The sequence below is a fragment of the Tympanuchus pallidicinctus genome, unplaced genomic scaffold (genome assembly GCF_026119805.1).
Source record: "Tympanuchus pallidicinctus isolate F22 unplaced genomic scaffold, pur_lepc_1.0 scaffold18, whole genome shotgun sequence".
NCBI classification, from domain to species: Eukaryota; Metazoa; Chordata; class Aves; order Galliformes; family Phasianidae; genus Tympanuchus; species Tympanuchus pallidicinctus.
Genome location: NW_026294699.1, coordinates 10,710,890 through 10,781,821, shown reverse-complemented (window position 1 = coordinate 10,781,821; position 70,932 = coordinate 10,710,890). Strand labels below are relative to the sequence as shown.

General features: G+C 52.5%; 1 protein-coding gene across 3 annotated transcripts; it reads right to left on the bottom strand.

The window, feature by feature from the left end:
* Positions 1-20,554: 20,554 nt before the first annotated feature.
* LOC128079155 (ATP-sensitive inward rectifier potassium channel 12) lies at positions 20,555-46,339 on the bottom strand. 3 transcript variants are annotated; one of them, XM_052680121.1, is made up of 2 exons: positions 46,155-46,339; positions 20,555-24,295 (listed from the first exon to the last, which is right to left on the bottom strand). In XM_052680121.1, the coding sequence occupies exon 2, from the start codon at positions 24,135-24,137 to the stop codon at positions 22,848-22,850; it is 1,290 nt and encodes a 429-aa protein (XP_052536081.1). In that variant the 5' UTR covers positions 24,138-24,295; positions 46,155-46,339; the 3' UTR covers positions 20,555-22,847. The 3 variants fall into 3 exon arrangements, with proteins under 3 accessions (XP_052536081.1, XP_052536080.1, XP_052536082.1); XM_052680120.1 differs by lacking the exon at positions 46,155-46,339 and adding an exon at positions 30,580-30,707; XM_052680122.1 differs by lacking the exon at positions 46,155-46,339 and adding an exon at positions 28,657-30,537.
* Between the last annotated feature and the right edge of the window lie 24,593 nt (positions 46,340-70,932).

Here is a 70,932-nt window from a genome sequence, read left to right as displayed (position 1 = left end):
AAAAGAGGTGCCTCTCACATGCACTGCTTACAGGGCGCAGGAGATATGCAGGCAAGTTTGGCAGATCACTGTTTGAGAAGTTGGAGTTGAGACACAGCTATTTCCAACACAATGAGCCCAGCTCCCAGTCTGGCCTGAGTTAGAAGCCCTATACTTTCTACTGGCTCATTTTCCCCTGGAGGAAGCTGCAATTACCTTGTGCTTCAGAGCAATCCCATTCTTTAGCTCCACAAGATGCAGCAGTTTCAGTGGATCCATCACAAAGTGGCTTTGCTGTGCTGGAAGTCAACTGACACAGACAGAGAGGCCTGGAACACAAAGAAAAGCAAGTCTACAGCAAGGGAGTATATAAGTCTCCTACACCAGCTGCAGGAACATCTGCATGGAGCTGGCCTGGCTTGCAGAATCATTAGAGTAATGTAGCAGGAAGTGGTGGTGATGCTCTCTCCCCTTTCTTTTTCACCCCTGAGAGTTTATTACCATCTCATCTCCAAATTTGGTGCTGCTCCGGGACTGAGAGCTGTGAGGAACCTGTTCTGCTGAAGTGATGCAAGTATTAAAAAAAAAAATAAAAAAATGTATATATACGAAATAAGATCATTTGTGTGATCTGATTTCCCCACAGATCCACAAGCAATTGCATCAGCACAGCTGAGGGGGTGGGAAACCAAAGTGGGGGCAGAAAGGAACAAAAACTTTGCAAGTCAGCTCCTTACAAGAGAATTTCCTGGAGCTCTGCTGAGACCCAGGCATGCTCAGCCCTTCTGACCAGGAGAGCCTCTGGTTCTCATGCATCTCTCTGAGACAAGCCAGGACTTGGACAAGGGGAGAAAAGATTTATTTGAAGCTGGACTGGGAGAAGTTTAGTGGGAAGGGAATTGCTCTTTGTTCTGGGATAGGCTGGAAGGCAAAACCTTCCTGCTCTGCTCACATAATAATACATCCTGTGGCTTTGCGCACTAGAAGGGTTCTCCTCCACCTCCCTCATCACCTGTACCACTGCCCTGAGCCAAGGGGCTGATGGAGAACTTCAGGTTTCCTGGAAATGGAAACTTTTCCATAAGAGCAGAGTAGAGTTACTCTCATTCCAGGTTGTTTGGGATCAAACTAAAGCTTGCTGCCTAATGGGGGATAAGTGAGTATAACGGATGCCCCATCCCTGGAGGCATTCAAGGCCAGGCTGGATGTGGCTCTGGGCAGCCTGGTCTGGTGCTTGGCGACCCTGCACATAGCAGGGGGTTGAAACTAGATGATCATTGTGGTTCTTTTCATCCCAGGCCGTTCTGTGATAATGCAGCCAGTCAATAACTTCATGCACAGAGCCCTTTGGATGACTGATTTCCAAGAGTATCCCACACAAACCCTGCACCACACTGACTCAGCCCTCAGCCTTTTGACTTTGTTCTTCCTTCCTCACACAGCATCTTGTACTTTTAATTCTTCCCCCTTATTCATTTCCCCCCCAAAAAAGTTTCCAGCTTGTCAAATAATGCTCTCCCTGTCTCTTTGCCTCTTGGAGTGGGAGGAAAGATAATAATAAATGAATCCATTTTCAAATAAAAGGCCCCACGTGTTACCTGGGAGCTGTGTCCCAGCACTCAAATACCCAATGGGGCAGCAACCTCCCTGTTGGTACCCACCAGGCACTGCGTGTGTGGCAATCCTGGGGCAAGCAGGACAAGCTGAGCCTTGTAAAATAGGATTTTGTAAGAGCTTCCTTTACATGTCCCTGCTAAGCACATCCCTCTCTTTCCTTCTGATGGGGAAAATTTCTGCTCCAGCTGCAATCGCCAGAGTGGAGGAACAGTTCTGGGGATCTGTGCTACCTGCCCCATCACTCCTCATCTCAACATCCTTTGATTGTGCATAGCATCCTGGTGCAAGGTAAGGGATCAGGGGCTGAAGGGAATGACGAGGCTGTCAGACTCTGCTCAGCTTCACCTCTCTTCATAGCCAATCCATTCTGGCTGCCTTTTTATGGCCATAGAGGGGTAAAATTGCAGGAGCCCCAAGCCAATTCCTGTAAGAGGACTGCAAGGGCTCCCCTGGGTCCACAGATGGATGCAGGCAGGAGATGATGGCCCACTCTGCCTTGCTCATCCCAGCTTTCTCTGTTCCCTCCGGCTCCAGCACGAAGCTCATTTGACTTTTATGAGGGCTGGAGAGACCAAGCAAACAAAGCCTGAGGGTTTAGTCAGAGCCAGTGGGTACAGCACGTGCCTGTGCCTTTCTCCCCTCCTTTATTTCCACTGACAGCTCCAGCACATGGTGCTGCTCAGCTCCAGAACTTCTCTGAGCCTATTGAGAGGAGTAGGAGAATTTCTTATCATCTTAGTTGGGGCTCTGTTCTTCCAGCTTCAGGACACTCGGAGCTTTAAGGAAGGCACGGAAAGAAAAATAAGAGGGGGAAATATGCTGGAAGTGCCTTGAAGCATGAGGATGCCCTATGGAGTAGAAAAACAATTTGTGAAACAAAAAGCTTTCCAGGTAGAAAGAGCATAGTGTTTCTAATCCCCGCATTACAGCTAGACCTCTTATTTCCAATCCAACAGTGATGGAGTCACAGTTCAAGTTGTGGTCCCCAGAGTTTCAGCCTTGCCTGAAGGCTCTGCCTAAAAGGTGGGGCTGGGGACAGCGCTTGGTGCCAAAGTCAAAGAGCTCCTGTCCCCACACACTGCTGGGTAGTGCTGACTGTTAACGCTGCACCCATGCTCCAGGACAGGGAACAAGGAATGAAGAGTTGCTCATCCATTCATTACAGAAGTTTTGGGAATCTTTGTAAGTGAGCCAAGAACATGAGAAACAGAAATTCCTCCCACTCCAGGCCTCGCCTGACATTACACAGAACCTTTATTCTTGGCTCCTTCCTCCCTCCTAAAGCCTCAGAGAAGTTCTTCTAACAACACACCACTCTGCTCAGCCCCATCCACTGATGAGCAGCCATCCACCCATTAATTCACCACTAATTAGGCCACCTCCAGAGGCACTCCTTCCCAGGTGATAGCCATACCACTTCAGCACTGTAATGGGATGCTAATAGCAAGGTAGCAAACCTTCAGCTACAGCAAATGAGAACAAGCCCAAATACAACAGCCACAACAGAAATAAAGAAAAAGAGCTACTTACCTTTAGAAGATCTCAGATAGGTAGGGATCTCCAGCAAGTGATGCTCTCATCTTCACTGCCAACCCTTAAATGAGGTCTGGGAAGGGGTGGATCCTGGCTCTACCCTTCCAGCCACTCAGATGCATTGCACACACCTGAGCTCCCCTGGGTTGGCCCTGCCTTCCCACCAGGTGCTCAATCACTGCTTCAGGCCCTGACTCAGCACTGCCACTACAAGCACCAGCAAAGATTGAGACTCCAGCTATGTGGAAATGTATGGGTAGATACACAGGCCCTTACAGCACCTCTTTTTCAGCTGACTTTGCAGTGCTTCTGCTTCAGGCTAGCAAATGCATTGCTCAGGGTCAGCTCCATCCTTATTTCTGGGAGACCTGTGCTGACAGAAGGGAACCTGAGCATTGTGGCTTTGGTTTTCTTGCTTCTGTTGGGGGATGTGCAGTATCCTGGGGCTAGGTCAGGTGCGAGGGATGAGAAATAAAGAAGAAATCAGCTGCGTGTGTTGTAACAGAGTCTGTTCAATAAAATAAATGTTTTCTAAAGGAAAAATAAAGTAGCAGGAACTACTGGAAGAAAGGGTGTTTCCTGTGCTTGAAGGGAAATCCGAAGAAAGAACGATCCTTTTCAAGTGTGTAGCAGTGCAGGGAGGAACACAGTCCTGCTGCTTTGATCAGAGCAGGTGGCTGTGCTGGGAGGGCTGGAGGGCTCTCCCAGGGAGGAGGAGGATGTGGCAGTGCTACAGAGGTTCCTTTGATGTGTTCTGGCCCTGCAGCAAAGGACACGTTCCTGCCACCTGCACAGCAGGAACTGGCAGCAGGGGCTGCACCAGGCACACACCTCTGCCCCGTGCTGAGCAGCAGTGCTGCGAGGCCATGCTCTGGGCCCTGCCCATCTGAGCCTGGAGTTTCCTTGCAGCTTTTCTCTGTGGTTTCTCTGTTTGTTTGCTCTGACACACGTCCACTGCTTTCCACTAGAAAGCATCATGAAATGACTCCTCTCTGCCCATCCCTGATCATATCCCTGTGCTTTGCTTTTGCATTGCTCCAGCTGCAGATTGCAGCTGGTTTATGACGTTCTCTCAGTGCTGCTTCTCTCTAGGCTAAAACTGGGCTGCAGTGACAGGATCAAGGTGCAGGAGATAATGGCTTGGTCAGGACAGCTCTGCAAGGCTGTGTGATGGTCTTGCAAGGGAAATGATAAAAGCATGTAAAGTGGGAATACTCCAACCCAGGGCTGGGGTTAGGAAGGTAAAGATTGGTTGTGCTGTTCTTTGGCACCTGCTTTTTGCTCTTGTCTCCTCCAGCTTTCAGTAGGGAAGCAGTGGGGCTGCATGCGCTTCCACCTCCCAAGAAGATCAGTGGGATGTGATGCTGCACCTTGAGCCCCCGGAATCCTTTCACAGGGTGTGGGAAATTGTGGCCGGCTAATTCCCAGTTCCCTAAGGCAGATGCTGAACAGATGCTCCAGCAGCAGTTTTCCCAAACCTCAGGAGCGAGCTGCAGGCCGTGCCCAGGGATACAGCTAGGCAGTGTGTGTGGTTCTGCTCAGGCAACGCAAAAGGGAAGGATGGGGGGGCTGCAAATTAATTACCGCTAACGATGCCACCTTCCTGCCGAGCACAGCAATCTCAGCAGAGGGCACAAGGCTCGGTGTCAGTGAGTGCCCAAGCTGTACGGATGCCTTCTGGCAGCCCTGTGCTGCCCATGGCCCATCTGTTCACAGCGGGGCCATCAGGCAGCGCCGGATGGAGGCACGCTTTGACTCACGGGGCAGAGAGTCCATCATTCCCAGTCACCTCGTTAATTGACACAGTGAAAGAAGCCACATCTCATGCCCGATTCTGACTGGCTCTGTAATTGAATTCAGCTCAACATCTCCGTTCCAGCCCCCTGGGGACCCACCGATTAATGACGGATTTTTTTTCTCACCTTGGGAATTTCTAGTTGCTTCCATTCTTTTTATTTAATGGGATCTATTGAGAGAACTGATAGTAGTAAACATCCCACCCCCATTCCCTACCTTTCCCAAAGGTGCATTGTGAAGAAAAATGCTTGGGCAGTAAGAGAAAGGGCAGGTGAATGTCAGGGACTGAAACCTGCACAGCATTCCTGTCTTTTGTTCCTTCATCTTTCCCCCCACTCCTCTCAAGACTTCAGTCTCTCCTTGCAGAACTGCTTGCATGCACTTTGCTCAGGATTTAATGAGACTGCGAGGCTGAATTGGATCCTTCATTTTCCCCTCGGAGTGCAATGTCTCTTTAACCTTTCTCCCTTGGCATCCGTTTCTCCCAGCAACCTATTTGCAATCCCTGTTCCTGCAAAGAAATCCCAGCTCTCACTGAGTTTAGAATGGGGGTTGTTGGGGTCTTGGGCACACAATTCGGGGCTGGCTTAGCCAGCTCCCTCCATCCCTGGCAACGTGTTGAGGTTTTTCTCTGCTCCTTGAAAGGGAAAAGCAATTTGCATGTCAAAGAGTGGAAAAGGGCAGGGGACGGCAGCTCTCCCACCACTTTTCCCCTTTACTCCCTGCTTCCCCCATGCTTTCCGTTCGGCATTCCTCTGCAGCTAACGAATTATCGCCGCATTAAAGCATCCAGTCACCGTGGGAGAGATCCTGGGGTTTCATCCCCGTCAGCTTCACCCCTCCTGCGGCGTGCAGAGCTGCCCACGCAGAGCTGTTCGGTGCCAGCCCACCCTTCTCCTCCGCACGCGGTGACGCTCGAGGCTGCACGGGGAGGCGGTGAGGGGACGGCGTGGGGAGAACGTGTCTGAAGCGGAGCTCTGACTGCTTCAGCGTGCAGGGATGGGTGGGCTGGGCTTGGGGTTACCCAGCGGAGGGCACAGAGGCTCCAGTCTCTGGAAAGAAGGACAACTGACCTCGTCTGTGTCCTGATGCTGGGTGGCAGGGTGCCCGAGGCCAGGCTGGGTGGGCACTGGGCAGCTTGAGCTGTTGGGGGACACGTGGTTGATAATGGGTGACCTTAGAGGTCCCTTCCAACCTTCTGTGTGCTTTTTCTTCACATGTGGCTGCACAATCTGCGTTTCTCCTTTGGGGAACAATTCACCACTCACATCTCCTGGAGCAGGAGAGCCAGAAATACACTCCTGTGCAAGTGTACAAACATTGGGATCACAGAATCGTAGGGATTGGAAACGATGTTGCTTCCAGCCCTGAGAGGCAATACCTGCACAGGATGCTGAGTTTGGTTACACCAGGATCTCACAGCACGGCATAACTCAGTGATGTCCCAAAAACACCTGCTTATACCACAACTGGCAAGAGCAATAATTCACCATGCATGTGCTGAGGCCCCTTTCAGCTGGCCAGGACTGCTCTGGTGGCTGGAACAGTTGTACCTACTGCCTGTGTCTGCATTTATCAGTGGTGAGGAGAAGGGAATGCTTTCTACTTGCACTAGGGAGATATGTGTGTCTGTTTTCTGTTCATGGTGTCTTGCTTTCCCAGGCAGAGAGCAGAGAACCATTTGCAGGTCTCAGTTCAGAGCAGTGGGAGCAGGGCTACTGCTCAGAGTTGTTCTCATGCCTCGTTTCCTTTGTGGACAGAAAGGTTATCAGGAGGCTGCACCTGCCTGCAGCTGAGGAGAAAACATGCTTCTGGAGGGGCAGAGGGTGGTGATGGTGCCTGATCAGAGCTCTGGGCTCAGCGTGGTGTAGAGGGATAGAAGGACACTGTGATCTCATGGCCAGGATGGATGGAAAATCATTGTCATCAGCAGCAGAATGAAAGTCATCATCCTGATGGGCTGTAGTACTGAGCCATTGGTGTAAGAATTGTAAATGTGAGCAGCCTCAGGCCACTAAGGATACGTCCCCAGCCCACAGGACAGCTCTCTGGCTGCTCGCAGGTAATGAGCACTCATCTCCCTCCCTGCTGCTTTGGAACCCAGCTAGGGCTCTGCTCCTAGGGAAACTCCATTCTGCCCTACTGCATCCTGAGAGCACTGGGGGCCCAAAGGAGATGTCCGTGGATCAAAGCCGTGTGGCCTGGAGGAAAGGAGGCAAATCCATCTGGGCTGGGGGTGATCCTGTTAGCGTGGTGCATTAGTGGGGAAATCGAGTTAAAGGGTTGGATGAGGGATGCTGAGGAGTCAGTGGAGACTTCCAGTCTGCCTAATGGGCACTGTCCCCTGGGTTTTCTACCCTCTTGTGAAGCCAGGATGTGCTGTTTTTAGACGGTGCATTAACTCAACACTAAGTGGCTTCCTAGAAGCAGGTGGGATGAAGAAGCCAGGAGCTGGAACGAAGCACTGAAGAGTAAGTCTGATGCTGGATCTGAGTTCCTCTCTGCTCCATCTCTGAGCGTGATGAAGAGTCTGCATGCTCCAGCCGTGGCTACGACGTGGTGCTGACACAACAGCCCCAGACCTTTCCTAGGACTGCCGTGCCCTTGGAGGCACCTTCCTGCATGAGGAGTTGGGCAGCAGCAGCACCAAGCTCCCCCCGGCACAGGGCCCCTTACCTTTGCGTAATGAGGTTAAATCACTGCCTCATTACATCCCTCAAATTAAGTCACCACCTTGCTGGATCAATACTGTTTTCCATGATGCACTCGTGACACTGAGCCCGGGAGATGGATTGATGCTGGGAGGCTGAAGCGCTGCAGGGCAGCTCCAGTTAGACCCTGCCTTTGTTACTGGGGGAAAAATAACAAATTTCCATGGAGGGGAGAGGTGGGAGTTTGGTGGAGTCGGGGGATGCAGTTTGGTGGGGTGGTCCTTCATGCCCATATTTCCCAGGCTCGGGGCTTGCATTAGAGGTGCAGGGCTACAACAGCAACATAAGATGGTCCTTATCTCCAACGAGGTCACAGCAGCAGTGATCTCAAGCAGTGTCTGAGCAGGCAGCTTGGCCAAAGGGGCCTTCCATTTGCCTTGACACCTCTGCAAAGTCATTAACTGATGCTCACCAGGTTTGCTGTGGTTCAGCTGGGAGCTGGAGCTGGGTGAGGAGTCCCTGGGCTGACTTTGGAATGAATTTCAGGGCACTTTGGGATCTGTGCTCTGATCTACAGCCAGGCCACAGCAAGTCTGTGACCAGCATGGATCCTGGCAGTCCCATCCCTGGGTGCTTGCAGCTCAGTCAACTTCCTATGCAGCAGCTCCCAGTGGACATCCCATCCCTTTCCAGGGAACCAGAGGCTACCCACCCTGCTCCAGGTGCCAGGGACCTCTCCAGTGGGTGGACTGGGGGCAGAGGGTTAACCCTCCCAGCCCAGTTCTGCCTCTGCAGAATATCTGTGCAAAATCAGAACCTGCTGTACAGCCAGCATTTCTCAGCCCCTCACTGGGAGCTGAGGAGTCAGAGGAGCAGCATTTCTCACCCCCATCCCACAGAGATGAACTCCAGCCGCCCTCAGGATGCCCACATCTCTGCCGAACCAAAACAACTGGGAGGTTGTTGGGTTTTTTTCCCCTTTTTTTTCTCACTCTGTTCTCCACTCTGGTCTGCCCTGAGCAGCTGTGGCAATGTGGATGAGGTGACACTGCTATCCTCTGCCACTTGTTTTGAGCCTTATAATCTCTGGTTTGCTTAAAAATCCTTCTTCTCTTGTGCTAAGGGTCTTCTTAGAAGGAGGACCATGGCGAAGAGAGCTGGAGTGGCACTGCCAGGGCAGCAGGGCTGTCCCCAGGAGGCAGAGCTGAGCTCTGTGTTCCTCGTCCCTGTCTCGCTACCAAGGAAGAGAAAAACACTCCTGCAGAGCATGGCCAGAAATAGCCTGGGCCTCAAACAGCCAAAAAGCTTCCAAGGGGAAATTTTTCAAGTGCTGGGAATTTGGCCTCTTGGCTGTGCTGTGGGTTCCTGTGGTGTCCTGATGCCCGGATAGGAAAAGGCAGAGTTTGAACACAGCTCTCCTAAGCCTTTCCGCCTCCCAGCACCATTCCACTGCCATCACCACAGATCCTGCTTTGTAAGGGCTCTGGCACAGGAGATGGGCAACTCATCCCCATGTGAAGTGCTTCTGGGGCCCCAACATCCCCAGAAACCCATCACTGGCGTAGAATGCCCCTGAGATGAGGCTGCCTTGAAGTGAGAGTGCAGTGTGTGGATATGTCTAATAGGAATGCAATAAGGATGGATAAACCCAAGCAGTCCCATTCCTGTGGGGAGGGAGGAGGAGGGGGCCGCTCCTGTCTTGGGGAAAGGCAACTGATCCCTGCACTGTCCAGATGGGATCTGAATCACACCGCCACGCAAATGGTCTTCCAGTAGCACACATTGGAGGCTGCAGGGAAGATAAAAGTTGCTTCATTGCTCAGGTCCCACTGCTCACTCACCCACAGGGACCTCCTGACCGGCATTTCCATGAGTCAGCATCCTCCGACCACCCCACAGCAAGGGCACTGCACAGCAGATGCTTGGAGGAGGAGACGCCTCGGCACACGGCAGCAGCTTTGCTGCAGATCCCGGGGCTGCTCAAAGCTATTCCATCTCTTTATTTGGGGTTGTGACCCCGTGCACTGCCCGGCTTTGGGCACCTCTGGGCGGGGTGCAGCCTGTGGAATCCTCCTGTTCCCAGTCGGTCCCTGAGTGCCCCAAACTGGAACTGAGCACCACGCAGTGTGGGTGCGTGTAGGAGGTCACTCAAGACATGCTGGCTTTGCAAAACAGATCCCGTGATGAATATAGGATCGTCTATTTTAAGTTTTACAGGGGGCATTTTCCCTTGCCAGGAGCTGGAGAATAGAAGACCCGGGTACCATCTGCCCAGGGGACTGGTGAATCATCCTATTTTCCAGTTAACCGCACTTGTTTGCTTTGGGAGATCTCCAAGTGAAAGGGGGAAGAAAAAGAAAACCCAACCCGTGGATCTTTTCCCACACAATAAGAAAAATGCTTTTTTTTTTTTTTTTTTTTTTTTTAATTTTTTTTTTTTAATTTTATTTTGGGGGCTTTTTTTAATACATATATTTTTTTCTCTACTAAACCCAGTGTGTGTCAACTCTGCTTTTCCTTAGCAGTGGGCTGGATATAAATAGGCAGTGAAGTCATGACGCCTTCAGAAGAACCAGGTATGGCCTGGGGAAGGGTGAGGGGATTCAGGCTTAGGAGAGAGGGATCAAAGCCAGCTCCTTGGGTTGGGTAGGATTTTTGTCCCCTGACCACAGTGGGATGAGGGGAGCTGCTTTCTCCGCTGCCTCCTGGTTTCCCAGTGTGCTGCAATGGGAGTCATGAGACTCTATGATGGATGTTCCAAAGTTCAAATCATCATCCATGTGACCAGGATGGGTTCAGTGAGCACCCGGAGAGGGGCATTTTGTAGAACTGAGCCACTTGGAGCTGGAGGCACACTGAAGAGCAAGGGCAGCAGTAGGGAAGGGATGCCAAGGGGCTGGGCTCCTGTCTTCTCCATGACTGTGTTCCTGCAGCCTCCTCTCTTTGTTTTCTGCTCAGATCTGTGTCTCCTGCTTAATTGCCATGCCATGCAGTGAGCACGCTGAGCTGTTTGGAGGGAGAATGTTTGCATGGGACTTTGATGTCTCCATCTATTCTGGAAGCCACTCGGCCTCCTGGAGCACCAGAGGTACAGCTGAAGCCAATATCCCAAATTCTGCTGGTGGGAGGCTTTGGTGGCCAACCCTTCACAAAGAGATGGGAATGGGTTGGGCTCAGCTGGGCTCCGTGCTTGGGGAGCTGCAGGTGGAGAAAGGAATGTGGCAGCCCAGTGTGCAGCATCTCCCTGCTGCAGGAATGTCTCAGCTGACGAATGAAAAGATCCCAAATTGTCTGTCTTCCTCACTGCGATGGGACTCTTTGTTGTCCTTGCCTAAGCCATCACCAGCTCATTGCTTTGTATCCTTGGCACCAAGTGTCACCATAAGTTGCAACTGCAATAAGTTTGGCCGGCCTCAGCATGACCTTCCATGGCCATTTGTTTGTGTGCTTGGTAACAATGTGGTAGCTGCAAGGAGGTGCCAGTTTTACAAAGCAAGAGGATGCTGCACAGCAGGGAGGGGCATCGTGCCCAGCCAGAACCAGCAGCTGGGATTTGGGCCTTTTGTTTCCAGTCTGAAGGTGAAGACATTTTCTCCCTTCTACTTAGTCAAAAACTTGCAGTGAAAAAAACAACCCATGTGGAAACTTCAGCCTCACCCACGAGGAAGGAACCTTCCATCAACAAGATAATGCACACTGGGGGAAAAAACATGTCATTTTCTGCTTGGCTGAGGGCTGCGGGGCAGGAACACCTCCGGCCAGAGGCTGAGCTTGGTCTTTCTGCAGCAGGAGACTGGCAAGGAGGATATCTGCATTACTGCTCCATCGCTCGCTGGGAACCAGCACTACTGCTGGGACAGTGGGCTCAGCCCACACCTTGCCAATGTGGCTCCACGGAAGCACGGCCGGATTTATTTTTGTCCAGGCTTGGAGCGGGATGCAGAGATCAGGTGACGGTGCCCAAGGAGTGCTTGGCACTGCTTGTCCCGGTGCCGTGTGTGCACTTTCATGGAGCAGCAAGCAGGCTGGCTGGCGGCCGGGTACCGTGCTCTGCTGCCTGGGTTTGCTCCTCTCCTCTCAGCTCATACTCATGGGATCCTCCCACCCCCCTGCACTCGTGTGTGTCTGGGGGTCAAAACCTGCGGTGTTGCCTTGACACTGGAGTTAGGACCTGGCAACTTGTTTATGGTGACATAGAATCATGGGTGTTAAGGGAGGTGACCAAGATGACATGCAAAGAACTTCCCAATGACCATCACTGAGGTTGCCTCCTTCCAGTGTGGCTTCCATACTGGGATGTGTTTGATGCCAGTTTGTTCCCAGTTCCCCATGCTGTCACCATCAGCTTCCTGGTTGAGATAATCCTGAACAAGCTCTTTTATCATAGCAGCCAAATCTCAGCTAGCTCAGACATATAAGAAATGTTTAGAATCCCTGAGACATATTGGGGAAACTCACATACACCACACTGGATCCAGTATCCTTAGCATCACAGGGGCACTTTGCATCCAGAATCCTTCCCAGCCTCGTCCACAGCCTCAGCAATGAGTGTGGCCACCACCAGGTTCACCCCCTGATTCCTCCAGTGGCTGGGAATGATGCACATCACCAGAGGCATTCATTTCCCAGGGGGCTGCAGAGAGAGCGGAGCCTGCAGCTAATCAAAGCCTAGTAAGCACTCAGAGGAAGCTCCAAGGGAAGCAGAGCTGCACTGGGGTGTAAGGACCCCATGGCCATGTGTAGGGCTGGGGTGGCCCTGAGCCCTGTGGTGTGACATGGGTCAGAGGGAGCCAAGCGCCCTGCAGTAGGGGCTGGGAGGTGAAGGTGGGAGCAGGGAGCGATGCTGGCCCAGCAGCACCGAGTTCCCATGTCTAGCAGGAACACAGTGCACGTCCTGCCCTCCCTGCTGCTCTGCGTGGTTGTGTGGTGTGCTGTCATGCACACAGCAGATGATGTACGTTGACACTGTGGCTCCGGGTTCTGTGTTATGGCTTGTGGCATATGGAAATCTGTGGACCCCTCTGGCAATGCTTGCATTGAGCCTAACACAGTGCCAAGGGACTGACCCTAGTGGTGCCTTTCAGCTGCTTGGATGTCTGTGAAGCTGAGATCAAAGGGCCTCTGTTCTTCTGTAGGATTGGAAACACAGCAGAAGGGACGCGGGTGCAAAGCACTGTCCTGTGCTCTGCCAGCACAAGTGTCACATCTCTGCACACAGAAAGTACACAAACACACACATGGGAAACTGCAGATACCTCCTTTCAGCCCTTCCATATAGAAAACGACTCTGCTGCTCTTCTGGATGAAATCCTGCAGCCATTTAAAGGAGCATGCACAGTGGGGTGGGGCTGGGAGCATGGTGTGCACCCCTCAAAGCACTGTAACTTTCTGGCTTGTTAAGGAAAGTGTCAGGGACCTTGTGGGGCAATGTCATGGGGCAGTCACGACTGACAGGCTGGGGCTTCTCCATGGCTGTGCCACTAATTGCAGCTTTCTCTAATTAGGAGTCAGTGCTGGCTGCAAGCCAGGTCCCTGGGGCGAGCTCTGGGCAGTGAGGAGGGGTGGGACCAGGGAGCACAGAGAGCAGCCAAGGGGCCAGGAAGGTCCTTGGGGAGGATGGAGAGCAGAGCCCATCCGGCTCACAGCAGACTCACAGGCAGCAGTGATTTGTCACCCCTGACATGTCTTCAACCCAAGCACGTGTCCCGCTTCACACAGACAGGGGGCAACAACGTGACTTGGACCTTTCCATCAACATGCGTGCCCTGTTTTGAAATCCAGGGGCCAGGAGGGCATTAATTCTGCTCCAGGAAGGATGCCAGCTAAGGGTACAATAAAAGATGCTTGTGTCAATGATGGGAATAGAGCCCTCATCCTGAGAGGCTGCAGGAGGGGAGGCCTGGAGAAAGGGGAAGGGTTTGGGAGTGGGAAACCTGTGCAGCAGCTGCGTCCATGGAAGAGGCTGCACTCTGTGGGGCATGGACATGTTCCAGGAGCAGAGCAATGGAAGCCTCTAGCACACTGGGAAGCAGGATGATCACACACAGGTCCCTTTTTCTCCCTGCCCCTGGCCCAAGGCTGAGGACAGCTTGCAGATGGAAAGCCGGTGGCTGTGCCTGGGCTAAGAATACCTCAGGGAGAAGGTCAGGTGGGTAGCAGTGGGGCAGCTCCTGTTACAGGGCTGGCACACATCACCTTTGGCTGCCAGAGCCTCCGGAGACATTTGGGGATGTCTTGGAGGGGAGCTGGTGTTACAGTCCATTTTCTGGGAAGGTGACGGCAGCCGTGCAAAAGCAGTTCCCCATTGCCCACCACCACTCCAGGCTCCCCGCTATGCACTGCATGCCAATGTCACTGCACAATGCCCTGCTCAGGCTGTGGGTCCATCCCATCGCAGCCAATGTCCCAGCAGAGAGGGTTTTTCTTGCTGAAAAGCTGCTTAGCAGCTTACGGAAACAATAAAAGTAGTATTATCTTCAATGGCGAGGCAGATGGTATGGATGATTGGTTTGACTCTTAAGCTGGATTTCAGCGACGGATATTCTGATTTTTAACAATTTTTGGCTGGTCAGACTCTGGCAGCATAATCCCCAGATTCTTGCTCTGTGTAAAACTGTATCTGTGCTGGGGGCTGTGGGATAGATACCTGCCCTGGGGAGCAATGCTGGGGCCAGCATGGGAGGGGGCACTCGGACACCAAACACACAGCCTGAGTGCCCTGCAGTGACCAGCAATGCCACAGCCTGGTTAGCATGACCTGGCCAGGGGACAAGGCCCCTCTCTTCTTATTCAACATGGGATGGAGCGTGCTGCAAACACATCACTGGCAGGAGCTCAGCTCTGAGCTTCCTTCCCCCCACCCCCCACATTGTCTTCACAATGAGATTTATTTAGTCTTTCTCCTAATTATCAGGAGCAGTGGACTTCCCCCCACCATCTGAGCACTGCCTCCTGCTGATACCCAGCGCCTGTTCTCGCTGTCGCCTCCGCACAGCATCGTTGCGGTGCTGATGGATGATCAGTGGGCAGTGTCTGGCAGAGGGCTGCTCCAGGGGACCCTCTCGCAGTGGGAACCCATCTCAGGGTCTGCTCTGGGGAACAAACACAGGACCGTCCCCATTGGGATTGGGGAAGGGCAGTTCCACCCAGATCAGAACCACCCTTAGGTGATAGTCAGCCTCAGTGCTGGGGGATGGGACCTGCACCCAGCATTGGGCTGCAGATTGATTACACATCCCAAGCCCCCCCAGGCACCTGCATGAGAAAAGCCATCACCCTGCACATCCTTCCTGTTAGAATCGTTTTTTATTTAGCAAATGCCCAGAGCACTAAAATAAAATTTCCCCCCCTCAAAAAGAAAAAAAGACCAAACAAACGAACAAAAAAACCCCACCAAACCAAAGGGTCATCTCTGCATTTACATTGAATTTATAAACTGATCAAAAGAGGAAGACTTCTACAGAGGTGAAAGGTCACCCAAAGCATCCCTTTAAGAAAAATAAACATGGTATTTCTGGTACAGTCGCGCACTGTGGTGCTGGTCAGCAGTACAGCCGAGGGTGAGGGAGGGGAAAGGTGGGGATGAAGGGTGAGGTGGAGATGAAGGATGAGGTGGGGATGAAGGATGTTCTATGCCGTTTGGTGCAGCCCTGCAGTCAAAACCATTTTCCTGTGCTCCCTGGTAAGGAAACAACGGAATAAAAGATGATAATAATAAATAAATAAAAGAATACAAGATTTTAAGGAAGAGTGTTGGTTTCTGTGATGTTTGAGGATGTCTTGAGGGAGGCAACCCTGCACCAGAGCGAGCGGTGGTGGCGGTGGGCACCTGGGAGCAGATTTGGGGTGGTGGCAGAGGGATGCTGATCCCCAGTGCCTTTCCCCTGGCAAAGCAGTGCCAGCATTGCCAGGCTTATCTTTAGCGCTGTTCCCTCCCTCGCCCCCACACCCACCTCCTCACCACGTCCCCCACCAAAACACACCGTTATATAAGAGCTCACAGCAGCCATCTGGGGCTGAGTCACCCACGAACCCAAATGGACAGCGAGCCCACCAGGTGGGGAGCAGCCCCCAGCGAGTGGGGTGGTGGGGTCACCCCGTTTCTGGCACCCCAATGCTGTCCCTAATGTCCTCTGATGGGTGGTGCAGCCCAGCATGCAGGAGTACTGCTCTGGAAGGGGACAGCCCCAAGCAAATTGCACGAGGTCATCAGGCAGCAAAGGAAGGGAGGGCTTCATTACACACCGATGAATATTGCCAAAATAAATGTGCCAGCCGGAAGAAGAGGAAAGCATCAAATGTCTGGGGAAGGGGCTCCGGACATAGCTCCTCTTCCCTTCGCATCCCTTCTGCAGCCTTTCCACGTTTCTTCCCTTAAAGCAGCACCACCGTGCCTGATTTGCCTCTAAATGTGCTCATGTGGGGTTTGTTCCCCTAAGCTGGGGGTCTCTCCTTCAGTCCCTCCAGGAGCTGAGTTGGTTGTGACCTGAACTTGGCAGAGTTGTGCTGATTCACGACGGCTTGTCACACAGAAACTGCCTAAAACCGACAGAAAAAGGGACGCTGACTCATGTGTTTGCCTTCCCCGAGCGGGGAGAAATGTGAAAGGTGAACAAAGTACTTAATGGGTGGTAATTACATTCAGGCTGTATTAAGAAGCCAGTGTGTTATTGCTAAAAGAGGCCATTTAAGAAATAATAATAAAAAAACAGTATTTAAGATTTTAACCTTGACAGTGACCTTTTAACAACAAGTGTAAGGAAATGCTTTATTTTGTCCCACTGACACTCATAAATGTGTGTTAAGGAGAAACTCCGGGTGCTGTGCTTCTGGTCTCCCTGCAGGATGCTGGGGGCTGTTCCCCCCTGTTATACAGGGGGATAAAACAGCGTGGGATGGAGAGAAACATAGTGCAAGGAGACAGAGAGCACACCCCTCACTGGGAGAGCTTTCAGTGCCGGAGGAAGGAGTTAGAGAGGGTCCACCTTAATGCAGGATGAAAAAGCAAATTGTTGGCAGGAGAGCAGAGATGCTGCTCCGTTGCTATGGTTACAAGCGAGCATCCCTGGGTATCGCCCTGTGGTACCCAAGCTGCTCCTGGCTGCCTGCGCCGGTGAAGGGGCAGTTTGGGTGGGTGATGGAGCAAATGCAGAGGAGTTTGGGGGGGCTGAGCTCTGTAAGGCAGCCAGGAGGAGGATGCATCCAGGCTGTGTGCAGGAGATGTGTTAGTAGTGGGGTCATGGCAAAGCTCTCCAAAACGTGGTGTCTTAGCACTGCTGGGAAGGATGCAATAGAGAATTCAAGGATTTGGTTCAGAGAGTTTGTGGCTGGTGCTGGCCTGACTCAAAGGAGCCAAGCAGCTGCAGTAATGCTGCTGCCAGACAACAGAGCCCATTCAACAGATCTCTGCCTGGGAGAAGGAGCAATGGGGCTGATCTTGCACCCCTAGTCCTTCCCTGCACGCAGCGCACTGACTTCAGTCCCATCCCAGTGTGAACCCAGAGCTGGCAGAGCCTCACCAACACTCCTGCCTGCACAGACGGAAAGACCAAAAATCTCTGCACGGCATAGAGAACTTCCTAAGTGCCCAGAACTTAAAGGGAAGAGGCAGAAAGGCAGTACAGTGGTGAGAGAAGAGAGGATTTTACCAATTAAAGACAACTTGAGTATTAGAAGTGGAGGCTGCCATCTAAGAACCAGCCCCATCCTTCCTGCTGGCTGCACAGCATCCTTCCCAGCCCACTGGGGATCCCTGCAGGATGGCTGACATCCCTGCCTGCTCCTGCTCTGACAGAGAGGATTGCCAGAGAAGAAACCAAGCAAGGACTGAATGCTCTGGGATAATTCCCTGTGGCAGCAGCCTCAGCTCAGCTCCCTGGGGATTTCTGCCACCAGCAGCCACTGAGGGAGGAATTACCAAGGCAGTGCAAACTGTCCCTAGGGGAGCTGCCAACTCCTGAATCATTAAATGCTTCCACAACTAAAACGATGAGTTTGTCGGCTGCAGGAAGAGTCAACGCTGCATGAGAGCAGAAGCTGGAGCAAGGTTCCCATCTCCAGCAGGGCCCTGCAGGGCCTCCCTGTGCCCTTCCTGGGGCAATTTGCAGCCAATCTGCAGCCCGTGTTCTGGGGAGGTTTCTCATTACCTTCCCCAACCGCTCCTTCTCTGCTCCTCAGTGAGAAAAAAAAGATTCCAGAAAAGCATCTGGTACAGATTTAAAGGCATTAAGAGACAGAGATTGGTGGCTTGTTCTAATAGCTAATCATTATTAAAAGATCGCTCCTTGTTTCTAAGACAGATTTGTCTGGCTTCAGCTTCCAGGAAGAGGCTGTTATTATGCCTTTCCCCGGTAGATTAAGTTACCTCCTTGGACTCATGTTTTCTCCCCATGACAAATGCTGTAATCAAGTCACCTCTCAGTCTCCCCCTGATAAATTAAACGTGCAGCGCTCCCACCTCACGCCCAGCGCCAGCCCTACCTGTGCTGATTGCAGTGAATGGCTGGCAGTGAATTTTCTACATTATGAGCAAAAATCTCTCCGTGAGGGAAGGAATGGGTCTGTCCAGCCAAGCAGCAGTGGCTGGGAGCCAGTGGTCAATTGTTGTCCGTCCCACATTGTGTGACCAGCCGGAGAAATCTGGATTAACAATTTCTTCATATTGCCCATCCTGCCCACCTGCCACGAACCCCAGCAGAGCATCCCGCACGCTCACTCTGCCTTCCTGTAGCCAGGATGTCCCATTAGAGGTGTTTAAACAGCCACTTGGTGTCTCTGGAGGAGGCAGTGCCCTTAGGAAGCAGATCCTCGTGCAGCCCAAGGGCAGACAAGGTTGCTTGGGAAAGATTTGTGGGTCGGCCTCAGATGGCTGTGCTCCTTCTGCCTGGTCATGGCTTCCATCTTCAGGCTCCCCACACGGCTGAGCTGCTGCCATCCGCTCCCTGTGCTGTGTCAGCAGCTGATTTCAGGTTGCATGGGCAGCATCCAGTGCTGGATGCACGGAACAGCTCACTTTTAGGGCTTGGCTGTGCTGATTTAACACCACAGAGCCCTGTTTTCCCATTCCCCCAAATCACACCCAACCTCAGCATCCTTCCCATCCCAGTAACCCCACAGCCCAGTGCATTTCCAAGCCATCATCTCCCTTTGGCAACAACTGAGACTCAAATTTGGCTTCTTTCTCCTACCTAGATGCAGCAAGAGGGATGTTTGCCGAGAAACTCCTACAAGCCTCCCATTTTTATCCAAACCAGCTCCTGGGGCAGTGCAGTCCCACTGGCCCCAAGGCATGCTTAATGTTTGCTGCACATATAAAATCTACGTATACTTTAGGATAGAACAACAGACAGCCTACAAATCCCATTTCCAGTACTCTACAGCCAGGCAGTTCTCCATGGTCTTTAAAATACACAGCATGACGCGAGATATTTTAAATAGATCAAAATACATTTATTACATATTTATATTATTTTCTCTATTCTATTTATATTTTTTGGAGATTCTTATATATAATATATATAATATATTTAAAATAACATAAAATTGGCCAGTTTTTTTTCCTTCTTTTTTTTTTTTTTTTGTCATTTGAAATACATTTTACAAATATATATATACATTGTCACATATATCTCAAATATATGTGCAATGAGACAGAGAAACTCTGGAGGTGGAGAAGGTACAGAGACTTTCATTGCATCCATCACTTTGCTACCGCTGCACGTCACTGTGTCCCCAGCAAACTGACGCTGCCTTTTACCCCTGGGAAACCAGTGCTCCCAGTTGTCAAACTGGGGGCCAGCCTCGGTCCCCACACTGCATGGGACAGAGCCTGAAGGAGCCCTGAGGTGCATGTTTTAGGGGTGAAAGAGGAAAGATGGGGCTTTTCCGAGGTGGTACCCACCCTGGGGATGGGGGCAGCGGGACAGATGTGCACAGCTGGAGGGCGTCCAGACCCAGCCCTGCGCCCACCCCCTGTGGCAGCATCCCTGAATTGGGGGGGGGGTGGCAGAGCAGAATCTGGCCACGCACTCAAGCACAGAAATGGGGCAATGGAGTGGGGCTGGCGGGGGGGGAGGGGGTTCTTTTGGTTGTCAGCACACAAAGAAAGGAAAAGAGCAGGAGGGTTTAAAAATAAAACGTTTCTGTTCTGCCTTATTAAAGATAGAAAAGGTGGCTCTGGATTCATTTCCTACAAAAGGTTTGAAGGTTGAGCAGGCACCGCATCGCGGGAGGTGAAGCACTCAATGATTGTCCCAGCTCTAACGACAGAGAAGTGCACTCCGTTGGGTTATGAGGACCCAAGGCTCACTCCGACCCAGAGCTGCTGGGGGCTATGGGCACGCAGCATAGAATGCTGCAGGAAGGTGACTGGGGCTGTGCCTTCCTCACCTCCCCCATCCTCCAAGGATCAGTGTAATGCCAGCTGTACTCCGTGGTCTTGACAAGGATTGATTGGGGAATCCACCATTTCAGCTCTGAGCAGCCCTTCTGGGGGCTCCCACACCAGAACCCAGACCCTGAGAGCATTTCAGCCACTCCTTGCAGCACCTGCCACGTTGGGGCTTTTGGTTGCCTTTTTTCCCCAATTCTCTTTCACAACGCACGCAATAAAACCACCAACCAAGGCAGCCTCCGCTGTGCTCTGTGGTGGTCATAAAGCAACCAGGAGATCTGAGCACTCACAACAGGCAAAAATAACATCTGTACACCACGTACCAGCACACCCATGTCCAGAACAAGGACTTTACCGTGCAGGTGCAACAACTCTCCAGAGCTGGAGCCTCACAGTGGGCTTTGGGGAGGGGACGCATTCACATGAGCAGAGGAGAGCCCCAAATTGGCCTCTGTGGGCTCACCCCCCCACCTCCCTACGCAGTAGTTTAAAAATACTTCTGTATATATTATTCTACTCTCTCAGGTAACACTGTACAATCATATAAGTTCCTTTAAAAGCAATAATTTACTTAAAGACATCTCTATTTCTCTTTTTTTTTCCCCCCCTTTTTTTTTTTGTACAAATATTTACTGTGAGATATATATACTTATAAAGAAATTAACCCTCTGAGAATCCTACAGCAGCAAGATGTGCACCTTTTAATAGAGTTATTATTTATTCAAAAGAACCTAAAACCACTTAAAAGCATTTCTTTAAAAAAATAAATAAGTAGTGCGCACACAAAATCTCTCTGCCCCCTCCCTGTTGCCCTGCCCACCCCCCTCGATGCTGTGGGGCAAAACACGGGGGGCAAAACCATCCCCGTTGGTGCAAAGGGACCGGTGATGGGATGGCAATGTGTCACTTCATCAGAAAGATGAAAGTCATGGATGGTGCCATGAATGGCAAGTCCTAGCGTGTCCCCCATTTTAAGGACAGCCCTATTTGGGACACTCTTTGCAAAAATGAGATAGGGACGAGCGTTGAGGACAAATCCTACCTGTGCTGCTGGCATTTAGACTAGGCTATCACGCCTGGACATGGCTTGCCTGTAGTGGGATGGAGAGAGGAAAGTGCCAGGAGCCCACGGAGCTGAAGCACTGCTGCAGACCCCTCTCCCAAGCCCTTATGGCTGAAGCCGGGTGCAGGACCCTAGCCCTTCCTGCAGCACAGAGAGCCGTATCCAGCTCCAGCATGAGGGAAGCAGTAAGCTACATCTTCCCAACTTCCCTCCTTGCAAAGGGAGAGAAGGCTTCCCATGCACGGCACGGTTTGCCTCATGGCATAGTAGGGACAAGGTTCGGTGGCATGGTGGTAGATGGGTTGGCGTTTGGAACTGGCGATCGTAATGGTCTTTTCCAACACTAATGATCCTGTGATTCTATGTTAGTAAAAGGCAAACCAGCGTGCAAACAAGACCAGCCCAAAGGGCAGCAGATGGGACAGAGCGATGGGAATGGGTGGGATGGGCGTGGGATGAGCGCGTGTGAGTTTGCATCTCTAAGGCACAATCCACCTCAAGGCTGGGACATGGGGACAGGGTGATGTGAGGGACATGGTGGGTTTCCCGACTGGCATCTGTTGGTTTTGGAAAAGAATCCAAACAGAACCCTCCAGTGAATGGGGAATTCACAAATCCCAGCCCGGCAGAGGTGGCACGGACAATGCTCACGTCCTACTTCTGGGCTACATGAGATGCAACCCAGCAAGACACATTTCACCTCGATCTCCACATTTCAAATGGTTTTTTGAAGGAGAAAATACCACATTGGTGGGTGGAATGGGAAAATACCGAAATTCAAGAGCTTTCCAGTCTGCCTTTTGTGCTTTTCATTTTTTCATCCTAGTTCTGGTGGAAGTTATGAATTCCCCACTGGAGACGCAGCACTTCAGCAGCTGACGCCCCAGGCCCAATTTCCACCCTGAAGATCAATATTTCCAGAATGTGGCTAATTATTGTGTTTACAAGGGTTCTCTCTACAGCAGTCTGGCTTTTCCTTATTAGCTACTTTGCTGGTAATTACGCTACTTGCTTTCACTGCCACGGACCTGCAGCCACTTACATCTGTTTTCTGCCTATGAAGCAGTGCCAGTGGAAAAAAAATCCACCCCTCAATCAGATGCTGCCTTGGCTTTGAGCTCCTGCATCTACCCAGCAAGTCACCACTCAAGAGACCCCTGCAGCTTATTCATTCCCTTGCTCGCTTTTAAAAAATACCAAATCATTTCTTTCAGATTTAATATTATTATTATTACTAATATTATTGTTATTATTATTTTGGTAAACAGTCTCCCAAAGGTTATGTTGAAAAAATTAAAAACCTTCTTGCCTCCCTCCCCTCCCCTTTCCCCAAATTAAAAAGAAGTACGTTAACGTTGCATGGTATTTCAAGTGTTGTTCTTGTGCAACTGAATCATACTGCCTGCCAGAAAGAGCGATTTTTGTTTTGTTGCAGCTCAGTTATATTTAAAAAAAAAAGGAAAAAAAAAGAAAGATAAAGGTTTGTTTCCTGATATTTCCTCTATTTGGATCTCGGCTCCAAGAAGACGCTCGCGCTTTCCCCATGGGGAGAGCCCAGCCCTACAGCCAGTACGGGACACACATGCCCCGGGACCCCCCCGTCCCCCCAGGGTGTGGGGAGCGCTGTGCCTGCCCCGTCCCCTCCTGCAGACCGCTCAGTGGTTATTGCGATGAAACTGAAAACTAGGAACAAGACTAATTTCTCAAGCATTCCTATGGCACTTGCATTGTTCTGCATAATTTGAGCGGGTTGTAGGGGAAGAGATTAGAGGAGGAAAAAAAATACCCTCGGAAAAGTCAACGAGAGGACCTAGAGTCATATTTCTGACTCCCTCCGGTATGACCTCTGATCCAACGCTATCGTTGCTTGAAGCCGGTCGAACTCATGCCTGTTGTCTGGGCTCAGGTCGTCCAAACCCCTGCTGTCATCATCCTCCTCATCCTCATCGCGGCTCATGAAGGCCAGCTCGTTCTCGTAGCAGAAGGAGTTGGTGCTGGGCAGCAGGAATTTGTTCTCCACCAAGTCCTTGGCGCTGCAGCGGGGCGTGGACGGGACCTCGTATGTTTTGTGGAAGTGGGAATAGTCTACTTTGTATTGGTTTTTCTCCTCAAACAAGACAGGCTCGAAGCGGTGGCCCCACAGGATCTCGCTGGCCAGGTAGGAGCTCCGAGCTTGTGTCGTCATCGCAGTGGCTTCTACCATGCCTTCGAGGATGACCACAATCTCAAAGTCGTCCGTCTCCAAGTCCTGGCGGCTGATCCCGAACAGCGGGCTGTCTTCGTTGATCTCATGGAGAATGGTAATGGGGGACACCAAGAAGATACGGTCCAAGCCTTTATCAAACCCCACGTCGATATCTATTTGGTCGAGTGGGATGTACTCCCCTTCTTCTGTGATTCTGGGCTTAATTAATTGAGCTCGTACATGGGCTTCTACTATGTGGCTTTTCCGGAGATTCCCGACTCTCCACATCAGGCAGAGTTTCCCATCTCTCATTGCCACTACTGCATTATGGCTGAAAAGTAACGTCTGGGCCCTTTTTTTGGGCCTGGCCATCTTTGCCATTATTGCACCAATCATGAAAGAGTCGATTATACACCCCACGATGGACTGAACCACCACCATGAAGACCGCGAGCGGGCACTCCTCTGTCACACAGCGGAAGCCATAACCAATAGTCGTTTGGGTCTCGATGGAGAACAGAAAAGCAGCCACAAAGCCATTGACCTGCAGAACGCAAGGCTTGAAGGTATCATCTCCACCTGGGTTTTCTAGATCTCCATGAATGAGTGCAATTAGCCAGAAAATCAGCCCAAACAATAACCAGGATACCAGAAATGCCAGGGAGAAGAGCAAGAGCATATACCTCCAACGGATGTCAACACACGTGGTGAACATGTCTGCAATGTACCTCTGTGGCTTGTCGTCCATGTTCGTGAACTCCACATTGCACTGACCGTTCTTCTTTACAAACCTGTTCCTGCATTTCCTCCTGGTGTGGATTTTCCCATTGCCAAAGCCGTTAATCCCTGGCATGGTGGTCAACCTCAGTCCGTCTTCCTCGGAGGACACTATGCTGTAAGGGTTGACCCTGCCTGCAGTCATCCCTGAGCCAAACCCACAGTGAAGGGGAAGGGTCTTGTGACTCCCGGTGTCCCCCTGGCCCACCCCTGCCCTCCCCCCAAATTCTGGTGCGGTGGAAGAGAAGTCCCAGGCTTCCACGTCTTGGCAGCCACGTCACCACAAGTTTCCCGTGAGAGGCTCTGCAATGAGAAAACAAAGACAGGGCCATTAGCTCTCGTGGCAAAAATGGGGTCCACCAAGAGGTGGCTGCATGCTGGCCGGAGACCTCCCTCACTGCCTTTCCCTTGCTTCTCTAGTAAGGCTGCTCCCCAGAATTACATGTGAGGAAGGAAGACGTCTTAAATTTTGTTCTTTTTGTGTACAGCAGGGAGACACAGCATTTCTGAGAACCACAACAACACCAGCAAATGAGAAAACTTGGACTGCACTGGATTCTCTTAAAACTGTTCCCCTCCACATTCCTTGTGAGTTCTGCTGTCAGAGCAGGGTCAGGTTGCTGGAGAGGAGCGCAGAGAGGCCAAGCTGCTCTCCTTCCTCAGAGATATTAATAAAGGTACGCTTGAAAGCGGCTCCATCAGTTCACATTGCCCATGCCAGATGGACCGCTGCCCAGCACATCACAGCAGCAGTCACCCGACCTCCTGAGCACCAGCTCTTCTAGGGTCGAGGGAAAACACAGAGAGATGTGGATATATCCTCCATTCCCTGGCCCGGGGGTGGGAGAGGACACAGCCAACGTGCAGCTGGTTGGAGATGGCCCCGGGAAGGCACTCACTCTGAGCAGATGTCCTGGCGAGCAATTTTCCCAACGTGTCCACTGGGACATGGAACCATCTATGGTCACAGATAGGCTTTAATGTCCAAGTCTAATGAAGGGAGAAGTGGTGCTAGGGGACAAGGAACTAGTTCGATCCCATCTGGATAGCCCAGCTGCAGGATTAAGGACTTGCACTTGTCCCATGGTGTGGGAAGACAAACATATCCTGCTATCCCTTACCACCTCTGGAGTGGCAACAGGAGGCACATCATGCTGCAAAAGCAACTGCAAGAAGCTTCATCCCAAGCATCCTCCCAAACTGCCTCTGCCATCACGAACACTATTATTTAACGATGTGGGATGTGTCAAGGGAGATGACACCTTGCTGCCAGCAGTACCCCCCTGAGACCCCCACTCCCCCAGCCCAGAGGTGCCCAGCTCATGGCTGTATTCTCTGTTCTGTACCCGCTGGCCTGATCAATGCGCTCGATCCCTGCAATCAGCAAGAGCCCTGGGGACAGGCAGGGACAAGCATACCCTTTCCATTACACACAGGCCAGGCTGGGCGGCCAGCCCAGCATCACTGCCAGCAGCAGGGAGCATTGCCAGGCACTGCCTGCCTCGGGCTGCATCAGCCCGGATAGCAGCGATCTGCTGGGCTTCCTTTTACATAAATTCTCCCCAAATCCATCCTGAAACTTGAGGATAACTGCAGAAGCCCAGCGGGAAAATCAACAAACTACCCATACTTCCTATGTTCTGGTAAAAGGTTGATGCCCGCCTACATCTTGTACACCAAGTCCCTTATTTCCTCTTGCTGCTGTCCAGATGAGCAGTTTTATGCCCAAAACTGATTTTTCAAGCACCCTGCTCACACTTTGGGGTATCAGCAAACAGAGCGATGGCTCTGGAGGTAAAACTCAGCACAGCTGTGCTGCTGGGAATGCTCAGACATGAAAAGAGAAAAACAGACATTAAGAGTTAATACTGACGGTTATCATTAGCAATTCCTATTGACAATTAATATTAACCACCCCATGGACACTGTAAGCTAAAAGGACTGAGCAAGTGGCTCAGACAGCCTGGTCCCCAGCTCACGTCCTCCTCCTGACCACACTGCCTACATCTACATAGGCTTTCTCTCCTCCTTTTTCACAGAACTGAGCATTTGGAGACACACCAGGCTGCCTGCCCTCCATCACCCCCCAGCTCGCCCCACAGCCTCGTACGAACACCCCAAGCAGCATGCCACATGCTTTTGTCACCAGATGAATTTACTGTTGCTTTCTTTTTTTTTTAATTAATTCTAGATGCATTTGAGCAGTGGACAAAATGCAATGAGCTCCCGGTGACCTGTGAGAGGATTAGCTGGGGCTGGATTAGCAGTGCTGGGGGGAAGATGTGCCCGGGTGGTGTGGAGGCACCGCTTCAGCCCCTCCACTCTCCTTCTTACTTCCTCTTTTGATCCTTTGTCCCTGCTTCCTTCCTGTCCTCTCCTTTCCTTCCTATCTTTCTTTCTTCTGTCCCTCCTTCTCTATTTCTTTTTTCTTATTTTTTTCTTTTTCTTCCTTCACCTTTTTTTTCCCTTTTTCTCTTCCTTTTTTTTTTCCACTTTTCTCTTTTACTCTCCTCCTTCCTTCCTTCCTTCCTTCCTTCCTTCCTTCCTTCCTTCCTTCCTTCCTTCCTTCCTTCCTTCCTTCCTTCCTGCCTGCCTGCCTTCCTGCCTTCCTGCCTGCCTTCCTGCCTTCCTGCCTTCCTCACTCCTTCCCTCCCTCCTTCCCTCCATCCTTCCCTCCCCCCCTCCCTCATTTCTTCCTTTCTTCCTTCCTTCCTTCCTTTTCTTTCCCTCTCTCTTTTATTCCTTTCTTCGTCCCTCCCCTTCTTTCTCACCTTTTCCTCCCTTCCTTTCCTCTCCCCCACCCCCTCACATCCATAGCGTTTCTCCCCACCCGTTTATGGGACACCCTGTGGCAGCAAGCAATGCCACGACACCCAACTTTTCCCAGACCGGCTCAGCTCTTGTGGCAATGCCAACCCTCATAACCCCACACAACGACGCGGGATCAAAGCATTGAGGGGGGAAGAGAGGGGGGACACAAACCCACAGCCGGGAGCAGCTCCAGCCCCGGGGACAACAGCAGAGCTCCGGGGAAACCACAGCTGCACAGAGCAGCGCAGCGGGGCTGTGCCGGAGCACGCGCTCGCTCGCAGCTCTCACTTTATTTAGCACAGTTTTGTTTTGAAACACAGAGTTCGCTGAAAGCTGAGTTTGCTTTTAATTTGAACACTGAGACCCACGCTGGTGCTGCAACCGCATCGAGACTGCTGGAGCATCCCAGCCTGGGAAGAAACTCACACCTTAACAGAACCCGCGAGCCCCATCCTCAACACACACCGCAGAGAATTAACACGGAAAGACCCCGACAGGATTCCTGTACCCTAATAGCAAGAGGGGCAGCCCCCAGCTCCCCATGGGCTCTGTACTGCAATGGCTGACGCCAGCTCATTAGCTGACATTAGGAGCAACGACGCCTGCAGCCACCCAGCTCCCACCGCAGAGCCGCTTCCCACAGAGCCCGAGCGTCTCGAGCAACCCGCCGACAGCACTGCTAATTTTATTTATTTTTCTTAAAAGGGGCCTAAATGTTACAATAACGGACAGCGAGCGCGCGGGGGAAAGTTGGCTACAGGCAACTGAGTGAGCTGCTGAGATTTAGCATCACACCTTACCCTGACGAGCAGCCAGGACATGAAGGTCCCCGTGGCACAGCAGAGGTGACAGCCCATGAGCGGATGGGATGGCACAAGGAGGTCACTCCGGGCACTGCTGCCTGCCCTGCAGCAGGAGATAACGTCCTTATCTCCCACAGCAATGCCCTTCATGCCCCAGCAGCAGGGTGGCAATGTCAGTGTGAAGCAAGAGTCCCGATGTGGGACTCTGGGAATCTGTAAAACTGTGGGGTCACAGGGCTCCCCTGCAGGGCCCGGTGTCAGTCTGGGGGAGGGAATTTTTCTGCCTGAATCATTCGCCTCGCTGCCATCCCATCTTTGCGCATTTCCAATTAATTAAGAGCTGATGTGAGGCGAGCCAGGCCCTGACAAAGTCCCGAAGATAAATGTCCCCCTGCATCCCCCGTGCTGACAGAGAGGACAGGCGGATCTCCCACAACGGCGCATTCCTAATGAGAAATATCTGCTTGGTTTCAGCAGGAACAAGGTGGGGAAATGATACCTCTCTCACCAACCTCACTACAGCCTCACGTTGCTGTCAATGAGCCTAAATGGTGCACATGCAAGGGAAACTGAGGCACAAGGACATTATGGGACCGGGGCACACAACGGTACCCATACTCAGAATGGGGGGCCCTGGGAGTGCCTTGTTGTAGCATGCGGGGGGGGGAGAGAGGGGGGGGGTCAGGAAATGCCACATCACCCGTGGTGACCCCCAGCTTGCAGCCACCCTGCTGGGTCTGAAATCCCATCTCCCCGGATATTTCAGCTGTTTGTCTGTCTGCTCACATCCGCAGTGCTGGATAGCGAGGGGCATGGTGAGGGGTGAGGATGAGGGCAAGTGGTGGTGGGGGGGGGTGCTGAACGCTTTGGCAGGGTCAACAAGCACTGAGGGACACACGAAACCCCAGGGATGCATCCAGAGGGCTGCACCCACACACAAACCCCTGGGGTCCCACAGCCCCTCCCCCTACCCCTCTTACTCCATCCTGGGATTAATTCCCCCCTGGTAAATCTTCCCTAGGAAAGGGAAGGTAAAGGGTCAGCCCTTACCTGGCTTGAGCCTAGGGGGGTCTCTCCAGTGCTCCCCAGCCATGGCTGCAGGGTGCAGGGTGCCCCGTGGCCCTGCTGCAGCCCAGGAGAGAGACAGAGAGTTTTAATTGAATTTCTAGATTATCCTGGGGGAGAAGTTGTAATCTCCTTAAATCCAACCTCTGCTTGAGTCCCATAACCTACTGTCCTGCGCCAGGGAAGGGATTTAGTCAGGGGGAGGGGAGGTTTCGCAGCTTGCTCGTGCCCACCAAGCCCCCAGCCCCACTCAGCACTCCGCATACTGCATGATGTGTCCCACAGGGATCTGATCCCGCAGGATGGGCTCAGCCATTTCAGGGATCTGATCCAGCAGGCAGAACACATTGGGATTGCCCCTAGAGCCCTGGAGCTGAGACAGCGGTGATGGTTCTGCCCGGTGTCTTTTGGAGCAAGACCCTTTATGGGTACTCAAGACTGGGAGATGAAATGCAATAGCAGCCATCCAACCTGTGCTGGCAGCTCGGGGTCCTGGTGGGATGTACAAATCCCCAGCCACAATGGTCTCCATCCTCCCCCAAAAAATCCTCCCTGGACATTATGAGCCAGAGGGTGTGTTTGGATAGGTGACCTTGGGGTGTCTCCACAGCCGCCCCATCCACTCCCCTTTACCACGTGGCAGCCATCAGTCCCGCGTGCCCAGCGCGTGCCGCTGTCCCCAAATCGAGATACGTGCCCGGCTCCTTGCCAGGGCATTGTGTGAGCCAGGCTGTGCCCCAAACCAGTGGGACTGGGGGCAGATAATGGCATGGGTGAAATCATCCAGCCCCAACTCTGCCTGTCCTATGATCCGGTTGTGTCATTGCCCAGGGACCCGATGGTGACATGAGTTCCCATCGGAGGATGGTGTGTTTTCATCCAGCCCATGCCAAGAGGTTTAGAGGGACAGCACTGACCCTCCTGCCCTGGCCCAGGAGGATCACCCAGCTGCTAAAAAGCACCATGGGAAAATAGGGAGCAATGGGACCAAAAGCACAACTGCCTTCCATCAGTTTTCTATCACTGGCAGAAGGAGATGGGATGCAGCGCTGATGGGCTCTGCTCATCTAGAGGTCATGCAGGAGCTGCTGGTTCTATCCATGCAGGCTGTCATGGGCACAGACTATCTTAAGAGCCACTGCACAGTGTGATACTGCCTGTGCCATAGTGTCCAGCTCAGGCTCACATCAAAGTCTCTTTCAAATCCCATTAAGAGAAAGCCCAAGGTGGATTTTCCCATGCTCTCACCCACTGCGATTCACTCCAGGAGCGATCTCCAGATTGAGGGAAATCAGTGTGGGCAGAACCCACACCTAGGAAACGTTTATTCTGAACACAGAGTACTGAAGAAGGTGCCATGGGGAAAGATGGTACCACTGGAATGTGCCAAGGGAAGGTGCCATGACCATCCCACTGGGCACAATGGATCTGTTGGCCACAGTGGTAGAGCTGCTGCCACTGCAGGGAGAACAACTTTGAGCTGCTTGGCATTGGGTTCCTGGTGGGAAATCTCTACCTTTCTGTGCTCCAAGAGCAGATCAGGGATGCTCAAATCACTTGAGCAAATGGAGAGGAGACACGAGCAAGTTGTGGCTATGAACTGTCACAACCCAGGCACCGCCACCTTCCCATAAGCATCCTCCACCCAAGCACTCCTGCTCCAGCCAAGCACCAGCAATTCCTCACCCCCTGTTTAGAAGCACAGCCCATCTCCGTCACCCCAAAGCTCCTTTCCCGACTCCTTTACCACGCCGGGACAAAACTGCAATTTCCACCCAAGAAGCGACCACGTTTCCAACACCTCTCAGTATCACATTGCCAGCAGAGCACAAACCACACTCCTCGAGCCCAGGAGGATGGGGACGTGGGCAAAGACGCACCGCGCTGGGCTCTCCGGGCCCTACTTACCCCACAGTTACAGCACGAGCGGCTGAGGACGACGCAGATGCTGAGCCCGACGCGGCGGCCGGCGGGGACTTCGCCGCGCTCCCAGCTAATTGCTGCGAGCTCAGATTACAGCTGCTGCTCTTCCCTATATGTCCAGGATCTGGCACCTCGGCTGCGGCCGTGGGGAGCCGGCGGCAGCGAAGGGGACGCTCACCTTCGGGGCGACTGTGAGCGGGAGGGAGCGAAGCGATGTGGGAGACTTCAGTGGTAGAAAGCCCGAGATATTTCAGTGAGAATGTGCCCAGGATGCAGTGAGTCTCAGGGGAGCGGGAGAGGAGCAGCTTGAAAGGGATTGCGGAGGTTTTCGGGAGGGGAAGGAGCAGCATGAAGGATGCAACAAATTCAAGCCTGGGGAATCGGACCCCAGACTGGGGCAATGCAATCAGTGGCCCAAGGCGGGACCGTGGATCTTTGAATCTGTGATTTAATGATTGCCATGCCCCAAAAAACATCTCCAAGCTTTCTCAGAGGAACGAAAATCACCCTGCTCTTCTGCTGGGGCTGATAAACACACAGGATGTTGTCTGATATCTTCAAGATGAAAGAGGCCTTTGCACAGTTTGGCTACTCCCGTCTTTCCCCCTGCTCAGTCTCCTTCACATCCTCAGAGGGTTCCCCTTATAGTGCTCTTCCCATCAGAGGAGCTCTCCTTCCCATGGACCTGGGCAGGGTGCAATACTGAGCAGGGCCACTTTTTTGCCTTTTCCATTGCTGGACACCCCCAAACTGCAGGAAGGACCCCATACCCCAATACCCAGGCAAGGCACAGTATTTGGGGCACAACAGAGCATCTTCATCCGATGCGAGGAAGATTTAATGCAAGAGTTGCATAACGCTGGAGAGGCTCACTGCTCCCCGGCCTCTGAGCCATCAGGGATCAGCAGCTGCATTAATCCCCCTCATTCCCTGCCCATGGGTACCAGCCTGGTGGCCTCGGCAGCACGACGTCAAAGCTCTGCCCAATGTCAGCATCTGCCATACTGGAAGCACGCAAGCCCAGGTCACCATTTGGGTGGCACTCACACTGCACGATCACATCAGCACGATCACATCAGCACATTCACATAAGCACAATCACATAAGCAGAAAGCCAGAGTACTTTTTTTCTTCCAGACAATCCTACAAAAAACAGCATCCTTACAATAAACAAAGGCAAAGTTTGATGTTGGTGAGACTGTGCACTACTCTTCACGCACACGTGGCTCTGCAAGGTGCAGGGTATCGCTCCCCCAGCAAGTGAAATCAAAACGGGAAGATTTTAGGAACGAAAGCAATGACATATCAAAACAGCCTACCTAACCCCCAAGGTCCTGGCTGTGCCCATCTTTTGAAGATGTCATGCAGTGGGTGCCCTGCAGCTGGGGCAGCAGCCGGCCTGGTGGCATCGTGGTGGGTGGGATGCAGGGACAAGCCCCCGGCGAGCAGCCACGCAGTTATACAACAGCATATTGATGTGGCCCCAGCTGCCCTCCATCACCCGCGGGGAGGTAACTGTGCATTGGCGTAAATGCAAAACGCCCACGAGCAGAGGGCTCCCGACCTCCACGGGGCAGCGGCGATGCTTGGGGCTGAGCAGGGTGGGCTGTGTCAGTGGGTCTGGGGGAGGAGGACGGGGATGGTCACACCCAGCATTCGGCAGACACAAGCACGGCCCAGGAGTGGGGAGGTGAAGGATCTGCCTGAAGGATGCAGAGGTGGGAAGAGTCAGTGGTGGCAGGAGGAAAACGGTTCTGTGAACCCACAGCTCAATGATGGGCATTACTCAAAGAACATCTTCATGCTTTTCCCAGGGGTGGAAGAAAATCCACCTTCCTTTGCTGCTGGGGTTGAAAAGCATCAATCCCCCAGCATTCACATTGGCAGCAAGGAGCCCTCTGCTAGCACGGCAGCAGGGATGTGTCTGTCCATAGGGAGAGGGAAACTGAGGCACAGGGGCTGGATGGGCATGGCACAGGGACCAGGCCATGCCACCGCCTTCCCCCAGCCTGGCAGGGCCAAGTTGGAGGTATTTATAAAGCCGATAAGGGAGCAGAAAGAATTTTCCAAATGCCAAAGTTACATAACCTCCTCTTGCCCTCCTCTGCTGTCATTTATAATTATAGGCTCCCTTGGTTGGGGGGACCTCTGTGGCAGTGCTGGAGAAGGCATCAGGACCACCACCCAAAAGGTCTTCACCTTCCTCTCCTTTACTGCAGGACATCTCCAGAGCTTGGGGGGGGCATATCAACCTTTGCCATCACCGTGACCTTGCTGGTCTCCAACTCCAGTGGGCCGTTCGTGGCATTGCAGCCAGCTGGGGACAGTGGGGTGGGGAGCCCAGACTTTGGCTGGGAGCTGGGTGACCTTTGTGCTGAGATGATGCACCAGCATCAGCCCCCTCTGAACACTGATACTCCCCCCCAGCAACTCCACGCACCCATACCAGCCCCACTGCCACTATTTTTTGCCCCTTCACAGACAGTGACATATTCTAAAACCTCCTCCTTCACCTCCACCACCACCACCAGCCATGCCTCAGTTTCCTGCTGCTGTCAAGGTACCCTTCCCTGGGGTATCTGATCCTCACCCAACTTGGGCCCAGCAGCGGAGCAGGGAGGATGCTGAGCGCTGCTCCGTCGCTGTGGCAACCCACCGCGGCCGTCTCCAGGCGACTGCCGGCACAGGGATGCTGCAGAGCTGCTCTCAAAGCACAGTTAAAGGAACGGGGTGGGGGAGCTTTCTATAGGGATGCACCCCCCCCCAATTCTGCCCTCCAACCAAAGATATAGCCTGGATTTTGGTGAAAAAAAAGGACAAAAAAGCTCAGCATCGCGACAGGCTGGCGGCGATGCCTGCGGGTTGCTCCCAGCCACAGGCTCTGCCATTTTCAGGGACACCTGCAGGGCTATGGAAATAATTGCTGGTAATAAGCCTGTTAGCCTCTTAACCCTCATTAAGCAGCTTAGGGGGGACACGCGCCGTTAGACGCAAACCTGGAGGTGGAGAAGGGCCTTGGCAGGGCAAAGGGGCATCCGTGCAGGGACGGGATTGCAGCAGTGCTGGCAGGTGGCAGAGGGGGGTACAGCCCCTTTGCCCCCATGTGAGGTCCTGCCCTGCATCCAGCCCTTTCTGGTGTGGTTTGCTGGCTCACTGGAAGAGTGAGTGGGGATGGTGAGAAGGGGGGGCACAGCGGTGTGATGATTGTGGGCGGTCTCTGCTGCAGAAGGGGATTGGGGAGATGCCTGGCCGGCATCCTGCAGCGCGGATGGGAGCGGAGCAGGACTTTTCTAATTGCTCTGGTTGGAAAAGGTCCCATTTTTGCATTTGCTAAATTAAAGGATGTCATCATCTGATGTCAAGCACAGGCTCCCTTGGAAATTCAAGCTAATGACAGCTAATGACAACAAAGAAAATGAGTTGAAACCAGAGCGCAGGCATTCCCACATCACCCAGCTACACCACCACTGCCCAGCCATGCCTGTGGTGGGGTTTTGCCCTGCAAAGCACCAACCATTCAAAAAGCCCCAGTGTTTCACCCCCACATGAGTCATGACCCACTTCTGTTCCACCACAAAGCTCACTTTTGCTACACATCAGGATGAGCTGCTGTGACGGACTGCTTGGTGAACCCCATCTTCCCAAAAGCTGATGCAGGGTGAAGATGTCCTTTTTTTATGGATGCAATGCTCCAGGTATGGGGCTCTGGCTCACAGTGGGGTGGCACAGGACAGCTGCTTGCTGTCCACAATGCCTTCTAAGCAGAGTGATGAGCATGATGCCCAGACTTTAGCAGCTTTGGGGATGGCCATGGGCAGCTCTTCTCACCCAGTACCATGTGGGAGGGCAGCATGTGCCAGCAGGAGCAGGGACATCTAGCACTGTGTACGTCCAGCACTGAGGACATCCTGTGCTGCTGCCACACCAGGTGCCCAATTCCCCAACACAAATACCTGCGTTGGGTGAGGGCTGCACTCCCCGCCGCTCTCCATGCTGTGCTGAAGCATTTGGTGCTGCAGCTGAGCAAAACCACAGAGTGGTTGGTTGTGAATTTCTGGTGAGATTTTTTTTCCCTTCTATAATTTTCTCTGCAAGATAAAATTAAACAAACAAGCCCTTCTGGGAACACTGCGAGGAAGGGAGCCTGCTTTCCTACAGATGTGCGTGTCCTCAGCGATTACAACTGCCAAATTAAGCTTTGCTCGTGGCTGGGACGTTTGCAAGCTCTCCCCCTTCTGCCTCCTGCGGTTTTGCTGGTAGGAGGGCAGCTCTGCAGCCTCCTCTCCATGAGGTTATCACTCAAACACTGATATTTCATGAAGCCAAATTGAAAGAGAGAGAAAGTGCTTTTGAACACCATGCTTCCCTCAGGGGCTGCAGAGCGGGGAGTGCTATGGGTCACAAGTGGGAAGCGGGCTCCTGTTGCCCCCCCAGGTGAGAGAAATGGCCACGGCACGAGACTCACAAACACCCTTCAACTTTTTGCACGACTCAGGAGCCGTTGCCATAGCTCTGCCGACCACTGGTGGGCTTTGCAGCGCAATCTGGACCGTGGATCTATGCAAATCCCCAAGGCAGAAGTCTTTATGGAGGCATATGACAACCGAAAAAGAATAGCGCTCAGTGCTCTACTCCCACATGCCACCCCCCCAGCTTCACCATCATTTAAATCAGCCTTAAGTTGGAAGAATTCAAATCAACACTGTCGTCACAGAGCCAAGCAGAGAGGTGACACAACTTGGATGCTGCCAGGGAAATTGCCCCCCTGAGGCACAAAAACCATCAGCCCATCACTTTCTGAAACCCCATGGTAGAAAACGAACTGGCAACACACCATCCCCATCCATCTGTCTGGCCATTCACTCTGGGTAGGTCTGCAGGACAGATTCCCAACCCTCCTTCACATCGAGATCAGAAGAAAGGAAAATATCCAAGCCACACTGCTGGGGCTGGAGAGCTGCCATTGGAAAGGAGATCAAAGCTTCCAAAGAGAGAGACCCCAGGAGAAGCAGGACATTCCTCCCTGAGGAGGAGGAAGGCGGAGGAAGGCTTATGGCACCCATCTGAGCCATCCACCTCGCTGCTCCAAGGGCTGTCTGCTCCCCCCGCTATGCCATGCTGCAGGCACAGATGGCAGTGCACCTACTGACTTGGGTTGTTGCTTTTACTTTATTTTAAAACAAAAACAACGAGGAAAAAAAAGCATGCTTCCAATTTGGGGGAAAGGTTGCTCAGTCCTGCAGCCAGGCAGATGCATTGATATTCTTGCAGTGCCCAGACACCTCCCTGTCTTCTGTGGGGTCAAAGACCAGCATGCTTCTCAGAGCTCCCAAGAGAGAAATTGGTGGAAAATGATGCTTGGCTACCACCAGAAATTCCCAAATCAGGTCCCATTCCAGTACAGAGGATAAAGGATCAGCGGTTCAACCTCTCCTAGAGGTTCTAGCTTCTAGGAGCTAGAAGCAAGCAGGGGAGATCGCCACAGTCTGCTCCCAGTTGCTGCCCAGAAAGCCAACACTTCAGACCAGCTCAGTGCTATTTCCACAGCAAATTGCTCCTTCTGGAAGTTTTCCACCTGTGTTTTCCCCCTGGGCAGAATGCTGTCGGCTCCTGCTCTGGAAAGGAGCTCCTGAAATGCAGGTAGCAGGCTCCTGGGGAGGGTGGGGGAGAGGAGGGCAAGGAGCAGTGGCTATACATAGCCCATGGAACATAACTGGGAGGGAAAGCAGCATACAGAAAGCAGTGCATCCAGGAGATGGGTTGAGCTATGGGCAGTCCATGCTCCCTTGCATGGTGCACCACAGATAATGGGCTCCGTCATGGCAGCAGTGAGAAGGATTCAGCCCAGCACTGAGCAGCACAGAGCCTGACCCCCGGGCAGTGCACATGGTACATGGCAAAGCCTCAGCTCTGCTTCATTAAGGAGATAATGAAGAGAAAGAGGAGTCTTAAATTAATGGATCGCGCCGATGAAGATTTGGTTCATGGTGTCACCATCCCCGAACACACAGCAATCCCATCCCCAAGTGCCAGTGGGCTGTGAAATAGCCTGTGCTTCAGGCTGTCATTATTTGCAATCTGTGATCCTGGAGGGAAAAAAAAAAAAAAAGGCAGAAAAGCAACTTATCATTTTTTGTCAATAAACGGGGAATTGCAGAGGCTCAGCAAGCATGGTGGCCAGCGGGTCACCACCGGCTGTGCTGGAGTGATTCATCCTGACCAAGCTGGATTTAGCCAAACCAGCCTGGAATAGCACAGAGAGGATGGCCCAGAGTTGCTGCCTGGAGAGATGGGACCAGAAGAGCCCAGCCCCACAGTTACCTTCCCTTCCACCTCCTGAAAAATGAATGGAAAGCTCCAGTTCCAGCCCCCGCATCCGCTCCACTGCAGGTTGCCACACTCAAGCAACCCAAACGCACTGCAGAGGGGTTATTTCTTCTTTTTGTCCCCTCTTCAGTCCCCGGCCCCAAGGCTTCCAGCAGAGCCAGGCGCCAGGTACTGCTCTGCAGCATCCCCTTGGCTGCTTTCCCCCAGCAAAGTCAGCTGAGCCGCTCCAGCTCTGCTTATGTGTAACTTATTATTAAAGCTGAGCAAATAATTCAGGGAGAAAACTCCAGGAACGACATTTCGCCTTTTCATTTTCTGCTCTCGAGCTGTCTGCAATTTCCCCGGTGCTTGGGGATGATTTAAGGACCTGTCTCCGGCCAGGAGCGCCGTGCTGCGATGGTGGCTGCGGGTGTTTGATAGCCCAAATTTCACGTGGGCAGCTGAGGACAAGCTGGATGTGGAAGGATGGATGAGTCTTTCCTGGTGCACTAATTAGGCAGACAAGAGTCACAAGTGGGCTTTTGGGTGTCTTTCTGTGTCCAAGCACTGCTTTATGGGAACGGCGGTGCTCACGTCCTTCACAAATCCTGCCTGGGAGTGCTCTCAGGGTGCAAACCCAAAAACATGATAAAGACAGAGAGAACAAGGCTGTGAAATGCAAGGACTTAGCTAATGACCACCGCTTCGTTAACCTATGACTGCTTCTCTTGATGGCTGATCGATTCCCAGCCGGAGCTGCCAGCCCAGGCGCAAGATATGCACAGAGCACAGACACAGTGCCCAGACAGTGCGCTGCCTATCTGCACCCCAAACCATTGCTAAAACAGAAGGAAGATGCCAGCAGGATGACCTTCCAGCACCACAGCCTACCCCAGTGTTCCCTTCCCCATTAGTAGAAAGGTTATGGAGCAGCCCTTCGGAAACACCTCGTCCCCGTGTCTCCGCTGCCACCTGCTTCGTGTGCTGTGGGGACAGAGCAGAAGGATCTCGTGAACCTCCCACTGGAGAGAGACCTGAGGGAGGCCACATACGAGGCACAGAGGGGATGCTTCATGCCCCACAGAATAGAATGGGGCAGCGACACGTTGGGGCCATACAAGGTGGCTGAGCCTGGCACTCCATTGGGCCCCATGGGAAATTCCCAAAGTCTCTGCACTCTGCTCCCATTGTGTAATTGCACTTTGTTACGTAAAGCCAGCTCACAGTGATGCTTCTCCACTTGCCTCTATTCTGCCAAGTTTTCCTTATCCCTTTCCCTCCACCCAAGGACCCAGAAGTGGGAAGGAGAAGAAAACCCAGTGCTCACCCCACTCATAAAGCAAACTCCAGGACTAAAAGGGGGGAAGAAAAGCACAGGCTGGTGTCAGGTGCCTCTCCATAACCCGTCCCCTCACGGTTTGCCTGTGGGGGTTTGACAACAGTGCTTTTTGGCTGACAAAATGATTACAGGGTGCCGTGGCAGTGTGTTGCACACGGGCTTCTTCCTGCATTTGAAGCAGGGTGAAGACATGGCCGCAAAAACAGCTGTGCTGGGGAAGGGTCACAGCAGTATGGGGAGAGGTTTGGGGAGAATTACGGGGTTATAAGGTGAGGTGGAAGGAGGGATTTTTTCTGCTTTGGAACTAGGGAGAAGTGGGCAGATGGGAGCATGCATAAGTGTGCAAACGTAAGGACAAGAGGTGACGCGTGGCCCTGTTGGAGCGCTTGGGGGATGCTTGTGCTGCTGCCTGAATGGGGAAGCAAGGACGGATGCCCCATCCTCAGCCTTGCTGCAACACAGGGTTTGGCAGAAGCAGTGCCATGAGCACTCCTGACATGAATAATGAGTGGTTGAGGTGCCCAGCGTGGACTTGCCATGCCTGCGGGCAGCAGGTGCTGGGCAGGGGGAGGAGGAAAGGAGGATTTCAGTTCCCAACTCAATCTGTTGGAGAACTTGGCCTGCTCCCCATACGCTGAAAATAGCACATATGTAAGGACGTGCACACGCTGCTGGCTGCACCCTCATCAAGTACTTCCTTCCTGCTGTGCTCTGCTGCCATGTCTGATCCCCAGCCCCACTCACGGGCAAAAGGCTCTGGTTCAAGACTGGGAGCATCCTTCAGCTCTGCGTATGGCCGTGCTGCAAGCACACACCAGTGCACAGAAGGCAGGCAGGGAACGTCTGCGAATCCCTGTCTCTGCTGGGATGTTGGTCACTGCTCTGAGTGTGGCTTGGGCAAAGCCTCTGCCTTCCCTGCCTTGTAATATCCCAAAGGAAACATCCAGGACAAGCACCCCAGGATGGAGGAAGAACAGAACTGAAGTTTATACAGGCATTCCTGGGAATCAGATGACACCAGGGAATGGGAAGGGACATAAAGGGTGCATTGCTGATGCATAGGAGCCCATCCAGGGCCAGAGCTTGGCATGGAGCTGCTGGCAGCTGGGACAGAGAGCAAGCACAGCTCTGAAATGTGCTCACATTCACCAAAATTGCTCCTGAGCAGCTCCCAAACCCCACTTCTTCCCGAAGGCCTCAGAGGACAGGCATTAGAGAGCGTGTGGTATCGGCTCTCCTGACACAAAGCCATTGTGGTCGAGCCGGGATCCTTATTAATTCTTTCCTCTCTTTAATTTCCCATTTTTCTGAGTTCCCTTGGCAGTTCCTCAGCAGTGGCCCCCTCCACCTCCACCACCCCCCTCATCCGACACCTTTCCCCCTTCACACTCATGTGCCCCATCTCTCTCCTCTGCTGGGATCCCCAGAAATCACTCATTTCCCCATTGCGCCCATCACCACCGATGCCATCAATGTGCCCCCAGGGGCCGCACGGTGCCCACCCAGCAGCAGTTACATAAAGCAGAGCTGGGGCTGTTTTCATTTGTGCTGCTTCCAGCGCTACACTCTTCAACTTTATTTGCATAACAACTAATTAATAATAATTAACGACTAGGAGAATGGTGCACATTGCCAGCTTTCACTAATTAGCGACAGAGCGCGGGCAGCAGCCCCACGGCGAGCAGGGGGGCTCGGTGCTTTTGGGGAGGAGGAGGGGGATGCTCACAGGTTGTGGGATGCTCTCAGGGTTTTAGTGGGTGTTTGCAAATGGTGTCAATGTGTGGGTGCCTCGAGGTGGGTGCAGGGAGCATGTAACCCCCTAACACATCCCCGTGCCTTCCTGTGTGCCACCGCGCCCTGCTTGTTCCGTGCCCTTATTACAGCCTGGGTCAGCACTGCTTATTTGTCTGGTGATGGCATTGCTCCATACAATTAACAGTAAAAAGTAGCAGCTCGCTGCACAAAAGGCTTTGCACCAGCTACAGCAGTGGCAAGGAGAGCGGGGAGCAGGGGGCTAATGCCCATCATATCCAACCCTCTGCAGGTTGAGACCCTCAGAGGACAGGAGATTTTGGGATAACAGGGAGTGCACAGCAGGGTTGTGGGCACAAGACATTCAAAGTCCCTGGCCCCCTGGAATCCATGCGTGCCCCATCCCAGGAAGGGATTGCCAACGGTAATGCCACCTGTAATGTCACTGCACACATTTCACTGGTTGGAAGTCAGCTGCTCACATGTTCATTCCTCTACATTTTTGGGTCTTGGTGATGCAGAGGTGGCCCCTGGGGAGAAAAGTCCCCAAGAAGGGCTGGCAATGGGAGTGTCAAGGGAAAGGGAAGGGGTAGGGGAGGGAAAGATCAGTTTCTCTCTTCTTCGGACTCTGGCTCAGGTTCTGGCTGCTGACTTCCATATCACTCAGGACTATGTGCGTGTGCACGCAGAGCAGAGAGCAGCAAGATAGGGGAAGGCAGCAGATACAGCCCCCAGCACCTCACTGGTCTGTGCCAGCCCAGGGGAGCAATGTCCCCTCTGTCCTACTGCAAAGCTCAGTCCCTTTCCTCCTTTAACCCTTCAGGGCCAACCAGACAAGCCCTCTGTGCCAGCACCAGCATCACTCCTGCAGCAGTTCCCAGCCAGCCCTGCTCCACCATGGCAGTGGAGCTGCACACAATTACGCTTCTCTGCCTCTCCTTTGTAACTGTAATTCCATTGCCACGCTGAATTGCTTCCCCTTCAGCACCACACATAATCCATTGCACTGTAATTATATGGGAATTTTAATATCTGATGCATTTGTAAGACGCACTTAATTCATCAGCCCTTTAAGTACGTTGTCATTGCAGCCCTCCGTGCAGAGGGAAGGATGACGTGCTGTCAGATGGAGATCAGTTGGCCCCGAGTGTGATGAGTTGGAAGGCATTCTCAGCCCAGCACACCGAGCACCTGGGGGTCTCAGAAGGACCCCCAAAGATGAGGGACCCATGTTTGGGAAGGCCTAGACTAACACAAAGGGAGTAGCTTCTACCCAAGGCTGATTTTTCCTGGCATTTGTTTTGGTGGCTCATTTCCAGGCACGTCCTAAAAGGGAACCAAAGGCCTTTGCAATGAGGACAAAGCAATGATTTTCCCGGCCCAGGCAGAAGGGATTCGATCACAGGAGCCCTTGTTCCTGCTGCTTCAAGGCACGGGCTCCCTGTGTCACACAGCTGAGAGGGACAATGAGTGGCAGCTCCAGATGACGCCTGGGCTCCATCCTGTCCAAACACTGACACATGCACCAGACGGGATGGGGGACAATCACCACATGAACTCAGTCACTGTGGGGTGTCACAGGTGGTCCCCAAGGGGACACTGGCAGGTGACATCATGTTTTTTGCACTGGTGTCACTCTCGTTTTTCCAGCCTAAGTCAATCTCCTGTCCTCCCTGGCAGCTGTCCCCAAAGGTGGCACCCAGGGGTGGTGGCCTCCTGCCCCACCACTGGGGCATGACAGAGCCCTGCCAGATCCCTGCAGCACTGAGTGACCCCATGCATTCAGATCCGAGTGAGGGACCCTGCACATCCCACAGCCAAACCCTGCTCCTATCTCCCACAAGCTCTGCCGGAGCAGAGCCAGAAGGGAACACTGGGTGAATGCTACCGTGAGCACCAGGGCCACCATCCAGGGCAGCTCACAGAAGCTGAGGGCAAGAAATGAGCTGTGACCAATCTGCTGTCCCCACCACCCTCCTGTCCCTGTGCCCCCAAGTCACGGCACGTACAGCAAGCCCCAAGTCTGCATCTTGCTGCAAAGATGCTGCACAACATTGCCACGGACTCCCTGACCCAAGCAGAGCTCAGCCTGCAGCAGGGCATCTCAAACCCAAGGTATGCAAGGGGCTGGCAATGTCCCATGTCCCCATCCAGGAGGAAGCCAGTACCTGCTCATTCTTACTATGGGAAGTCTCATCCCACTGCTCACAGACTGCCTCAGTTTCCCCACCTGCACAGTGGGGATTTGCTCTCTGAGGAAGGCAGAAAAGTGAGCACAGATAGCAGCAGACCCCCGCCCACCCTCCCCGACCCAACACCTCACACCGGGACAGGGTCTTTCCTCTCTCCCCCTCCCTGTCCCCTCCTTCTTCAGGGTGCTGCCACCTGGATGGATTTCACCTCCCTAGGTCAGAAGATGAAGCTGCCCACTCACCCAGCCCTGCCACCACTCTCGTATGGCTGCTGCCCCCCCTCAGGGCCCAGAGCATCCCCCTCCCTCCCCAAAAAACACCAATCCAGGGATGCAGGCTGTGCTGCAGCTCTGCCGGTGGCACTGGCGGCTGAGCAGAGCAGACTGCAGCACGGCCGTTACGTAAGCCCAAGCTGCTCCAGGGATGTAGGACACAGGAGTTTGTCCCCCAGCCCACCCGGGGGTGCCACCATCAGCCCACTTCAGAGCCAGGGCTTGTGGAGACCATTGCCAACTTTGCCTGTGGTGCAAAGGGTGCGGAGGGGCAAGGGTGGGCTTGGGGTTGCTGTGGCCCTGCCATGGGATGGACAGTGGTGGCAGGGGACAGCAGTGGGGGGACGGGTGTGCACGAGAGTTATGTCACTGTGGGGTAAGGAGTGGGGCGAGTGGTGGGCACTGTGCCCACATGCCACTGAGCCCCTTTGAATCCCTTGGCCATGAGCACACAAGTGACAGCAGGGGACAGAGCTGGTGGCCAGGCTGGAGTTCCTGAGCTGCATGTCCATCGAGGTGATTCAGGGAGCAGGATGAACATCAGCCAGGACAAAGGATCCCAGCCTCACTCCCAGCCTGCTTCCACCTGTTACAGCCACATCTGCATCCCAGCATCCCTGAGTGCAGCATCCCTGTTTCAGCAACTGTGGGCACAGCATACCTGCAGCCTACACTCCAGAGGACATCCTTAGGGTCAGCATCCCCCAGAGAGCACCCCCACACTGTTCTTGGCATTTGGCATCCCTGGGGTCTGCATCCCTGGGACTTCCAGCACAGTATGGGGAGTCAGGAATAGGGTTTCGTAGAGCTAACTAAGAAATTTTTCCCTTGTGGCACAGCCCCAGTGGCACTTGTTATGAAGGATGGGGACAGTGACAAGAGACCCCATGGCTCCCAGCTGTGTGTCCTCCTCCTGACTTTCCACCAGGAGCAGTCTAGATCTTCCATTTAGGGGGAGGGAAAAAAAATATCTCAGGCTAAGGCTCCTGGCAATAGGAGCTACCAGAACGGGGAATTAATGTTAATTAATTCATAATGACGCTGAGATAGTGATACCAGATGCTTCAAAAGTCCAACGGGGGAATCTGAAAGAGCTCTGCAAAAAAATCCATCGCCCACTGGCACTTTTGCAAGCTGGGAGCGAGGGAGTGAGCTGGGAAGTGGAGCGGTGACAGCGGGGCATGTCCCCATGGGGTGACAGGCACACAGTCAGAGCTGTGGGGCCACCCCAGCTCCCTGCAGCCCCTGATCCCACCTTTCTCCTTGCCCCACCTGAGCTCAGATGCTGCAGTGGAGCAGACAGCTCCCACTGTGCTGAGATGCGTTTCACCCATGGGGAGGGTAGATGGATAGGGTCGTGATGTGAGATGGGGAAACGAGTCCTTTGCCAGCTGCTGTCCCCATGCTTGGGTGATGCTCCTTCAAAGTGGTTTAGCAACACGGGGAATAGGTGAAACAGAGCTTTTCTCCTTTCTCCCTGAGAGTCAGCTCACATCACCCATGTGGAGAGTCCAAACCCAGCTGGCTGCAAGCAGAGAGGGGCAGAAGAGAGGAGAAGTGGACTGAAGCCTCCGTCACCTCCTGGGGCTGCAAACCCCAGCAGAACTGCAGGCATGAACTCAGCAGAAGACAGTGAAAAGCCCTAAGCATGCTGCACCTGTCTTCTCTCCATCCTTCTGACCAATTCTGAGGGGGTTACACTACCTTCATGGTGATGCAATGGCACCCTGTACCCATCAAGACCCCAAAATGGACTCAAAGCTCAGAGAGGTGCCCAAGGCCCTGCAGGAACAGCAGTGCTGGAGCAGGATGGGGCTTACATAAGGTGTCTGTGTGCCACGTGCCCCAGCACAGTGGAGAGGGGGCCAGACCCATACTTCCCCCTTTCTCCACACAGTGACAGCTCCCCCAGTCCTTCCAGAGACACAGAGCCACTCACACGTCCTATTTCCTCCCTGGTGAGGATGGGTGAGGCACTCAATCCTGTCTGCCTCCAAGGAGAAAACACCATTTTGAAGCTCACGGTGCCATTCCCTACAGAGTCCCTCCAAAGTTCCCCTACAGAAGGACAGGGACCTCCATGCTGTCCCCAAGCTGCGGCTGTGCCTGCCCTTCGCTCAGTATACCCACACTGTGCCACCAGCATTCAGCTCCAGTGGGGTCACCTCAGGGCTCCTAAAAAATCCACCTTACATTCATAGGGAAAGCCTCCTTTTGGGGAGAGAACAGCAGAAACAACGCCGGCTGTCATGGATCAGAGGGGTGAGATGGAAAGTGGCCCTTAAGGCATCCGCTGGAGAGCAGCTGCTGTTTATTGGGCGCATAGGGTAACGCTCAGCGTTATTCCAGGCCTCAAAGGAGCAGACAGGGATTTTTCTTTTATATATATATATATATACATATATATATAATTATATCAGCCTTGTTTTCATTATTTTCTGGCAGCTCTGACGCTTTGTGCATGCACAAAGGGAATCTCACCCGCTGCTCAGAACAAAAGGACCAGGAAAGTTTTCCAGCGCAGAGCAGGGGATGAAGGGGAAGGAGCTCAGAGGAGCTAGTGCTGATTTTGAAGCAAGCAGTGCCACAGCCCAGTCCTTCAGTGCCTGAGGGGCACACGGGGTCCCTATCCCCATTGGGGCCACCCCAATGAGGTCCCCACATTCCGATTTGGGGTCAGGAAGCACTTCCCATCACTCTGCACGCTGCCAAGCACTCATCACGGGCGCAACACCCAGGGATGGATCGACCCCACGGGTAAAGCTGCCCCGCAATCACTGCTCAGGGATTGTGCCACAGCTTTCCCAACAGCAGAGGTGAACGGCGCGTGCAAACCAAATCCTCGCTGTGCTTTCTAAGAACAGGAATGCAAAAATCAAACCCTCATTCGCCAGCACCACTGCAAAACAGGTGGTTCCGAACTGCAGGGGCGGGGGGGAGAAGAACCCCCATTTGGTGACTGTGTGCTCTGCAAAACTGCCCGGGGATGAATGCTGCTAAATACACACCATTTTCTCCCTCCCTTGCTCTATAATTAAGAGAGACTTCTAAAAATACAAACAGCCTCATGCACCCAGAAAGGCGTGCAGGTGCTGCTCACTGAGGCACTCCAGCACAGCTCATTTTCTGTACGATTTTCGCAGCCTGGCTCGCTCGGTGCCGATACTGTTACAGTGATGCAATCCTGCTGCTGCCGGTGGATTGCTTCGCTTTCTCTCTGCGCTTTGCAGTTTGCTTTGAGTCCCCCCCAGCTCCCCAGGAAGGAGGATCACACAGGGGCACGCACAGGGCACAACCCCACACAGACATCTCCCAACCGCTGTGCAAAAGTTTGGGCTGAGAAGGTGAGCTGCTCCCAGGGGGGTGAACGTGGCACCAGCGCTCCCCAAAAGGCAGCAGAAATCCTTACCCTCCAGCACCGGGGGGGGGGGGGGGGGGGGGCGCAGCATTGACACAGGCACCACTTTCTTTCCCTCAAACAAAACCCATTGTAGCATTTCGGGCACGGCCATCCATAGGGTTGGGGGCGAAGGTGAGAACTTGATCAGTGATGCTGCTGCCGCAAAACTTCCCCGTGTTATTGTTCCTCCGTGAGGGCTGCGAGAGGTGGAAGTGATTGACTCACTATGAGACTGCTGTTTTCATCTCCGAGTCGGGATCGGAGCTCTGGGAGCTCAGCAGCCTGCTGCCAGCACTTACCTCTCACTGCATCCAGCCCCCCCGGCCCTGAGGTGCAGGTCCTGCAGAGTTAGCTGGCCGGGGACCCCACGTCCGCGCCGCGTCCTCCCAATGCTGGCGTTCGGCTGCTGCTTCTCAGGCACAGACCCAACCCTTCCATTGCGATCATCCAAAAAAAAAAAAAAAAAAAAAATTCTTCCAAAAGGAGGAGGAAAAAAAAGAAAAAAGAAAAAAAAAAAAAAAAGGGGGAGTTTGAAAAAAATATATCACGTTTTTTTGTTGCTTTGGTTCCCCCCTGGAGAAAAATAATGAAAGAGATAAATCCCAGCAGCCAACAGATCCAGACTCAGGTGCATTTAGCTTCAAACTCCCTCTGCGCTCTCAAAGCCTTCACCCTCAGATGGGCTCTGGAAGATGCTGGGGGGCCCATCGCTGCCAAAGTGTCATCAAATATCCTTTGGGCTCAACTCCGCTCCTGCCCATGGAGGGACGACTTCTCTGCTGTGGAGTTGGCAGGGATGTGCCTGCCTCAGCCCCAGCGTGCGGGGTGGGTGGCTCGCTGGGTTGGTGGTTTGTTGATTTCTTTTTTTTAATTATTTCTTTTCCCCCTCTGCTATTGGTTTCCTCGCTATCTGATCCTGAGCAGCGCTGCAGCTCGGCGCTCCCCTGCTTTTCCCCAGCAGCTTGACAGGGAATGAAACGCAGACACCCAGCGAGACAGGCTCAGGCTTCTACAAAGCTCCACTCCCTCCTACCGCCTTTGTCCGCGAACAGCAACTCCTCCAACTCAGCCCGTAGACACAAGTGAACCTCTGCATCAGCACTTTCCTAATGGCTGCTTCGCCCGAGTCCTTCGGCCCTTCTTCTTCCTCTCCCACACCTCAATGCTTCCGTTTGCTTTCACTAAACGCAGCCCCACCGCAGCGATGCTCCCGGCTCAGCTCCCCCCCCCCCTCCCGGGGGGCTCACAGCCCCACACTCCATCACTGCCCTTTCTGGGCTGCTTCCACGAAAAATCAATGGCAGGGACAGCCGCCCCACAGCCTTTGCTTGGCTTTTGGCTGCTTTAGGGGCAAGGCTGAAAGGATGCTTCTTTTTAGGGCAGGTGGGGATTATTTTATTGTATATATATATATATATATATATATATATATTTTTTTTTTAAGGGTGGTCAGAATCCAAGTTTATTTCATGGCGATGAGTGATTATTTGAGGCCGTACGGGAGGCTGTGGGTGTCTCTGGGTCACGCTGTCCTTACAATAACAAGGCCTTTGCAGAAAGAGTCAAAGTTCTGGCTTCTTCCCCTGGGAGGGCAGAGGGTGGGCTCCAACCCAGGCTGGCCCCAGCCAGCAGGAGATGCACTGCAGCCCCCACCTGGAATATTTGCTGTATTTGCCTCTATGTTTGGTTGCCCACAAGACCCAGACCACCTCCCAATTCTTCCTCTCCCCTACATTTTGAGATCACCAATCCCCCCTCCTCCTCCCTTGGGCATTACACTCCCTTGCTCCTCTGCCCAGGTCCCATCTCTCCATGGCCATGCCCCGAGGACATTCACATTTCCCGTTGCTGTTTCTTTCTCTCTCCAACACCCCAAAGCTCAGACGTGAGGCCAGACCTTGCCACACTGCCTCCTTTCCCTTTTCCACCCCACATTGCTCTAACCTTGTCCTATTGCACCAACCCCACAAACACTGAATTCTAACCTACACTTTGAAAATGCCTGGATGGGAAGAGGTGCTCTGGCAGTTGCACACCCAAACCCCAAGTGATGTTCAGCTAACCACATGCTAACCCTGCTGTTCCTTGCACCCTTCAACAACAAATGCAGTTTATCTAGCCTGGAAACTGGCTTCAGGGAGGTGAGCAAGGCATCATCCTTAGAATAGGCTGCAGGTTCCCCATGTCCTGAAACAGTGCTCTGGCATCGCTTGGGGCAGAACATTTTTCCAGGAAGGAAGCCAGCAGGACATGCTTTGGATGTAGGGAAAGGGGAACCGCATGCACCTTTGGGGTCTGCAACCCTCAGGGCCAGCTCAGAAGTGGTCAAGCACCCTGCACCATGGGGTCAGATACAACCATGCCAGCTTCCCAGCCATCAAAGAAAGAGATGGAGAGAGAAGGGGTGCAGCATGCCCTAGTGGGGTCCCTGCAGCTCCCTCTTCCCTGGAAGCCCCTTCCCACCACCCCAGAGCACCAGCACTGCAGCTGCTCAAGGTGATGAGCAGCGAGTCAGCACAGAGCCATTAGGGCTAATTTAATCAAGACGGATGGGCTGGTTGGAGGGCTGCTGCCCATAAATCCCGTGCTTGCACTGCATTAGTGTCAGGGCTCCTGGAGGAGGAGGGGGGGGGAAGTGGGCTGTGAAACATGCTAAGTCACCCGTCCTGCTGGTGGCATGGGGTCACAGGGCAGGGCTGGGAGTACCCAAACACACGCTGCAGAGGAACTCAGTCGGCTGGATCCACCCCAGATTCAGGCTGGAACCTTAAAGTGATGTTGTGCCAGTGCACCAAGGAGCTGCAGGACGCCCCCATGGGGTGCCAGCCCTGTTCCTCCCCACCCCAAATAAATACAGCCATTGCCCATGCTATTAACATGCTTTAAGCATTCCAAACGCTGAAGGCTCCCAACAGGGGGCTGACCTGCTGCAGAAAACTTATGTAATAAGGATGGGGTCTTACTGGGGTGTCATCCAGGGAGAGCAGACGAGGACATGGACAGATGCTCACATTCAGCCTCCCTGTTCAGAGCATCCAGGAGCTGTCATTGTGAAGAGCCTGTCCCATGAAGAGCCATGCAGCAGATAAACCATTCCTACCCCACAATGTTGAGCACAGTAGAAAGACATCAGTCCTTCTACCAGCTGACAAAACGAGGTGCTGCTCGCAGCCAGCAAAACTCTGCAGATTCTGCTAATGAAGCACTGCTCCATCCACTTCCCAGCTGGATTTGTCCCCAGCTCCAGTACCAGCACCAAAGGCAGCACTGGCATCCCCAGGGTGGGCTGGCCCTGTGCTGTGGGCTCAAGCTCTGCAAATCAGGCACTGAGATCTGCTGCTTCTCTCTGCATCCCTACACCTGCCACGGGATCACACAGCATCCCAACTGATCTCAGCACTCCAATATGAGCCCTCCTGTGTGATCAGCTTCCTTTGACCCACCAGAGCTTGTTTCAGAGTCTCTGTAAAGAGGCTCAGGCCACATCTGTGGGATAAGTGCTTGAGAAGACCCCAGAGAGATGGTAACCTACTCCTCACCTGCAGATATACAGCAGAAAAAGAGCCGGTCTGGGGAAAGCATCCCTATTTGGCATACCAACATCCTGAGATCTGGACAGGGGTCTTGCCACACAGCGATCCTGCCCAGCAAATATAGGAGGAAGCAAGAGGCTTATCTGCAGCTATCATAACCTTCTGTGGTTGGGGGGGAGGATTTGGGGCAGCAGCTGTGATCACCAGACCTCGTGTGTAAGTCCAGTTCTAGCTCATGCCCTGGACCAGCAGGGACAAGCACATCACTATGCTGTCAGATGCCCCAAAAACCAAAGCCCTCCATCCCCTCAGTGCTCTACAACACCATCGCTCAGCTCCCTTCTGCTCACCCACAGCACAGATTATTTTAGGACAGAGAGGAGCAAAGAGCTGCAGTGACCAATGATGCTCATTGCAGAGCAAGGACTGGGCACCCCAGGGAGCCAGCAGCCAAAAAGTAACCAACAAAACCAACCCAAAAGCTTTCCCAAAGGGCTCTCTGCAGCTGCTTCCTTACATAAACAGCCTCAGGACAGCACCCCATGGACCACCAGCTGCTGCGAGGACAAAATCCACCCTGTCCTGAGCAGACGTCACCTAATCAGCACGTTGGCTTCCAACCAACGCGGTCTTGGGACACACAGTAAGCATCTTATATAACCACCTCTGGATGGGGTCGGATCCAGTTCAGCCCCGTGATGTCCTCCTGCATAGGGAGACACAAAGGGTCTGGAGGAAAAGCTGCTTTTCCTACGCAGACCCACTGCACGGCCACGGGACCTCCTGGTGACCCATCTCCACTGCTCTGCTGAAGGAGATAATCAAGGGTATGGAGAAAAGCCACCCCTCCCCAGTGGCACAAAAATATGGAAGAGGGTCATAGCGACAAATCCTTTCCATCCTGTATTTTTCTGTCCTCCAGAACTCGATAGCTGGGTGGGATGTGGAGATAGAACCTACAGAGCCCAGCACTGCCCAAGCACAGAACAGAACCTTCCCCTCTCTTTTCCTCCACTCTGGATGTTGGATAAGAAAAGACAAAGCAGCAGAAGGCTTCCTAGAGCCTGACCCCCAGGGGGTGCCCAGGGTGTGCAGAAGTGGCTGTTCCCCACAGCACATCCATCTCTTCCCCCATGGTGAGGGAGAATTGTGAGTTTGTTTGTCAGGGAGCAAACTGTGCCTCTCCCTGGGGATCTTCTGCCACTGTTCCATTAAAGAAAGAGAGGAAACAGCATTTTAAAAATCCAGTGCTTAACAAGACAGCTGCAGGGAGGCTACTTGACTGATTGAGTTTTTACCTGGTCCTTACAGGCAAGCCAAGGTACTTAACATAGAAATGAGGTTTAGTCACAGCAAGGTGTTTGGGATTAGAGCTGGCTGAAGAAACTCTGATGGAACTACGTTCCTCCAGAATATGCACTGCTATCAGAGCTGAAATGCTTTGTAAGATTGAATAGGTTTAGCCAGAAGTTCATTTTCTAAAGAAAACCAGAGAGCATGGAAATATGCTGAATGAAAAATTGCGCTCTTTCTTTCAAGTCAGACTGTTGTGTGTGTTGGCTATTCTGAAGTCATGCATTACCCTGGGAAGAACTTGGAGAATTTGTTTTGTCTCTAACGAAAAATTTACCCAAACTCAGCAATTCCCCACTCCCTGCTGCTAGAATTGAAGACATTTATATCTTTGCAAGAGATGCTTGCTGCGGGCTGCAATGCCAGTGATACTTGATAAAAATGAGCTGTCAAAGCCCACCTGGAGAAAGCCTTGGGAGACAAGGGCAGCCCACCAGGACGCCGACAGGCAGCGAAATTGCAAACAAAGTAATGATGAACCTCTCTAAAGCAAGCTCATAGCAGCAACCAATGATTCCCCAGCCAGCAACTCCTCTGCCAAAGCTGGACCTCATTCCCATTGGATAAACCTGCTGGCTGAGCCCTACATCTGACCCAGAAACATCAGGGTTGGGTTTTTACCAGGAGCTGTGATCCCACCTGGGTCAGACTCACATTGGGCTCCAGCTTGATCATTGAAATGGGGATGAGGATGGCCTGGGGCTCCACCTCCAAGGCAGCACCTGGAGGTCAGGAAAGGGAGGGACAGGGAGGTCAGCAGCCTCCTGCCAGCCCAGCTGGGTGGATCTGAGAGGTTGGAACCAGATAATCCTGAAGTTCTCTTCCTTCCCAAACCATTCCATGATTTTGCACAGCTCCACATTGCACAGACACGGAACCATTTAGGTCGATCCTCCTGCATCAACACCCACTCACTGCTGCAGAAAACCACAGAAGTTTGTGCAAGCAGATCTGGGGTGTCTATGAACTATCCCTGTAATCCCAGCTGCACGTCTGGCCATCCAAATGAAACAGTGCTCTTACAGTTTTTTTGTTTTGTTTTGTTCCACCCCTCCCTTGCTTCAGGATCAGAAGACCTTTATGAATGACTTCCAAGTGGACGTTGCTGCGTTCTGCTATCACATCATGCTCTGAAGACAGATAGAGTTTTCTGCCCGAGCAGAAAGGAACATTGTTTGTAGAACAGAGTGAACAACACGTGAAAAAGAGAGAGGGAGGAAATATATATCAGTGATGTTTGTTGGAAGAAGAAAGAAGCGCTCATCTGTTCCGACGAGGATTCTCAGCACGTACAAGCTCTGCTCAGAACAAAAAGAGTTGCTTGTTCCCCACCGTGTTTGCAGGAATAGTCCTGTAAATATATTCAGAAATACTCAGGGCTGTAGAGCAGATTGTCTACCTGAGCATCCCAGCACCCCTACAGTGATGGGGGGGGGGGGGTGCAGCCCTCCCACAGCCCCATGGCCCCAGTCACTTCATATTCAATAGGAAACAGGTGGCATGCTCAACAAGAAAGAGCCACAATACCAAAATTCCATTGGGCAGAACTTTGGTAAGAAAGATGGCTCTGTCTGACATTGCTGGTGCTCTACAGGGTGTAGATCAAACATTGCCATTGCCAAGTCGCTAACTCCCCCCCCCCAAGCATTTCAATATTTATATTGCTCGTACTTATTTCCTTCCGAACTGCAGGGTGAAAAGAAGTAGCTGTCTGGATGGATTGGTCATTCCTGCCAAAATACTGGATACAACTGCTGGGGACGGATGGCTGTGACTGCAGGGAAGAGCTGCTCTGTCAACTGCAGTTGTGCATTCACAGCTTTTCCCATTTTCTTGACACAGCATCCAGCATCCAAGCACAGCCTGGTGCATGTGGCCACAATTATGCTCCAAAGGCATCCTTCAGAGCTCCCATCAGCTTCCAGGAACTCAGAGCAGAACACTTTTTGCTTGCTGGGGCCGCAGCTCTGGTGAGGAGAGAACAAGCAAATCACATCTCTGTTCCCCGGGGAGTTCAAAGACACGGGGTGCGATTATCCGTGATGGAATCTGGCTTGCATAGAAAGCACTATAGTGGGAGTTGAGGCCCTGTGGGTCAAGCAGGGACAGGCAGGAGGAAAGAGGGGCCCTCAATCATCAGCTGCAGACCCAGCCATCACCGGCAGCCACGTCGCGTAATCCAATTCGGAAATCTATCATGGAAATCTTAAAATGAGCTCCGTTTGCTGCCCTCCCACTGCCAGCATCTGCTGCTCCACAGCTGCCCCCTCCCGACAGCACAAGGATGCTCTGCTCCAGGCAGACCCACCCCAGGAAGGCCACGTTCACCCCAAATTTTGGGGCACGCAGAGCTCTATGTGGGCATACACGGCCTCAGGGCTGACTCCATGACAGCATTTCTAGAGGGGAACAAAAACAGAGCAAAAACTGCAGCATAGAGCACGGTGTTGTCAGGCTGGAATTAAAAGGCCAATTACTTTATAATCTCCTGGGTACAGGGATGGTCTTCGCTCATACAAACAGGGCTTAATGAGACAAGGTCCTGGCCCAAAGTAAAGATGTTTCTGTAGACCGGAGAGCAAAGATATTTGGATGAAGACAGAGGTTGAGTCACTGAAACTGAAGTGGGCTGAATTTTGCCCGTATAGCCATCCCTGTAAATCCCAGCCAGAGGATTTTCTGGATTACGTGTGCACATTCCTTTCCCTGCCACTTCATTAAATAAAACACCACTCTTGTTCCCCATTGCAGGTTGGGGAACTCACCCCCAGGGGCACAGCAACAAGGCAGCAGCCTCAGGGCTCTCCTGGGAAAGAGACCCCGGGGACAGAAACGTGTATTTGGTTTTTTTCTCCTTTGCTTCCTTGTGGTTGCAACACTTGCCACCCCTGAGGCTTCACACAAATCATTTAGGTTGCATCATGCTGGGGCAGGACAGGGCGCTGCTCACTGGATTATCTTTTGGAGGTGCTTCCATTCTCAGCTTCATGTTTGCAGACAGGAAGAACTTTAATTTCTTTCTCCCGTTACACTGATTCACGAAAATCTGCTCTTTGGACACCTGATAGCAAAGAATGACTGGGGTTCAGGATGCAGGAAGATGGAAGAGGCTGTGCAAGGTTCACACCCTTATCTACACAGGGTTCCTCTGCTCCGTCTGGCTGCTGCCATAGGGAACATCCCACTGGCAGAGCTGTTTGTGCAACCACAAAACCCATCCCATGAAGATGGCGGGGCACACCAGCATCCTGGGCCGGGCTGGTAGCTCAAAGCACAGGCTCATTGCTATCCCATGAGATGGCAATCACATCAGAGTTCAACATCCCAACCCAGAGCCATTAGTTACAAAACAGGGAGAAGAGTTTAAATGCTTGAACATGTTAGCTCAGCCCTTCAGGGAACTCCTGATGTGCCAGAGCGTCTAATCTCTGCAAATCACTTTTATTCTGCCTTGCTCCGGGTTTTCCTTTTTAATCAACTTAATCTTTATTCATGAGGTGTGTTGCTGCTGCGTGACAGAAACGCCCAGATCCTAAGCATCAGGGAGCAGAAATTAGGGGAAAACTTGGGGCTTGTTCCAGCCAGGGCTTAAGGTCTGGAGCAACTATCTGGATGGGACAGGACCCAGCACTCCTATCTGCCACTGGGGGCCAGAAGAAGGGGCCTAAGAGATGCACCCCTAAGACCAGTGCTTTGATCAGCACATCTCTCTGCTATACTGAGTCCCCAAGGTCCCTGCTCACCTCGTCTTGCTGATGGAGCCATTTTAAAAGAAAGAAAAAAAAAAAAAAAAAGGAAATAAAAATAATAAGTGAAAGGGATTAAAGAGATGAGTGACAACAACGAGAACAAAGAATAAATGAAGTGCTAATAAGATTTCAAGGGGAGAAGTAGGGCAGGAGGGAACCTTGCTCCAAGAGAGACCAACACTAGGACCCCATGATCTGTTGTCCCTCCATTTACATCACATTTTGTGACCCAACCCCAAAAAAGGACCTGGGAGAGCCAGATGGGGTGGAGCACTGTATGACACCCCAGTTGGCTAGGAAATGCCATTCCATTTTGGGAAGACAGCAGCAACTTCCACTTACGCTTCTCAAGAAGCAGAGCTGTCATTTAGGGGTTCCCCAAGCATGATCCTCTTCCTGCAGATCAGCCCCAAAGCACCCCAGTGTGCACAGTGAGGCTCAGCAGCCTGCCATGCCCCCTGCTTGCATCCTCCCAGGATCAGTTTCCCCCTCCCAGCCATCACCCGAGGTACTGATGGGATTGTAATGCTGTTAATGAGCTGCAATTAATTAATTAGCCTGTTAGCACAGGGGTTTTAGGCTTTTTTGGCAAACACATTTTATAGCCAGAGGGAGGCTCTTCCCCAGCACAGCCACAGCAGATAAGCCCCATCCCTGCACTGAATACGTTCACTTTCTGCCCAGCAAATTCATACCCCACTGCCTCCATCAGACTGCTCGTGTCACGGGGGAGGACCCTGGAAAAAGCTGCAGATGTTCCCCAGGTCGCAGACAACCCAATTACCAATTTTAAATGCAGAGAGTTCACAGACATCGCCGTCAGCCCCTTGAGGACATCAGTCCCCTCTGGCAAATTTCACAAGAAAAACACAATCCAGGCAGAGAGCACGAGATAGCGGGGCTCCCCTCGGTCCCTGCAGGGGGGAAATTCCCTAAAGTACCGAGGCTGTAACTAAAGCAGGCCAGGGTCCAAAGCGACAGCTGAGCTGCACTGAGCAGCCCCAGGATGCTCGGAGCCATGCGCAGCGCCTGAGCCTCTCCCAGCCCAGCATCTCCATTACCATACCGGTTAATAATTGAAGCACCAGCGTGGAGACATTAAAGTTTCAGGGCTGACAGGTCAGGAGCGAGGCAGCAGGCTCAGGGAGCAGTGCCACTAATTAACCCCGCACAGCACAGGTCTCTGCCCATCCATCCCCGTGGACAGACCCTTTCAGCACCACACGTGTTCCCAGAACTCTTCAGATCTGCTTTGCACAAGCATCCATCCCACACCACAGCGGATGCTCGCTCAGTATTAGCTACCTCTCAAAATCAGAGCAGATTTTCTCCCCAGGAAGAGAGGCTTTCTATAGAGTGCCTAGCACTGCACAGAGCCGGCTCTGCGCAAGGGTTACGAGTTACCTTTGCTGGACTGGGATGCTGAACAGGAGGGCTATTCTGCAGGAGCAGATGGAGCCGATGATCCTGGGAGCCAGCCCAGCGCGGTGACAGACTGCCCCACGCTGCCTCCCCCGCAGCACCGCGCCGGGACCCCGCACAGGAGCAGCGGCTGAGGGGCTGAGCACCGGCACGACTCATCCCACTGCTGGGTGCCCCCTGGGTGGACATCAACCACCACACCCCCAAACGACACTCCAGTATTCATTCCCCCCTCGTTTCCCCTATTTATAACCCACCCATCCCGCACGTTGGGCAGCAGAGTGCCTCTGCTCTCATTAGACTCAGCTGGGCAGAGTTCACCATCTCCCCCAGGTGCTCTCAGCAATTAAGCTAATTGCATCCCGTTGGGTAGCTGATGCTGCTTCTCTGATGCTGCAGGCTTTGGGTTTCTTTGCAGTTTAGAGGATTGTGAGGCTGTTGAGTGTAGGATGAGGCTAAAACCCTTTAGGTACATTATTGCTCCTTGCTCCTTCTCGAATGTTGCTGTAGCAGAGAGGGCTCCACAGAGAGGAAGCAGCAACAATTGGGGTTCAGAAACCTGGGGATGGAACCTCCATCACTAGCCTCGTGGCACCTCCTGCCTGGGGCTGAATGAGGGGTTGGGCTCAATGATCCTTCCCGCTCTGGTTCTGTTCTATGAAGCTGTGCTGTGGCAGGAGGGAGCTGCAGCACACCTTGGCAACCTGAAACCTCTAAAACAATGCACAGACATTGAACTCCTGTGGAAAAGTCGTGATTTTCCATGCAGCCATTTGAATTCCCTTTGGTTGCTGCATCTCCAGCAAAAGAGCCGTGCAGTTTGCGTCAGGGCAGGCAGACGGTGGGGCTGTCTGAGCAGAGCCGTGGTCAGGGTTTGGAGCACGATGGCTCAGCAATTAATCCTCCCCCGCGACACCGCCTGGGCTCGGGCACAAGGGAGCATTACCTTGATTAAAAACGATGCGTTAATGCAGCGCTCGGTGCCCAGCAGAGCAGATCCCCAGGGTTGCATTCAGCTCCCCATGGGCACCAGGTCCCCTGGCCACCGCTGAGCACTGCGGGGTGATGCTGCTGGGGACCGGCCCTCCTTGCCGGGCAGCCAGCAGGCATTTCTCTCATTAATCCAGCATTCGCTCCATGGAGGATGCTCCTGCCCTTTCAAAGCATCTCTCTCTTTGTCAGCTGCCTTTTCAGGCACTGCAGACACACAAAAGCCATTTTGCTCTGTGCGGTGCCTGGGAGCACATCCGTGCCCCTGCTGCAGAGCTAACGATGCTATGGGTCACCTCTGCTTCTCACCCAGGTGCTCGTCCCACTTCTTCTCAGCCTTGTTTCAGCATTTTCCTCTTACAAAAAAGAGTCTGGGATAAGTTCTTGTTTGTTTTTCCATGATATTATAAATGTGGTGTCCAGACCGTTCCCTCTCCTTGGCCCCGTTCAGCCCAGCCCTGCTGCAGCTTTCTCCCTTCGGGACCACTCCTGCATCTGTCTCCCCCCCAGTGCTGTTTCTGCACCTGCTCTTGTTTGCTTAATCCCTGCTATTTTATTACCTCTCTGGAAAGTTGCTGGGGCCATTTCCCAACACAGCAAACACTCAGATCTGCAATGCTTCTGGGGGAGCTCTGAACCTAGGGGGGTGCACAGCCCTCACCCTGCACACCCGGCCCCATTCCCCATGTCAGGATGACAAAGGTGAGCTGAGCTGGCAGGAGCAGGCACAGCACCCAGCAGCTCCCATAATTAATGGTACTGTGAGCACTTCCCTGCTGGGCCATGAATAAAACATCCCTTCTGAGGACCCAAACTTTGAAAAATCCTTTTTTCGCTTTTTGCTCTGTTAATTATATTTGATGGAACGCGGTGCTTTTATTATTTTCTCCTTCCGCTTAAGCAGGAGTGAAAGCTGTTTTGGGGTCCCGACCTTCCCACAGGGATCAGAGAGGCTCCCCCTGTGCCACTGCCACCCACCACTGCAGTGTCACACCCCACAGGCTGTGGGACACCTAGATTAGTCACAGTGTTTTGGGACATTTCTGGGTCATTCATCATCACAAACCTGGAGAAAAGTCTCTCCAAACCCCTTCCATCCCACAAACATTTCTGCTAACCCCCTTTCTCTGCAGGGAGAAAGAAGGGGCTGACGTAAACTATGCAGCTTGGACAATCAGATTGAGCTCCTGGCCCATGGGCCACCACCACCCTGCAGCTTCTGCTGGGCAAGCAATTCCCAAGCCATTGGCATGGAGAACCAAAGCAGTTTCTGAGCAGAAGAGAGCTGCTGTGTGCACATATCCAAGGCTCTGAGCATCTCTCTGGATAAAGGTGAAATTCCACTCCCAGCTCAGCTGGCTCTCATCCAGACGAGCTGCATTAGCAGAGCTTTGCCAGACCAGGATCAGGCCCAAATTCAAGCCCTGCCATTGCAAAATTGCCTCAGCCACCCAAAATGCTGCTGCGTGGCCACACTTGGTGCCAGCCAGTGAGGGAGAATGGATGCTGCTTCACTGCAAGCACCACAGTGCCATTCTCTTGGGTTTGGCAATGGCCTCACATTGTGTTCCCCAGTGTCTCTATGAGCTCCTTGGGCAATGATGGACATTGCAGTCTACATAGCCCTGCCCAAGGGGATGCCTGCCCCGTGCCTTTATGGGAGATCAGAGAGAGATGGTCTTTTCCTGCCCAAGCAAGAAGCGCTTTGCTTCTCACTGGTTCATCTGCCAGGCAATTTTCTCTCTCTGCTGAAAGCACTGGGCTCCATCCAGCTCCAGCCTCCACCCTCCAGCCAACCTGAGGCTACAGCCAGTGATCTGCATGCCCAGCCCGGCCAGGGCTAATGTCCTAATGAAGGTCCCTGAAATACTCAGCTATCAATGAGGTCTGTAACCCTTACAGTGCTAGAAGTGCTCCCATTCAGTGGGATGAGCTGGCACCTTGGCCACTAGGAAATGCAGTTGCGTGAGCAAACTATGCTTTACTTAGTGTTTAAGAGGTTGGCCTGCAGAGGAAAGGGACTTCCAGCAGCAGAAGAATAGGGCTAATAAAGGAAATCCACTCCACCGAGGTGGAGAGGGACTAAGGAGAGGGAAATGAATGAGTAATCTAAACACAGCCACTAACAATCCCCCGGTGCTCTTCAATAAAGCAGAGATTAAGAGGAGGATTTGCAGCCATGCTGCAGCTGAGCTCAGCTCTGCCACGGGGCTGATCAGCTCCACCACAACCTCCTGGTTCCCTGTCTGGGAAGCGAAGACATCCTTGATTGCCCATTAAAAGCTTAATTGGGTGATGGCTGCAAAGGACTCCAGAGATTTGGTGCCATTGGGTCCCAGTGCTGCAGTCCTGGTCCCACAGCACACCGGGTGCTGTGGAGGTTCTGGTGCCCACAGCCCCACACCTAGCACCACCAAAAAGGGCTTCACGCCTTCCTGCATGCTCAAAATACCTCCTGTCTTCTCCTGGGGTGGAAGCAGCCCTCCCATAGTGGTACCACGAGGCAGAAGCCTTCCCGAGCCCTACAGGCACATCCCCAGTACAAATAATGAAGAGGAATTTGCACTGGCCAACAAAGATGTAACCGGAGCAATCCCAGCGGGAGCATATTTCTGTAAGCAGGGGCTATATGAGAAAGGGCAGGAAACCTGACACGTCACAAATCACTCTCCTGCCACTTGCTGTAGTCTAGAAATGCTCTATTAAAAATAACACCGGCCTCGACTGCCGGCAGCGCAGCAGAACCCAGTCCAGGGGCTGAGGGCAGCTCAGGCTCAGGGCTGGCTGCCAGGTGGATGGAAAAGGATCTGAGGTTTATGGCTGATAAGTGCAGCACTGCTCTGCGGTGATTTATAAACACGGAGCTGCCCGTGACATCCATCACCCATGGAGCACACGTGCTGGGGGGAGATGCTGTCCTGGAGGGCCCTGCTGGGCCAGAGGGTGGGAATGGGCTCAGGATGCAGCGAGGTCAGAGAGTTGGGAAATGTCAGCTAACAGCGATGCAGCCAAAAAATGAGGTTCTGGGGAAAGGGGAACTCTTTGCCAATGCAGCACAAAGTAAACAAATAATCAGAAAGAGGGCAAAAACATTCAAGGGTGTTGGAGCATTTCCGTGCTTCTAAAAGGCTCATGTTTCTTGGGAAGAACAAGTGCCCATTTGCTTTGACATTTTCCAGGTGAGACCTCTGCCATGTATTACCATTTTCCATTTAGAAACTGGTTGTGAAGGTGAGAAGCACCTGGAGAGGATCAGGAGCTTCCCTTCTTCCCCAGCTCCATTGGAGTCACACCACCACCAGACCCATTTTGCCACATCAGAGCCAAAGCCCATGGACCTCTCAGCCCTGAGCATGGTTTGGGAGGTGCCAGGTGTCCCCCAGCTGTGGGACAAGCAAGGTGCCCCCACTCCAGCACCCTGCTGCACAGCACACCTCAGCTTGTTCAAATAAAGCCCCATCTGCATGGATTATTTACAGGAGGATGTTTGCTCTGCTGCAGAAGCTGATTTGGTCATGAAAGTTTAAACAGGAGACAGAAAGGACGCTGAGAAGAGCGTCCTGGAGACGGGACACAGCCCCATGGATCCTTCCCAGAGTCAGATCCCCATAGCAGCACACCTCAATCTGAGCTCCCCAGCAATGCAAGCATCTCATTGGCATTGACGCAGCTGTTGGGATCCACAGAGATCCACCGGCCCCTGGACAACCTGCCCTGCAGGTTTGAGGAGCTGCAAGGTGACTTGCCTGTACACAGAGCAAAAATCTCTGTTGACCACTGTAAGTCCAGGTGGTCTCATCAGAAATAACCCTATATGTGGGTTGTATGGAGAAGGGCACAGCAGGGCTGCATGTGAGCTGGGGAAAGAGCAGAGCAAGGGAAATCCTCCATAGAAATGCTTGCCCCGAAGCAGGTGCCTTGTTGCTCAGCCAAGAAATAAAATCCCCACGCAGAGACTGAACCAAGAAACCACTCTATGTCCCTACAGACACTGAGATAACCCCCAGGCCATTCTTCCTTCCCTGTTGGAGGCCCAACCCTGAAGGAAAACACCTTGATAAAACTCCTCCCAGCCCTCCCATGTCCCGCAGCAGATCAGTTGTCCCCCGTAATGTTGTAATGCATTCCAGCCCCCATAGCAGGACGTGGACTGCTGGGGGTCACTCCTCGGGATGCCCATACACCCCTCCTAGCAGATGAAGAGGCTTCCTCCACCACTGAGGCTGATCAAGCACGGAGCACAGCTGCCATGCACTCACCCATCACACTCAAACTCACCCACGCTGACACATGCTCACCCAGATCCTCCTTTCTCCACCCTCTAAGACAGACCCCAGAGCTCTCCTTTTGCTCCCACCCCCAAAGCACTGCTGGAGACCTCACCTCACTGATCTCCGACCACCACCAGTCTTCCTGCTCCTCAGCTGAGGCCGAGGAGCAGGGTTATCAGCTCAGTGTTCTCCCAGGGATGGATGAAGAGCAGAGAAAGGCTTGGCGAAGTGGGAGAACCTGCATTCAAGCTTGCCCAACTGCTGGTTAGTGGCTCCATGGCACCACCTTCTCCTGCACAGCTGGACAGACATGTTCTGAGCAAAGCAAGGCAGTCAGTGGGCAGGGAGTGGAGGGAGGCTCTCCTACTCCGGAGAAAACAACCCAAACCTGCCTGTCCCGGTGATGGCAGATCTGCTGGGTGACAAGGTGCAGCCACCCAGGCCTGTCCCACCACAGAGCTCCTCTGTGCCCAAGGCCAGCTCTCACAGCTGGGTGCTAGATGGAGCCGCTGTGCTTTGGGATATTGGCAGCCATACCCCACAGCCTGCCTAAACCAAGAGCCTGCAGCAGAAGGCTCCTTTCTCTGGCAGCAGAAGGTTGCTCAGATGGAAAGCATCCACACGTGTGTCATGAAACCAGAGCCTGCTTCCTCCTGCCACCACCTGCACCACGAGCTGGGTGGTGCGGCCACTTCTGGCCACGGGGCTCCGTCACACTTCTGGTGGCCAGGAGCACCTTTATGTCATACCTCTGGGTGGCCCTGCCATGTCCCTCACAGCAAGCCCATGGGGTGGAGGAGATGATGGACATGACAAGTGCCATCACGTCCTCGAGGGGTCTGTAGGATGTCTACAGGAGGATGTTTAGGGTCTCTGACAGGAACCTCATTATTGTAATGATGTTTTGTCATAATTTCCTCCCATAGTAGGAGATCTGGACAGTCCAAGTGATTGTTCTTTGGGATCTTATTCCTATAGTGCCAGCCATCAATACACACATGTTCAGCTCAAAGAAAGAGTGTTGGGCAAGAAGAGCACTCAAAAGATAACAGGGTTGATCCCAGAGTCCTCCTCCATCTGCTGGCATCTTTAGAGCCCGGAGCCCCAGCAGTGACCCCAAGCACATCCACTCCTTCCACAGCACAGCAGTGGTGCTTTTGGGGGGCCTTCACCCAACCTAAAGGGCTGGGGGAATAGATGGGGTCTAATGTGGGTGGGTCAGCACAGCATGGGGTGGAAGCCCCCATTAGCTGTACCTTCCAGCATACATATGGGATATTATGTGGGGAAGTGCTGATTTTGCAAGGAGTTCTGACAGCCTGGGAGAAGTAAAACCATGCTTGGGAGAGCTGCAGTTCAGACCAAGCCAGGAAGCATTTCTTGCCAGCCATGAGTGGAGGAAGGAAAGGAGGAGGACCAGGTGAGCCAGGGATGGAGCACCATCTGCTGCCTGTCTTTGTGGGACTCTGGCCAGATTGTGCAGCCCTGGAGCAGAATCCTCTCATTTGCACACATGCGATGCTATCTGGTGAACCCTAAAATCTATGGAATTGGGATGAAAGTCCCCTCAGGACCCCGTAGCATGGACAGGAAGGCCATGAACTACAGGCTTCAGCTGGGTTGGAGGTGACCACTGAGAACATCACTGTTATTTGCAGCCAAAACATGAAGAGAGGCAGGAAGACCCCAGCCATGGGATGCATTGTCAGCAGATCATGTCCTGGGCTCTCATTTCCTGGCTTCCCATCCTTGATTCCCAAGCTGGATCTTTCCCCCGACTTACAGCTGGGTTCCTGGTATGTTGGATGTGCCTCTCCAACCCCACCCAACAGCTCGTTGTGTTCTTGCATGGATCTTTCCTTCTTGAAGCTTGGCTTCTTTACCTTCGCCAGCCAGACCCCATCTCAGAGGCTCAGCACCTTCCTTCCCACCACATCCTCCAGCCACCTCCACACTGAAGCATTTGGGGTTTGCTCCATCCAATGCTGAAGGAGCAGCTGGGAGCACAGCGTGAGCATGGCAAGGCCAGCAGCACGGCTTGCCAAGAAATCAGAGGGGAAAAAGGTTGCTTAGGAGGAGCTGGCCTTTGCAATCTGGTTCACTTCATGCTTCCCTCCCGACCACACGGTACCCTCAGCCAAATGTCATTAGAGGTCTGTCCGCATGCTGATCACCTCATTTGCCTTCAAAGCCGGAGTGAAATCCCTCTTGGTGAGCGGCAGCTAGTTCAGCTACACCAACACCTCCATTGGTTATTTGGGAATTGGTTGGTGAGAAGTGGCTGATGGACTCAGAGTGGAGTTTGGGTTGAGAAGCGGGGAGCAAACTGGAGATTCTGGCTGCCACCAGGTAATTCCCACCTGCAGAAAGGCAAAGAGTTGGCTGGTGGGAGGGATATTATAACCCAGAATCAAACCAATCTCTATCCTCAGTCCACAGTCTTCAGCATTTGGTCTGGCTCCAACGCTCTGTCTGCAGGGTTTGGAGAGGTCTTATGTCCCTCTCATCCAACAGTGAACAGAAGCAAACACTGCAACATGGTGTGGCTGCAGGACAACAGACAGATTCATCCAGGACAGCCAGCGGTGGGAGATGAGAAGGGACTTAATTACAGTAAGTCCTTTTGCAGCAAAACTGCCAGGTGCTAAAAGACTTTTTAATTTAGCAGAGAAAGGCAGATCGCTGCCAAGCATCTGGAAACGGAACCCAGAGAAAATCCAATTAAAAATCAGGTGGTGCTGCAATTGAAACAAGCTATGAAGTGATGGATTATTCATTTCAGTACGTCTTGAAGCCAAGAGAAGGGAGAATCTACTGGATCCTTCCAGCACTGTACCTGCTGTGATGTACACTCCTACCCAGGCTCTGCAAGCAGGCTGACTTCATGGCAAAGGCATGCCCAAGAGGCTGCCCAGTGCAAGGCTCCCATCCATCATTGGAGGATGACCCACAAGCCCTGCTAGGTGAGTCGCACTGCCTCATGCTCAGAGGCATTAATAACCCAGAACTAGCAGCCAACTCCATGGAAACCAACTGGTAGTCAGTGACAAGTTCTCCTGTTGCTATAGGAACTAGGCCCAAACAAATAAAAATTACCTATAATTTTTCCTTCCCAAAGTTCTCCCACATCACATTTCCATGGCAACTAATTAGCTCATTAGTGATCTGAACCACACCAGTGGACTGGCAGCAGTGCCCCGCTGCCTCTCGCCAGGAAGCTCTTAGGACTCTGTGTGCCAGCTCCAAGGGAAAGGCTTGAGCAGAAGGAGGTGTCGTCTCAGGCTGGATTTCTGCACGCCTTCCCTGTGACACCTCCAGCACAAATGGCACTTGAAGCCTTCTATCTCCAGTGGTTACCTCACCCTCCAGTTTCTCAACCTCACTGTTTCACTTCCAGAGTCCCCAGGTTTCCTTCAGCCCCACCTCTGGGCTGCACAGAGCCTTGGCACCATCCTCCCGTTCTTTCTGGCCACCACACTCAGATCTCTTGGCTTACTGCTGGCTTCTGCAATATCTTCATTGGCAGTGTCCCTGCAGGGGCTCTCTCCTCTCGTTTCCTCTCCGATCTCACGAGCAAATCCCTCCCTCCTCTGGCAGCTCAGTGCAATGGGTCTCTTCCTGTATTTTTTAGCTGTTTCCACCCAAATCCTAATAGCAGTGGGAAGCCACTGCTCACCTGCATGTGGCCAAGCCAATGCCAACCGCTCCAGTCTGAAGTAGCCATGGGTGCCATCGTCACCTTCGTAGCCAAGGAAAGACCATGGCTTTGCAGAGTTAGGGCCAGCAGGAAGCATTAGAGCCCTCTCTGGATTGCAAGACACCCAGAGTACAACATTAGGCCAATGGACATACTGCATTTTGTGCCAGCTCGGCTGGGCAGCTCCAGGTCACAGGAGATGGTGGTGGCAGAGCAACTGGGTGCTAAAAGTCTCCTGGGAAGAAAATGCTAAGGAAAAAAAAAAACACAAAAAACCACAGTGGTAGAATTGCTGTTGACAGGTATTGCTGTAATTAACACGAGCAAGTGCATTCCAGGAGATTAGTTATATTAAAGCACAGTCGCATGCCCACAGAGAGGAGGTGGCACCCTCAATTAGTGTCAGAAACTGGGAAGCAAAGACCAGCTCTGATTGCCTCCGCCGTGGTAGAAATCTGCTGAAACCTGGAATCCCCCAACTGCAGCCGCACGGAAGCAGGGCTCAGGGCTTCTTGGTTGTGTTTCCAACGATTTGAATATTTTGACACTTCTCAAGGAGTAAGCTGTGAAAAGGTATGAAAGGGAAAAGGAAACAATCAGCAATAAAAGGCAAGCAGCTGAAAGCCTGTGAAAATAGCAACACTGAGCCTCGGTCCAGAGCCTTAAATACAAAATGAGATTAAAAGAAAAAAAAAAAAAGAAATCGGATGAATTTAAGGGAGAACTTTCCTTCCTTTCTTTTCCTCTCTTTTTTGCCCAGCCCTTCAGACAGGCACCTCTCCTCAAAACTGCAGGTAACAAGAGGGGGTGAGTGCCCCAGTAGCCCCAGGAACTGCCATAATGCTGTTTCCTTCTCCCATTCCCTTCATCTTTGCCATTCCCTTGTTTCTCAGAGTCCCAATTATTTGCAGAAAGAACAGCTGAGTGCTCCTTGCTTGAGAGCCTGGGAAATGCAAAAAGCTGCCAGGCTTTCAGGTATCCCTCCAGCAGGATGATTAGCAAACTGCTCTCAGGGGTAACATAAGCAGTTGTCCCTGGGACAGCTTGACTGCTCAGGTGTTGGGGACTTATGGGGGCTGAGCTGAAATTCTTTTCTGAGACTTTGGGTAGAGTTGGTTGTGCTGAACATTCCTTCCTAACCCCTTGCATCAATCATTGATGAGTTGGTGTAAACAAGAGATCTGAGTGTTGGTTTCATCAAAGGGAAGAAGAATCACTCTAATTTTTGTGGGTTGGATATCACCTGATCATAGAATCCTTCAACCATAGAATCATTAAGATCAGAAAAGCCCTCTCAGATCACCAAGCTCAACCCCAACCCACCCCACCATGTCCACTGATTGTGTTCCTCCGTGCCACATCTCTCCATTTCCAGAACACCTCCAAGATGGTGACTTTCCTAATATTCAACCTGAATGATGCTGAGACCACTGCAGAGACTGCTGCCTGGAAACCTGCCCACCTGCACATCCTCATCTCACAACTCCTTCTGGTCCAGCCTCTGTTCCTACATACACAAAACCCACTTCTAGTCCACCAGCCCTACCAGGCTCCAGGGATCCCCAAAATTTCTTCTCAGAAAGCGTTTGGGGACTGCTGCCCAAGGAGGTGGTGGAGTCACTGTCCCCAGAGGTGTTCCTGAGCAGTGGAGACGAGGCACTGAGAGATATGATTTGCTGTCAGGGTAGGAATATGTTGGGGTTGGACTTGAGGATCTCTGAGGTCTTCTCCAATCCAAATGGTTCTGTGATTCCATGGTGTAGCTTCTCCAGTGTCTCACAGGAACCAAGTGGCACAAATGCAAGGACACGAGGCCAAGCTCACTCCCACCTCCCTCTTGTCATCCATGGAAATGTGATTATTGACAAGATCTCTGGCACCATCAGATGTGATCAAAACCACAACTCAATTAGTTTTGACTGGATTGAAAGGTGAGGGTTTGGAGGAGGACGGCAGGGTGGGCTCCATGGTGCGGTCACTCATGGGTGATGGAGATGGATGTGGCCAGGCATTGCAACTCACCTTGTAGAGGATCCCAGGTGGGGTAATGTGAGCCCAGCCTGCCCTGAGATGCTTTTAATTCTTTCTCATCTTCTGAAATCAAATAAAAATCTGAAGGAGAAACTTTGTCATCTGAGCAACGGTGAAAAAAAAAAACACATGCCTGGAGATGAAAGGGAATTGTAGATGGGTATTTCATCTCCTGCTCTTGTAATGAATGTGAAAAACAAAACAAAACAAAAGAATGAAGCAAACAAAAAATCCCAGACGTGTTTAATGAGCTTTGCATTTCAATGCACCGATGTCATCCTTTGGCTGCCAATACTCAGTGGGCAAGCGTTGGGTCATGGGGAATAGCAGCAGTATTTACCAAATAACACATGCGTTTTGAGAAGAAGTTTGTTAAATATTTTAGTGCATCCAGTCTCCTCTTCCCCGCCCATCTATGGACTTACAAAATGCTTTGCATATTTATTTTAGCATGCACTAGATTTATTTAAAAATAGCATCACCAGCACTGGAAACAGCCCACTTGCTTTTCATCTAGATCTTTGCATTGAATCAGTGAATCCAAAATTAAACAAGGTTAGGTGAACTAAATCTATACAAGGACCTATTTGCTGATCAATACAGAAATGAAAGCTGGGACTTCTTTACCATGTGAAATATGAGGACTTATGAGAGAGATATTGCTTTTGTTATTACATTAAAAAAAAAAAATCAGATTTAATCTCCACACATTAAAAAAATATTTGTTGAAGAGATGCTTTGCCCTAAATAATTTATGCTGGTTGTATAGTACCCAGAAGAGAGAAGTTTCCCTTCTTCCATTCCTAATGAGATGGAAAAAGACCTCAAATATTTTTCTTGGATTCAGTTTCATTGGTGCATGGAGCTGAAACTCTGCCTGCACCTGAGAGTTGGGCTCCTCCAACACAAAGAGAACCACAGTGTGCTGCTCCAGGACGGAGAGGGACTCCAGCATATCTGGGCCAAACCCACAACCCTGCTGGGAGCACTGAGCCTCGAGGTCTAGGGGACAGTGATGGGAACTGAGGAGCACTCATGGGACAGAGGGGAGCAGCCAACCCAGCACGGCCACAGTGGTGTGCCATGGGGCTGGGCAGCAGGCATTTGGGAAAAAGGGTGGTCAGACTTTTAGCCCACTTTGGGGACAACACCTGGGGCTTGCATAGGGAACACTGCCATGCCCAGCTGGGTCCCTTTCCCACAAGCACACTGCAAGAACCGATCCATCAAGTGCTGTACCTGTTTTGCTCTGAATAAATCTGCATATCAGACGCTTCCATGAATGAAAAATGCATGCACTGGTAAATCAGAGGTGAAATAACACATCAGTTGTCAGCACATTTTTTTTTCCCCCAGGAGTTTCATTAAAAAAGACACATCATCTGATAAAGGTAATAACGAGAGCGATCCTCAGCCAGCACTGCTTCAGCAGGGTGTCCATGGGGTCCAACGTCCCTCTTTTGGGGGACCTACCTGGGTGCCAAGAGGACAGGTGACAGCGGTGTTTCTCCTTATGCTGTTCCCATACCACCAGCATTTGGGTTAGCAGCAACACATGGACACGAGCACGCAGCAAAGAGGCAACAGCTGCTTCTCACTGGCCCAGATTAGGATTTTAATTAAGGAAAAGATTTGGGGGAATAAGGGGGGAAATAATTCTGAAAGCTTGAATTAAAGAAGTTCAGGGCGAGGCAGGATGATGGGGAGGGATGCATCCTGCTGTGGCTGGGGAGGGTGAGCTCTGATCCCATTGGGACACTCAGTGTTGAGGGGATGGGGCAGCCTCTGTGCACGCCTCAGATTGAGCTGCTGCAGACCCCCAGTGAGACCCAAAGGCAGAGAGAGTGTGAGCTCCCACCTGGTTAAAAATACATCAAAAGCCAAATTCCTATTGATTTGGCTCTGATGTATGGCAAAGTGCAACTGGGGCTGGTGAGGGTTCCTATGGTACATGATGCAGTGAGTGCTGGAGCTAGTGGAAAGCTTTGCTTCCATGCTGCATTCCAGAGCAGCAGTGGGGCCAGGGTGGGTGCTGTGCCCAGGATGGGGGCACTCATTGCAGTAGGGGTTAATGCTGGTTCAATAAGAGCTCCCAGAAAAGCAGAAATGATCAATAATGCTGGGTGTGAAATGCCATATCAAAGCCACACGGGGTTGGTTGGAAGCGGGGCTGTAAATGTTGCAAGGAGGAAGTGCTGCCTGGTGAGTTGTCTTTGCTGTGTTTTGTTTAGAAATGTGTGTTTCTGCTCATAGCAGGGTTTGCAGCACTTCTCAGCAGAAGCTCTGCTCTGAGCACACACTCAGAGGGCAACAACGTGCCATTAACCTGAGCTTTTGCTCTGCTTCTTTGATAGGAAGGTGTGAAAGGAGCACAGCTGAACCCAAACCCTGCCGCAAAGCTCGGGCACCTGTGTCAGGAACACAGCTGGACAAAACTTGTGCAGCACAAAGACTCCACAAAATGTGTTTCCAAAAGTCAAGAGCCAACCTTCATCAGAAGCCACAGCCAGAGGAGAGAGGTTTGGACACCATCCTGACACACAGAACTGGGGTTGCATTCTTGGATGTGTGAGATGCAACCATGTGCCCAGGGCTGGGAGTTCTCTGTCACCAGTAAATGAGGTTTAGGGGAGAAAAGTGCCACGTCACAGGAACCCTCAGCAGGCCATCACCCCCTGCTTGCACCTCAGACCTCTGGTGTGCACACAGAAAGCTGGTGGGTTTCAGGACCCAAATAAAGCCAGGGAGAAGATTCTGGTGCTGCTGTTTTAAAGCAATTTTCCTTTTCTGTGGCATATTTGCCATTGCACAGCTCCAGCTCATTCCTCAACTCCAAGACCATGCAAGACCTGTTGCAAGCAGAAATGCTGCACGGGGGCTTTGGTGAGGGTCAGTGCAACCCAGGGAATTCCAAACCTGTTGCATCACTCCTCTGAGCATTGCACACCTCAAACTCAGGCTGCAGCTTTCATCTCAAGCAATCTCATACAAAATCTCATTTTGCATAAGAAGAAAGGAATACGTCACTCTAGAAGTGATCTCATCATCCCTGAGCCAGGAGTTATACTGAGCAAAGCCAAGCTGCTATCGAGGTAACTGCTTTGGTTTCATCAAGGTTCCCACCTCCTCCACCCCGGAGCAGCTCCGAGATGTAAATCAAGCACAAAAGCCACCTGGACTCCTCGGCAGCACTCTGCCCACGTGCCTGGAAGGCAGCAGCCGGTGCCAGCGCCGCGTGGGGAGCGCAGAAAGGGTAAGGCAGCATGCAAGGGGCCAGGAGCACTGCGTGGGGTTGGGCAGCCCTGGGCAAAGCTGCAGGGTCTTCCGTGGGAGGTGACCTCCGTGGGGACCCCAGCACCCTCCTGATCTGCTTGCTTCAATCCTCAATATTTTCAGGCTTTGCACTGCTCTCCTCCTCCAGCCCCCACGTTTCCCCCATCTCTGCAAAAGCAGCAGGAATGTGGAGCCAAGAGGAGGGCAGCGCCTGCTGGGCAGGGTGGGAGCTTCCACCCGACTTCTCCTTATCCTTTCTTTGGGGTCCTGTGCAGCAAGCCACCCTGGTTTCCCAGCACCCCAACATGGGGGATTTGCTGTTGACCCCACTGTAAGTCCCAGGGCACGCAGCAGAAAGCAGCTGCAGAAATGTACAGGATTTGGGCCCACTGCCCGTGCGTGGGCTGGGCTTGCAAACCAGATGGAGAGAGGAGGGTTGGAGGTACTTCACCCAAGACAGGGGTGAAAATAGTGCAAAACTTGTAAACTCATATTTATATTATGGCCAATTATCAGGGAGACCACCTGGATGTCCGTGGTTAAACCAGAGCTCTGCTCACCCCAAAACAGAGCACCCACATTCTGCATACAGAGCAGTACCAAGTGATGCATCCACGGCAGCTCCCATGGACAGCACTGAACTTCCCAGCCCCCATGCACTTCACTTTGAGGCCATTCCTCCTCGATGGGCTGCACTGGGCACCCCAGGGGCCAACGGGGATGATTTCAGGGCCGCTCAGCCGCCTGGCTGGGGGTGG

Bases quoted from the DNA above. Each gene is read 5' to 3' on its own strand.
- LOC128079155 (XM_052680121.1), bottom strand. From the start codon at position 24,137: ATGACTGCAGGCAGGGTCAACCCTTACAGCATAGTGTCCTCCGAGGAA.